This window comes from Gadus morhua, chromosome 18 (assembly GCF_902167405.1).
Source record: "Gadus morhua chromosome 18, gadMor3.0, whole genome shotgun sequence".
NCBI lineage: Eukaryota > Metazoa > Chordata > Actinopteri > Gadiformes > Gadidae > Gadus > Gadus morhua.
In genome coordinates, this window is record NC_044065.1 from 24,360,472 (window position 1) to 24,432,560 (window position 72,089).

The following is a 72,089-nucleotide window of genomic DNA, read 5'->3' on the forward strand; positions in this document are numbered from 1 at the left end:
CTCTGGGGACTACTGCCTGGGATAGGGACAGATTGAAAATGTCAGCATACACACCCACTAGTTGTTCCCCACAGGCCTTCAAGACTCAAGATGAACGCCGTCTGGTCCCATAGCCTTATGGGGGTTCACCTGCTTCAGAGCCCTCAGAACCTGTGCATGTGTAACCTGGAAGGCAGTGTCCATGGAGTCACAGGGGGCTTTTGAGGGAGTGTCTGTGTTCAGCCTGTCGAACCTGGCATAAAAGTTATTAAGGCGGTCTGGAAGGGTGGCATCTCGGGTGTCTGGGGTCGTCATGGTAGTCCTGTAATTCGTAGCTGCCTGGATTCCCTTCCACATACTGCGCGACCACCCATGGGTCCGCCGCCAGGGCCAGCCAAGCCCTCCTGTGCTGTGATGAGAGGCGGGGCTGGCTGGCCCGCAAACCGTCAGGAATGGTGCGGGCGTCTGGAGGGGCCGCGTCTGCTAGCAGATGACCCCCTCCGACCACCTCTCGGGAAATCACCATGTCCCCGGGGCGCTTGGAGCCGGTGACTGAGGTCTCCCGGGACCCAGGCCTGGGCTACTGACTGAGACGCCACCCGAGGTGTAGGTGCTCCTGGGCGCCTTGCCCGCTTCCCCCGACTGCTGAGGGACTCTGACACCTCATCCGCACAGCGACGGCGATCCCGTGCCTGTTGCAGCAGGGAGGAGGCCTGTGGCCCAAATATGGCTGTGGGCTCCACTGGCACCCTGAGGAGACAGTCCCTATCTGCTGGCTGTAGCTTCGACTGGGACAGCCACAGATGTCGTCTCACCACCCAGAGCTGAGCCTGAGGCCTGATGCCACTGCCTGCTCCTTGGACACCGAAACAAGGCACAACGTTGCTGACTGGAACTCCCTTGCCAGAGAGGCATCAACCGGCTGGTTCTGCATGAGACCAGAGAGGTGGTTGTTGTAGAGTCAGGATGGCCGCAGTATTAGCCAGACGGGCTTGCATCGCCGTGGACCTGTGCAGCTTGCCCAACAGACTCTCCATCGCCTTACTGTCTTTGTTCAGACAGGCCGAACCCCCAAACAAAGAACTTGGGGAGCGAAAGAGTGGCGCCAGGTCTTGGTCCACAGCTGGAAGTCCCCCACAGCAGACCTGCTCTTGGCCGGCCATGTTGGATAACACTTTAGTCTGCCTTGACCATCTATGGTAGGATGATGGTGAAGTAAAATGGCGACATAACAGGTTCTTGAGGTCTGGTAGGAGAGGGATCTCTGACCTGAGACCTTCCTCTGCTTCAGCCTCGAACCTGGAGACAGCAGCTGTCGGCTTTTCGGGTAAAACGATGTTCAGGGCCTTGGTTGCCCTGTCAACAATCTCCCCAAACAGGTGAGCCAGCTCTCGCCCGGAAGGGTTAGCTGAGGAAAGCTGTTCACTGGGAAACTCCCCACTCTCTGAAGAGAATACTGTCTCCACATCCAAGTCCTCTTCCTCGGAACCATCGTACTCCCTGTCAGAGAAAAGACTGGGAGGCCGAGAGGGACCCACGCAGAGAGAAACGGGGGCCCTAGGAACACTGAGGGAGAACAGGGAGGCCCGCGGAAGCGCACCCGCTCGTGGGCTCCGCAAGCCTCCCCGGCCCCCCGGAAGCCCTCCTCATCTTTCTTACTGGCCCTTCGAAGGTAGGTAACCCTCCCCGTTTTGATGTGAAAAAACGGCAGCGGGCTTCCCTTGTATGCATCGGCATGATGAAACAGTTCATGCATGACTGGGGTGTATCCCTGGCCAACATTGCATGCTGGTGACCTAAACATAACACACAATTGTCGTGGCCATCCTTGAGGGGCATGGCAATGTTACAACCAACACAGTGAAGGCCTGAAGTGCCCTCCATACTACTGGGAGGAGTCAACTCGGCCACGCAGCTCTGCTAAAGCACCCTCACGTTGTGTAAAAGAAATAAACATGTTGCACAAAAAAACGTTTTGTTTTTTTCCTTTAATTATTTTAATTAATATTTATTAATTAATTAATTAATTAATTTACTTTCTCAGGCAGCTTCCGTTTCGAGGAATTGCTGCCGACCCAGTTCCGAGCAAAACGCTCGGCTGGGCTATCCGGGATTGGTAGCTAGCTGGAACAATGTTCACCTGCCTTCAGCTCGCCAAAGCACAGCCTACTGTTCGGAAGGGCGTCGCACAGTGCGTGAGTCGTGGGTTTCACGGACAATACACTGTCAAGACTCTCACAGCTTTGCTTTCAGCCAGGGAGCGGATTAAACACGATATGGCTATGAAAAAGGTGTCGGACAATCACACTCGCCGGCTGCTTAGGCGAGAGCTCCTACGGAGGTAGACAGCAGCCCCCTGGACCGCAGCGACGCACCGATAAGGAGTGGGACACCGGCGTTGGTAGGACTTCTGTGTTTCCACAGAAACGTTGTCGCCTCGCCTCTAGTGGACCGAAGTCACTGCCAGGCGAGGGACCTGAAGCCAACGCGTAAGTCGTGGGTTGCACGTACAATGCGTCGGTGTCACTACCAAGCCAAAAAGGATCTTTCTTTTCCGGGTTAGGCTACGCGATCCAAGGAGGCTGTCCGCAGACAGACTCCAAAACTTACACAGGCAAGCGGATACCAATGCTGTAACCCACACACGTTAATCTAACACACAATCCCACACGGTACCTTTCACAGTGGAGATCAAACAATCAATGATTGCACGTCTACACCGGTGTTTTATAGTGGTGTGGGCGTGACCAGGCATGCCGGTGTGTCTTAAAGCCTATCCACGGCCCTTAGCAGTCATGGGGGTTATACCCCGTACATATGGAATATGTACGGGGTAAATCTGGTCTCGATACGATAGAGAACCTAGGATCACATCCCCAGAACACCTAGGATCACATCCCCAGAATTCTTTTGGCTGCTTGTCAGACAAACCAAGGCAATCACTTGCTTTGCATGATCAATGAAACATATTACAACACTTTTTAAAAATATGTTTATTCCATTTCAGAAAATTGTCGGCAAAACTAAAGTAAACTAAACTACTTATTGCAAACAACACTTCATTACAATAGACATGAAGGAATCCAGCGCAACTGGTAATATAGGGTTTAAAAAAGAGACCAAAAAAAGCATTGGATCAAGGAACCAAAATACATCTGGTGGTCGAGCGTTGTTTTTTGTTCCCCCTCAAAGTACGGGACATCGGTGGCACAGGAGATGGTCCATCCATCCTCCTGATGGTATATCCATTTAAAAACACTCGGGTCAAACCTTCACACACAGCCGACAACACAGCATCTGGTCCTTGTCCTTTGTAATCAAGGGTCTCCTCATGTGGCCAATAGAAAAAAATACCCATTAAACGTCTCAGATGGATGTACCACATACCAGGGCTGAGGCAGGATACTACATAGAGAAGAGGTCTACTCCACGACCCTGGACACCTGGTGCATCAAAGGAGCAGACCTGTCATAAGCGTGAGGAGACCGGCCCCAAGTGAGGAGGGTCTGTTAGCATTTGTTATTATGCCTATCATCCTGAATTATAAACAAAGTGTTTTGATGGCGTTTTGATGATGTTTGAGCCTTGAAGAAAGAGTTTCCTGTGAGGAACACTGAGAGCCAGCTCTGAACAATATGGACTTGTTAATTTAAGCAGAGGACTGCCATCCCAGGTCCGAGGTCGGAGGTCAAGGGTCGATCTCCTCAGGAACAATGTTGAGGATGACGTCCTCGTTCCCGCGCCGCACCACGGTCCTCAGCTTACCGTCTCTCCGGATGGCTGCGCTGACGTCGTTGGCTGAGGTGATGCGTCCGTCGTTGATGCTGATGATGACGTCGCTCTCCTGGAGGCCCGCGCTGGAGGAGACAAATGACATCAGAAGCTTGTTATTTCAGTTACTTACAGAGTAAGATAGCAGAGTGAGATAAAAAAATCTGTATAAACACAATTACACAACAATAAAACAGCAGTTGATAGGGATATCATAGGGGGCTGAGCATGTAGTGCTGCAAGGATAGCTTGTTCAACGAGATTCACTGCCAGGATTCGGTCTGGGGTGAAGACCAGTTTTTGAGGAATGTTTTTAATAAAAAAATCGGAAAGGAACTTTCCGTTACCCCAAACAATTGAGATACGACCAAAGGCAGACCGCGTTTCTACATAAAAATCTCTGGTGGTCAGAGTTGAACCTGAGAAAACTTTTCTGCCCATTTCCTAGCGTCAGCATGAAAACAATTTCATTTGTGGTCACAAAGTTTCCAGCGACATAATGCATTCTAACTTAGAGGCTGTTTCATAGCGCCACAGAGTTCTAATGTGGCGGCAGAGAAGCGGTTGTGCATGTTAAAGAAGGTCATTAACAGGACATTGTGTAGGACAATCAAGACTATGAGCTTGTGGATTTCAAATATCTATGAACCGTTTTTTGTTACTGCACACCCCAAATTTACAACCTTATAATGGAGATGTTCCTAGAAGTTTGAGGTAGAACAACTGAAAGTTAGTTGAAAACTAAATTGTCATTGTTTTACCTTATTGCTAGCCCGGAAATCCAGACCCACATCTAGAAAGCAGTAGGGTCTGGTAACGAGTAAGGAACATGGCCCAACTCGTGGGGCGGCACCAAGAATGCATTAGAAAATATCGGATAACACTTCAACCAATCAGAAGAATACAAGGCATCCAGAGCCACATACTCTAAGCCAGTGATTTTCTACCTTTTTTGAGCCGCGGCACACTTTTTACATTTACAAAATCCTGGGGCACACCACCAACCAAAATGACTCAAAATTACACTCTAAAACAGTACATATAATGATATTGTAGTGGCGATTTGTCCTCAATAAAACAATAACTTGAAAATTAAGAAATCAAACAAAGCAACGTAATCAAAATAGCCACTGAGGCACCAGGGGGGACGAATCTTACGCAGTGCAGGGGAAAGAGTCAACTGTCCAGTCATGAATTTAGATTTCTGCAGGTTTATTTTCCGATCTTCCAAGCAAACAAAACAAATGTGCAACAGTGTGAACCAGCAGCCTCGCTCCTTTGTCTCTCTCGTAAAGCTGGTAAAAAACCATGACCCTTCCCAGTGCCTGTCTTACCTATGCCCGCCACCTATGCCCGCCACCATATATATAGGCTAGTAATAACTTCAAAACAAAAGCATAAACAAACTCAAATTAACAAATTTATAATACAAACGAGAAAATAAACATAAAAGTCATGTTATTTTATATTAAGCAAACAAACTAAATAAATGTTTTACAATTAAATCTAAGAACTGCATAGCTCCAACACATATAGTTAATAATATAGTTTCTAAATGTATTTATGCTCACTTAGTGTGAAACCTGGGCCTGTTTCGATTAACACAAAATGGATATCCTGGCAGGAATGGTAGAAAGACACGCACAAAAAGCTCTTCCTCCCCAGCCCGAATGCCATTTTTCAGGCTTCGAATACTCGTCGGTTTTTCCGAGCGAATATTCGAATGCTCGTTCCAGAAAAAAACACCATAAAAAACAACATTAATAATCCCTATATACTCCCGGGAACCGATTTTGACAGTATCTGCATATTTAATAGCTTTTTAACGGTAATAAGTAGGCCTAAGTAGGTTGAAGTTCCTTCGTTTTTCCCCGTGAAAGCGAACAGCTGTTGTTCCGTTCCAAATCACCTGTCCTCTGCCATCTCAGCCCTTACGGGAGCTTTTCAATTCATCCTGGAACGTGCATCTTTTCAGGGAATTTGTACAATAAATCCATAACAAATACTGAATATTGATTGTCTTATGTGTCCATATTATATCCATTATATTGACCGGGTATTCCCAAGACGCTCACGCTCTGCAGCAAGCCAGTCACAGTTGATTGGCGCGGCGCTGTACAGCAAACGTAAACAAACAACTAAGGTTAGCATTTCGTCAAGTATTACTTTTCCTCCCGAGATCCCGCTAATGTTGTGTTATAAAGTAAAGGGAAACAAGATATCTATTCTTCCTCAACCTCTCTCGCTTCTCTGCTTGGTGTCGCTGACGCTTATAGTTTGCCTCCCTCGCTCTTGTAACGTCACGTACGTGGAAAAAAAACATCGAAGCTCCGAATACTGATTTAAGCTTCGAATACTAATTTTCCGAGTAGCCTTTAGCTGTAAAAATCCATAGATTAGCCGTGCCGTTATATAAGCCGCAGAATCAAAAAATGGGAAAAAAGGCGCAGCTTATAGTCCGAAAATGATGGTACATTATCTGCAACACTTTATTACAGCACAGACACCCGACAATGGTTAATTAGGTGATATTAGAAAATTTCCCACGGCACGCCTGACGATCTCTCACACTCTGACGATCACACTAGTGTGCCGCGGCACACTGGTTGAAAATCACTGCTCTAAGCTACCAGCAGAGCTAACCGATAGATTAGACTCTTGCCGTAGCCGGTCGGTAAAACAGCAACAAATGTCCTTCTCGCAAAGGAAAGCTTTGAGCGCTGTCCTCTGTTCCTCTTTTAGAGGAAAAGCCATGTCTTACTCTTTCATTGTAGGGCCAAAGCCGTTTCAAACAACTTCTGTTCATCCGTATCCATCTTGCATTGTTTACTGACTGATTCCGGACTGATTCCGTAGCAGCGCTGTATTCATCTGTTTAGCTTGCCTCTGGCCCGCCTTCATCAGATACACCGATGTGATTGGTTAATGTTTGGATACAGGGGAATTGGGGAATGAGTATATTACTCATTTTCAGAATGTCTCGCTGAGCAAATTCAAATTGTGCTTGTGCGAGTACTCTGGATTTCCATGGTACCTTATTGCCCTTGCTGTTAAAAAAATGACCAAGAAATAAACAACCAATCACAGAAGCCCAGCAGGTAGTTAGCCACTCACGTCTCAGCAGGGGTGCGGCTTATGACCTCAATGACGTACGCACCGGACGTGACGTCGGGAAAGTCTGACTGCCTGTCCTTCAGCTCCTTAGCCAGCCTGCAGGAGGGACAGACAGTCAGTCAGACAGACAGACCTGTACTGGATTAACTGCAATATCTGACTCCTAAGTACACTGTGTCAAATGGAATTGTCAAATGACATTTGTAAAGATGATGTACGCTTTGATTTGTTGACCAGCATGCATATTTATGACGAATTACGTGGATTTAAACAAATACCAACACGGGGAAGAATGACATAGTTGGGTGAAGTTGGATGTGTGGTTTCAGTTGCATCATCACAGGCGTGACCAAACTCACATGAGCGTGAGTGTTATCATACGGACTCCAATGTACTTCTTTCGTTGGGACGTTTGGCCTGGAACAGAAAAAAAATAAATGTTTGTCAAATGTGGTCCAAAAATAATTAGGCATGATTGAAGATGAAGCGCAATAATAAGTTCACAAGTCTAAATGAGACCCGTCAGGACAAGACCCAGCCCATCGGCATGAAAACATGGAGTACCTTTGGCCTGTCTGTCATGGGACTCTGCCAAGAACTGTCTTATCTTGTCGGAGGGGATGGCAAAGGAGATTCCTGCAGTTACCTTCAGAGTGTTGATGCCTATCACCTCACCATCCTGCAGGGCACACACACACGCGCACACACACCCACACACATTAATGAACATGCAGCCCCACACACACATACACATACACACACACACACACACACACATACTCACTCACACACACATGCACACACACACACTCACACACACACACACACACACACACACACACACACACACACACACACACACACACACACACACACACACACACACACAAATATGAGAAAAAAACACATGAGTAATCTTCCTGGTATCCAACTGGTTCTAATGCAGCTTCACTGAATACCGTACTGATAGGCTGAAGAAATAGCCCAGGCTTAATCACAACCCGATGTGCTGGGGCTGTCCTCGGCAAGGGGCTTTCTCTGCCTCTCTATTCTGACCTAATGCCGGTGGCTGTAGTTGCGTAATGGGGACCGCCATGCAGAGGGTTTAACACAAGTTCTCCCTTTTACTGGCATAACTGCAACCATGGCAACGCAGAGTGTTGTGATTTAGAGCTGCAAGGAGAGCAACAACATCGTCCATGATGTTGGCTTCGCCAAAAAAGATTTCACCCCAAAGGACATGAAAGTTACTTCATGAAACCAATGTTAACATTGGTCGAACTGTTACTCAGGAAATGTCTGTTTTGGTTTGAAAATGCCTCTCTTGTGCTTTGTCATTTGAGGACTTTAGTTCTCACATCGAACAATTCTAGAATATCTTCTCAATGCATGTCATTACTCATTAGGTCGGGATGAGTATTTTCATTCCTGATCCTACAAACCCTTTAAAACAGGGGTGCCCAACCTTTTTTTAACCAAGATCTACTTTTGAAGTTCATGACATGCCAAGATCTACCAAGTCAAACACAAGGGCCGGGCAATAACAAGTAACTAGGAACCCCGAGTGCAGGTCAAATGTAGTTGTTTTTTTATTTGCACAGGAGAATAAACAGTAAGTTAAGTCCAATAAACGAGGAAATGATCAATGTGTCAAAAAAAAGGTTGTCAAAACAGAACTTAACAAGCTCACAAGAACTTCACACCATCTCTCTCTCTCTCTCTCTCTCTCTCTCTCTCTCTCTCTCTCTCTCTCTCTCACACATCAGACACACCAAAACTACAGAAAAGAGCAGCCAAGAACTCCAGAAAAGGCTGTGCAGTCAAAAAAAATCCAAATCTAAATAAAACACCACAATTAATACACACACACACACACACTCCAGCCAGGCCAGTCCAACACACACACACATACACACACACACACACACACACACACACACACACACACACACACACACACACACATACACACACACACACACACACACACACACACACACACACACACACACACACACAAAAGTAGAGATAACTTCATAGCAGGCAGGAGGAGAAGGGAAGTCCAGTATTTCAGAATGCTTAACGGGGCATTGGCACTGGCAGAGAAACCGGCAGATGGATTCAAATTCAACTGGAAAACAGATAAAAATAGGAAAATATTAAGTACAAACTATGTGGATGTGAAGATGTAACATACTCTTCAAAGTACAATATATGAATAGGACTATGCCTAATTCAAGATAAGAATAATATAATAATATTAATAAAAAGAAAACTTCTCTACCTTAGTGAGACTTCTGGCACTGGGAGGAGTCAGCAAGCTTCTCATAATCCGGGCGGTAGGAGCTGAGCGCCAGCCTTAGGCAGGCCGCAAGGTGGTCATCAGTCAATGTCGTTCTGTACTTCGACTTGATGATTTTCATGTGAGAAAAGGCAGACTCACACAAATATGTTGATCCAAAAAGGGAAGACATATTCAGTGCACATTGTCTGAGGCTTGGATACTTCTCTTCCAGCAACAGGTTCCAAAATTCGCCACTTATGCCAGGTGTTGCTCTTGCTTTTAGCTCAATGTCATTTGTGAGAGTAAGAATTTCGTTCTCCACAGCACTGCCGTCCAGGCTGAAGAGCGTGGCTATTTGGGGGGCAATGCAATCAACATCAACATTTGCAAATGGAAAGCATAGGAACTGGGCAACGGGCTCAATGGAAGCAAAGTCCGCAAACCGGCGCTCAAACTCCGATAGAATGCTTTGAATTTGTTGCGCATAAGCATCTGACAGCTCCACACTTTCCTTGCCCTGGCGGCGGAGCTCTGCCTCCATGTGTGGAAAACTCCTCAGGTCACACCGCTGCAACCTGCTTAACAGCAGGCGTAACTTTGTTTAAATGCGTTCACTGAACTGATCATGTTGGCGATGTGCTTTCCTTTCCCCTGCAGCTCGAGATTCAAGTCATTGATCTTATTGGTGACATCGGTGAGAAAGGCCAAATCAGTGAGCCACTGACCGTCTTCCAGCTGGGAATAAGCAACAGCATGGGTTGTTGAGTGTTTCAGGAACTCTTTAATTTCGGGCAAAAGTTCCAAAAATCTTTCGAGGAATCTGCCACGGCTCAGCCACCTGACGTCGGTGTGCAGCAGCAGATCTGTGTGGTCTGCACCTGCCTCCTCCAGCTGGGCACGGAATAAACGCCTCTGTAAACTCCTGGCCCGAACAGAGCAAGCGATCTTCATCGCAACATCCATGACGTCCTTCATATTTAAAATCTTGCCGCACAGCTGTTGTTGATGAATGATGCAGTGGTAGCTCAAAAAATCCGGGAAAGATTCCGAAAGCTTGCACAGAGCAACGAACCCAGCAGTGCGCCCAACCATAGATGGAGCCCCATCAGTTGTGATGGAAGTCAGTTTGAAGAGAGGTAGATTAGACTTGCTGACGAACTCCATAAAAGTGTCAAAAATATCTGACCCTCTTGTGTGCCCTTTCAAAGGCAAAATGGTCAGGAGCTCCTCTTTTGCCGTCATGTCGCCAAAAACCATCCGAATGAAAACACACAACTGCGCCACATCCACAGCATCAGTCGACTCATCAAATTGCAAGGAAAAACAAAGGCAGGCGTCAATGTCATTTTGTAGCTGCTGTTCTATATCCCCTGACATGGCCTCGCACCGCCTTGTAACGGTGTTCCTGGACAGCTGCATATCTTCAATAGAGGACACGATCTCTTTCTTGTTTTTGAAGTCAGCAAAAAGCGTGTCAGCGGCTTCCAAAAAAGCTTCCTTGAAAACTTCCCCATCTTTAAAACTTTTTTTTTCGCTTTGCCAGAACTCTACTGACACGGTAAGACGCTACCGTGGCAGCTTTAGTCTTGTTGACAGGTCTCGTAAACATTGCCTGCTTTGCGGCTAGTTGTCTCTTCAGCTCAGAAACCTTCTCAGTCCGTAGAGCTGATCTCGCCGGGAAGTCACTAGCATACTTCTTGTGAACCGTAAGAAAGTGTCGCTCCAAATTCCCCTTCTTCGGAATGGCCCCAGCAGCATTACAGATCAGACAAACCGACTTTGAATTTGAAAAAGTAAGAAAGTAATCATCTTCCCACTCGCGATGAAAGTGATACGTTTTAGCTTTTTTGGCTTCCGACATTATCTCTTCAACTGACAGCTACGTCTTCCCGCTGTAGAGTCCCTGGTTACAACCTAGCAACCGTGGCAAACCATGGCCAGCAATCAGACTCTAGCATGAATAAAAAAGGTTGCCTGCATACTTATTTTTATTTTTCATTTTATCATTATGAAAATACACATTGGCCTCTCATGAACAATGATTTGATTAGTGTTTTTTATTTTGTATATATATATTTTTTTTTGTCATACACTTCTCGCGATCGACTGAAACTCCGCCCACGATCGACTGGTAGATCGCGATCGACTGGTTGGGCACCCCTGCTCTAAAACAACAGGTTCATGTTGCTCTCACCAGATTCACCAGCGGGCCTCCAGAATTTCCGTACTGTGAGGAGAGAAAACAACAGCAGGGGTCAGAGTTCATACGGTCAGCGAGCGTTTAAATGTTACGCAGGAAAGCACATCCTTGTCGGCCTAAAGGGGACTCTTAGCGACCCTCTGGCGACCCCTAGTGACCCCCGAACGACCCCCTAGCGACTGGTCAGACGACGGACAGTCAGAGAGGACGGTTGGGGGAGTTGTGGTGAGCTGCATTGCCAGTGTGTACCCGGCTCTCACGTTGATGATGGCGTCCGTCTGGATGTAGTCCATGTCTGAGTCGCGCAGGCCCAGCTCCTTGCCCCCCCGCTGGGTAGTGCTGACGATGCCGGTGGTGACGGTGTTCTGCAGGGAGAAGGGACTGCCGATGGCCACCACAAACTCCCCGGGACGCAGATCCGCAGAGCGGCCCAGCAGCAGCACAGGAAGCTGGATCTGGAGCGGGAACACACACAGGGACACACACACACAGGGAGACAAACACAGGGACACACACACACACACACACACACACACACAGGGAGACAAACACAGTGTCACACACACACATACACAGGGACACACACACACACGCACACACACACACACACACACACACACACACACACACACACACACACACACACACACACAGGGAGACAAAAACAGGGTCACACACACACACACACATACACAGGGACACACACAAATACACATACACACAAAGGGAGACACGCACAGACATACACACAGGGAGACACACACAGGGACACACACACACACACAAACACAGGGAGACACGCACAGACATACACACAGGGAGACACACACAGGGACACACACATACACAAACCCAGGGAGACATGCACAGACATACATACACACAGGGAGACACACTTACATACACACAGGAAGACAGGCACACACACACACACACACACACACACACACACACACACACACACACACACACACACACACACACACACACACACACACACACACAACAGGGAGACACACATAGACACACACACACACAAACACAGGGCATACAATTAGATGCCTGTAAAATATATCTTGAGAAGCTTGGCAATAGACACAAATGCAAAGATGCATCTAATCCTTATCCTTTTAAATCATAAAGGAACTTCCTACTCAGTCAGCTGCCTCACAGGACATGGATCCTGATCTGAATTCCAGTGTCGGTACATTCTCCGAACATGACTCCTAAATGAGTTCTCATTGGACGTCTGAAGCAGTGACGGACTGGGATTAAAAAACGGCCCTGGCATTTTCACCCACCAGCGGCCCACACGGGGACACGCACGACGCACGTGCCCGCAACACGCAGATATAACTTCACATGCACGGAAATAACCCGCACTTTTGTAGCCCCATTGGTGATGAACTTTAATATGCATAAAGACTGACTGTGCTCACTGTCCTCCTATTTTACTCCCGGCCCCTGGTCTGTTTGCTCAGTGTCTTGAACATTACTGCTAGCACTGGTGCTACTAGCTGAAGCTGCACTTGGCGGCTTAAAAAACAAATCGGTCAGTTTCGCGCATTTTTCACTGTCAGCCAACAGTAATTTCCTGGATTTCGCTCTCTTTTTCTCCGCTCCTCCCTTCTGTCGCTTAATTCCTCGATTCATAGTTCATACTCATAGTAACCTCAGCAGACTCTGGTATCTACCAACTTTCAACTTCCTACAACCCCCTATACACAGACGCGGTCTGATTCGGTTTTGAAATTCCCAGAAGCACTTTTTAAACATCTGATTGAATAAGGCTACAAAATAATGTAGACCGATGTAAGCATTAAGGGCAACCATGACTGTAGTATATAGACACTCATATCTGGTATGAATACTGATTCGGGATTTAGAGACAAATGGCTAATTTGAAGCTTTTAACACTATAGATGCTTGATAGTGGGCCAAGAGATAATGTGGGGCCGCGTTGCGCGAAGCGGCCGCGCAAACCCGACAAGCATGCCGCCCCGTGATTGGCCGGCCCAAACGGCCCACGAGAGGCCGCAGCCCCTCTGGCATCTGCCCGAATGCCAGACCGTCCAGTCCGTCACTGGTCTGAAGTGCTGCAGACGAGCAGGAAGCCGGATTAAGGGATTTCAGTCACCTCTGTTGTTTCTGGATGAGTTGGCTTTCTGTTTGTGTGTAGTTTACACATAATGTTGTGTAAACATTTACTTAAAAACACAGACAGACAGACAGACAGACAGACAGACAGACAGACAGACAGACAGACAGACAGACAGACACAGAACACACGACACACACACACATGACACATCACAATCAGTATTATTGGCTTATTGACTCGACTTGTCTAGGCAAATATTATTTCTCATAAATAACCTTGGCCCACACAGTTTAATCTGTCTGTATATTTTCTGTATATATCCGATTTCTGTCTTATTGTTTGCAATTAGTAAATGTAACATCTATGTACTTCTGCTATGTACATGTACAATCAACAGGTGTTGAACCATCAAGTTGTCGGTTCAAGGTGAGTGGTCAAATAATTAAACTGGAAACAATGGTGCCAGAATATGTGTGTGTGTTCATGCATCCGCACACACGCGCAAGAACACACACACACACACAAACGCACGCACGCACGTTCGCACGCACACGCAAACACACACACACACACACACACACGTGGGTACCAGATAGAGAACCTCAAAATACAAACCAAAAAGCATGCGTGTGCATCTCGCTCTCTCCCTGTGTGTGTGTGTGTGTGTGTGTGTGTGTGTGTGTGTGTGTGTGTGTGTGTGTGTGTGTGTGTGCATGTTGCAGTTAGTGTTGACATTAAACTCGTCACAAAACCAAAGCTTTCTTGGCAGTAGAGCCGTTGCTAGTTTTGCTGCATGAACTGATTTCCATCTGACCCAGAGCAGGAGACCAGTACCTGCTACAGCCAGAAACCCTGTATCCCTTTATTTCCCTGATGCTAAACCTTAGTGGACCTTGGTAACTAGCAGACTTCCTGCTGTCCCACTGACCTTCTTCACTCATAGCCCAGAAACAGAAGACGACATGGAGCAGCATCTCTGTTCTGAGGGCTTCAGGCGGCCACTGTGTGTGTGTGTGTGTGTGTGTGTGTGTGTGTGTGTGTGTGTGTGTGTGTGTGTGTGTGTGTGTGTGTGTGTGTGTGAGTGTGTGATGACATACAGATGTTTTCTCTCATTTTCTGTTGCGAAAACAGAGTGAGAGAGTGAGAGAGAGAGAGAGAGAGAGAGAGAGAGAGAGAGAGAGAGAGAGAGAGAGAGAGAGAGAGAGAGAGAGAGAGAGAGAGAGAGGGTTGATCCTTTCCATGTGTGTTTGGGAGTGAGACTGTGCAAGTAATATCATTAGAGTAGAATTTTATGTTATGCCATCTTATTTGTATGTCACATTTTTTTTTTTGTACTATTAATTTATTCAATTGAATTTGACTATAATATTTAAATCTTCATCATATACTGTATATAACCCAGAAGGAAACCAATTCCAACACCTTTCTACCGGAGCAACGCCCAGACACAACCCAGATGCAGCCCTCTGTATTCTTTACCTTCTCCTCAACAGAGAGATGTATCTGCTCTGCCCCGACCTGGCTGCACCATGTGGCACCACACCAGTGAAATGGAAGACAGTTCTAAACTACCGTCCATCTGCAATAAAATCTGATCCGCCCTCAGCATAGAAACGGAAACCAAAGGCACCTGATGCATGGTTACTAAACATGGGTACTGTTTGTTTTTCCTGAAAGAATAACTAACTACTCCCAAACAATAAGACAATTGGAGAAGATAGAGTAGTACAGGAGGTGAGACAGAGGGGAAATCGGTGGAGGGGAGGGGGTGTAACAGGGGTATTACAGGGAACTCCCATCATATGACCCTGGGGTCATTATGATAGTGGTCCTGATTATAAAGTGTCTTGGGGAAGCTGTGTTTTTGAACTGTGAAAATAAAGAAAAGCAGCAAAATCACAGCGAAAGCAACAACAATAACACGAGACTGCTTACACAAGGCTTCAAGGATTCTCTCTCTCTCTCTCTCTCTCTCTCTCTCTCTCTCTCTCTCTCTCTCTCTCTCTCTCTCTCTCTCTCTCTCTCTCTCTCTCTCTCTCTCTCTCTCTCTGATTTGTCCCTCTGTACAGTCTATCTTCTCACTCTCTCTCCCACTCTCTTGACTATCTCTCTTTCTTGTCTCATTTCTTCCATGGTTCATGGGGATGGTATGTTTTGTTGATCTGTTCCTTATCTCACCCCTGATTCATCCCATATCACTTCTCTCGCTCTCTTTGTCTGTCTCTTTGTGTCTCTCTCCGTCTCTCTCTCTATCTGCCTCTCTTTGTCTCCCTATCTCTGTCCCTGTCTCTATCCCTTTCTCTCTCTCACACTGTCTTAGCAGAGCAATCGGCTTCCAACTGAAAAAAAAGAAAATCTAATACCAAAAATGGATTAGAATTCGAGTCCCTAGAATCCCAACAGAAGCAGTTCACTATCATTCCTCATCACCATAAGTCTTGGCTGAAGATGATGCAGAGGTCTTCATCCCTTCTGTCTGTGCCACAAAATACCCTTCAGGCTCCATTCTGCCATTACTAATGACACAATAACATCCCTGTCATCATCTTGAAATCTGTTTTGGTTTTCCTTTTCAGAATGATGTGATACTTTCAGATTCCTGGTTCTGCTTTAAATGTGACACTGAGTCAACCTGGATTCCGTAAGCTGGTCCTCGATAATCGCTGTTAGTTTTAGATCTTTTTATAAAGCTTTTGAGGACTCGTTATGATGATGGCACCCCTGCTTTTGGCAGGTAATAAACATTAAATAAATCATTGTAAGGTAATTATAAGGGTATTCATTTGAATTCCTCAGAGTGCAGAGGATGGAGAAATTAAGGTCTTGTTGTGTTGGTGTGCAATCCCTGCTTGGCTGGAAGTGACACCATCATTCCGAGCCCTGAACAATTATCTAAAACTAATTAGTGACAGCGAAAAAAAAACAGGAACCCTCCAAGTCACCTTAGGGAGCGTCCAACGGAGGCAAGAGACAAGCAATGGAATCTGTATCAAAACAAAAAGTGGATGTATGTGTGGTGAAAGATGACAGGAAAGGAAACAGAAAATGCAAAAGGGGATAACGTTCTGAGGGAGGGGTGAACCGGGAGGCAGCGAGACGTACGAAGAAGAGGACATTTACACCGTTTCGGTTCTGAGTTCAGGTCCCAATGCTGAGTCATGGTGGACCAGTCTTCCCTCTCTGTGTCCAAGATCTCAAAGTGACCCTCCTTGCTTCCACTTAACCTTGGTGACACTACAGAAATATTATATTTTCATCCGATATGATCTTTTTTAAATATATCGGGATATTTTTCATGTCACATGTGTCAACATTGTTGCAGCTGCCCTTAATCACCAATCATGAACGAGCGTGTGCTCACCGGCGTGTTGATTTGTATCAGAGCGATGTCCGCCTTCTCATCCACATCTTTGATTGTGGCGTCGTAGGAGGCGCCGCTCTTCAGCTCCACCTGGTGGAGGCAGGAAGGTTTTGTTAACGCACCCACAAGAACTAGAACACCATAGAAAGAGATTTTGAACTACGCTTTGCTTCGCTCTGATTTATATTCCAATGCAACACTGATGTCTTCATGTACCGTAGAGAAAAGCAATCCTTGTAGTCAGAGTACCACAAATGACCTCTGAAGCTACTTGTAACTTTGTGGTCAAGATAACCGCTTAGCTCTGAAACACCATTTCCTTTCTCTTACTTCTTCTGATTTGCTTGTTTCACTCAACAATCCCAGTAGCAATAACAATAAGACAACGACATGAGGAATAATATTTTTTTGATGAGACAATTTTTACAAAGGAATATCCGAGAAATGCAACAGAAGCGGACATCACTTAGCCCCTGGCCCTATCTGGCCTCCGGTAATCAACGTGACCTCCACAGCCCCGCCCTCTCTCTCTCCTGATCACGCCCAGCTGAGCTCCTCCTTCCAGCGCCTGAGAAGGTAGGATATACAACGTATATTCCTTGTTTGGCTGCAGGAGACTTGGGTTTGATTCCCTACCTTAACCCTGTGCTTGTTGGCCACCACGTGGGCGTTGGTCACTATCAAGCCATCTTCTGACACAATGAAGCCCGACCCGCTGGCCACCGCTACCTCACGCTTAGAGAACACCATCCTGACAGAGTCGGGACAGCAGGCATCATTAAGTAGACGGGTGGAAGATACGATGTGGATTTATTGATTTTGTTGTTTTGGTGTCATTTTATTTACGGTTGGAACAGCTGTTACGAGTTTTATTTTACAAAGTTTTCTTGAATACTTGATTCTGATTGGTCAGTTACAGCATTCTATGGTCTGTTCTGATAGGTCTATAACAGCATTCTAAGGTCTGTTCTGGTTAGTCAGTTACAGTTACAACTGACCATCTCAATAACATTTGAATAATAAAACAATCCTCCTAAAATCAACAGTACTAACTAACACTACTGCTACTCAGTCGGTGTGTGCAGCTCACTTGCGGTACAGCTCGATGTGGACCACGGCGGGGGCGATCTTCTCCACCACGTCGGCGATGAAGTTGAACTTGAAGCGCAGGCTGTCTGGATTCTGCTGGACTGCTGAACACACAACACACTGTTGGGGGGGTCGTATGTACACACCCAAACACGTATACATAACACACACACACACACGTATATGTGTGGCAGACGCCAGGGAGGAGTGAGGGGAGTGGTGGGTCTGGCAACCTGCCGGCTCCGCCCCCAGGCCGCACATGGACTTCCTCACATTAAAGGGCAACTTCACCCATTTCCATTTAAGCTTTGTATCGTTAGAAACCCACTCATATTTTTGAATGGTCGAGCATCATTCGCTTATTTTCTGGAGAGGCTGGAGTGATCCGTATCGATCTCCAACACTTCCTGTTTAGAATGACGCAATATGACGATTTTTGCGTAGAAGTAAATAGGAAATGTAAGAGGGGAGGATTCTCGTAAGACTACAACCACTAGTCCCACCCCTCATAGGGGGTGGGACCCACTGACGCTACAGACCTATTAGAGCAGTGCCAGTGGGTGGGACTTCACCAGCAGAAACTAACATCCACAGCGTCTGAAGCTAAGCTAACAGAGGCTGTTGATACAACTGAAGTACAATGGTGGAGGGTACTGGATCTGACATAGAAGATGGCACCATGCAAAAGTTCACCATTTCGAAAAGAAATACAAACGAGGACTACCGTGTTTTCCGCACTATAAGGCGCAGCAGATTATAAGGCGCACCTTCAATGAATGGCCTATTTTAGAACTGTTTTCATATATAGGGCGCAACGGATTATAAGGCGCATAGAATAGAAGATACTGCAGTCAAACGTTTGACTGGGGTCGCGTTATGCATCGACTAGATGGAGCTGTGCTAAAGGGAATGTCAACAAAACAGATAAAGTCAGATAAAGTCAAACTTTATTAAGCGTTCTGACAACTCCGTTCACTCCCATGGTAACGATGTTCAAACGTTAATGTGCATATTAACAATATCTCCCAGCCTTGTTCAGTTGTAAACACGTAAAAGAAACAGTCTGATACCGCTAAATCAAACGTTAGTGCATAACTCAACATTGTTCAGTTACGTATAACACTTAAAGCTCACTTTTTCAGTTCATTCCCCGTCCACGAATCCCTCGAATTCTTCTTCATCAGTGTCCGAATTGAACAGTTGGGCGAGTACGGCATCCAACATGCCATGTCATTATCCGAGTCAGTGTCGCTGCTGTTGCCTGGCAGTTCATTGATTATTCTTGCCTTTGTGAAAGCTTGGACCACAGTTGAGACAGATATATCAGCCCAGGCATCCACGATCCATTGGCAGTAAGTCGCCCGGCGCTGTTTCCCCGTCTTGGTGAACGTGTGTTCGCCTTCTAAGGCCCCGTCCACACAAAGCCGATTTTTTGGTGTAACCGCATAAGTCTTGTCCGTTCAGCCGACGTCCAGACGGAGCCGGCGTATCCGGTGCCCGAAACCGCACATTTCTGAAACCACTCTCGGAGGTGGTTTCAAATCTATCCGGACCTAAACGGTTTCGTGTTATGATTCGTGTGGACGTCTGAAACGCTTGATGGCATTAGCCCCCCACCAGCTGGGGGACGTCAGAGTTGTGTTGAATATTTTATTTATTATTTTATTTGTATTCTTTTTGTAGCTTTAAATAATGCCCCTTGATAAATGTAATTAGTAACTGTACATTAAAAAGTATTTCTGTTGATGCGCTCCACTTTTTTCTGTGGAGAACCAGCACCTTGAATATTTACTACAGCGTTTCTACAGCTCGATGCGGTTTCAAAATGACTCCGTCTTTACGGAGATATCCCTGAACAGCATAAAACGAAATCGGATCGTTTTCACCAACTAATACTCTTCACTAGAAATGTTTTGTGAAATGATTTTCAAGAAGTCTTGCGGTATCAGCTTGGTAGATGGAACAGCAAGGTGTCTGATAGGCGGAGATCTAGATTAGCGGGAGTGGCCAGCAAAGCTGTGTATTGTGGTGCATGGTGGGAGTTGTTGTCTTCAATCCACAAGCGCCAAAGAGTCACTTTCCTTTTCTCGGTCAAGACGGCACCAAATTTGAATTTTATTTTATTATTCGACTACATATAGGACCCAATTTCAATACATATTCATGCCTCCACCGGTGAAATGCTCCTTTAAGAGGGCTAGCCAACGACAGAGATGGGGTGGTTGGAGAGGTTGATCGTCGGGGAGTACGGTATTGCCACAAACGAGAGAGAGACGGGTGGAAATACCATGTGGTTGGTTAGGGGTAGGCCCTGACTGAGGTGGAGGAGCTTTTCCCCACCCTGTGGGGTGTTCCACAAAGCCGGTTTTATCACATAACCGGGTAAGTTAACCCAGGGTTTGCTGTAACCCTAGGTTTTCCGTTCCAAAAGGATCACGGTATGTTAGTTGCTATAGCAACATATGCTCTGAATCAAACCTGGTCGGACCAGGTTTTGCGCAGGTTAAGTTTGAAACATAACCCGGTTTTGGGTATTTCAACCGGCGTTCACCGCAGATTTCATGTGTTCACAATGGCATGCCCTTTTGATGAGAGAACTGCTGATATCAGAGCGCAAATTATACGTGCAATCCACCTGGAGCGATTGATAAGACCACGGCTCGACATCTTGGCATATTGGATGACTTTTTGCTGGAGTGGAGAGATATAGATTCTCGCGCAAATCTTTAATATATTTAAATAGCCTTACATAGCCAACACTACCAATCGAGGACCTGGCCTCAGTTCACTCCAGACTATTTGCGTTTTTTTCAAATGGTAGTTTTATCTAGGCTATAATGCTGGAGATGCTGAGCATATCACAGTCGTTTCAGATGACCCATCCAAGATTTGTATCGGCCTCCTATCATACAAAGAGCAATATTGTCTGAGTACTATGCCGAGAGGCATTTACAACATAAAGTATAAAATAGTCCTAACAGACTTGCATCCACTGGAGAATGTTCGATCGTAGCTGGCGGCTTCATTACAAGCACTGATCCATCTTGATCTGTGAAGTTGATGAATTGTCACTTTTAGGTTTTCTACCCAGTTACCAATAGTATGCGCTGTGGCAAGCACACGGTTTGTATGTGTTACTTCAAAGGCAAAAAAAATCTAAAATACAAGAAAACACAAAAGCCTACATTCAACCAGTGTGGGGTATGGCCCATGACTCTCTGAGGTGGTAGGTACCTCCAGGTACCCCCTCCATGCCAGGGCGCCCTGAATTTATGTTTATTAACAGCTCCTCCACCGGGGTCAAGACAATTTGAGGGCCAGATCCAGTCTGCCGACTGTCGGCCTTTTCACGATTGGCTTAAAAAAATGGCTTATTTAAATTTATACCAATACGATGTTGGGAAAAGCTTACCAGTTTGTATGTTTTTTATACTTCATTTTTATACTTGATCCTCTGACAGCTTGGAAGCAATCGGAGTACATATTGTTTTAGAAGAAAGGGCTTATGTGGTAGGATCTTTAAGAATGCTTAACTGGGATATTTATATATTCATGGCTCAAATATTAAGGATCATGCTTTTGACGTGTAACTAACGCATTTACGCGGTCAGCGATCCGCTGCCAGGCTTTGGTTCTCCGGGTTCCAGAGGTTTTAGCGTTCCCTTTTCTTGTGATAATGTCCTTCTCCTCGTCATAGCTCTCCAGGAGAACCTGGAGTTCCATTTCATTGAAATAAGCGGCCCGTTTCGCCATATCGATCAGGGTTTCCATGATCCATGCATCACGTCTTTTTAAGTTTGGCGTGGACGCGCACAACCCTGTGTTAACCAACCCCGAGTTGATTGAACTAATGCATAACCGCTGCTGCGGAACCGAAAACTCTGGGTTGGTCGGCACAGGGTCAATCAACCTAGAGTTCAGCGTTAACTCAGTGTTTGTTAAACCTCCGTTCGTGGAACACCCCTCTTTTCTGAAACCGAAAACCCAGAGTTGCTTTTCAACCCTGAACTCTGAGTCAACCAACTCAGAGCGCAGGATTAAACTCAGAGTATGTTAAACCAGCTACCTGAAACAGGCCTCTGGTCTAATTTTCTCCCGAGATGACGTCAAATGATGCGCTTGTCGTCATCTCGGGAAACTTTGCTTGCCTGCTAGAAGGGCAGAGGACTACAAACCACTGGTTCCGCAAATTTGTGAGCCCACCAGGGGTGTTCCGTTCGCGGAACACCCCTCTGGTGATTGCTGTTACTCAGTAATTAAATCACCCTATCTTGGAACTGCTTGGTGTGTTGTGTCATTTATTCTGTTCAACTTGGTGACGTGGAAACCCCAGACCCACAGCCCTGCTCCATACACAAACACAATGTTGGCGGGCCGTACGTAAACACACACACACACACACGTATCCATATACACACACAAACGTATAAGTATATACACATACAGTGTTGAGGTACGTATGTAAACACACACACACGTAAACACATACAAACACACACAGATCATGTGAAGGTATCCGTTGATGTATACAAATGTATTTGTGTATGTAACCAAACATACACACGCATACATGTACACAAACATTCACACGCATACATATACACAAACATACACACACATACAAATGTAGATACATAGGCATGTTGCACTAACTTAAAAATACATTTACACACATGCATATATGCAAAGATAGATAAACAAATATATACACATATACACACATTATCGCTCTATGTATTTAAGAAATATATCAATGTATTAAAGAGAGTTTGTAAAGTTGACTGAACATATTGCTAATGGCCAGTGGTGGGCAGAGTAGCTAAAAAATGTACTCAAGTAAAAGTACTGTTACTTTTACTCGTAAAAATAATTACTCAAGTAAGAGTAAAAAAGTATGCAGTGAAAAGACTACTCAAGTACTCAAGAGTACAAGTACTGAGTTTCTCCGATTTATTTTTTAATAAACAGAGCAACAATGCTGTTTGTGGACTACAGCTCAGCATTCAACAGTATTGTGCCTGCCAAGCTCGTCCCGAAGCTCAGGGGCCTGGGTCTTAAAACACCCCTGTGCAACTGGATCCTGGACTTCCTGACGAGCAGACCCCAGGTGCTGAGAATGGGCAACCACACCTCCTCCTCACTGACCCTGAGTACCGGGGCCCCCCAGGGCTGCGTACTCAGTCGCCTCCTGTACTCCCTGTACACGCATGACTGTGTGGCAACACACAGTTCCAACATCATCCTGAAGTTTGCAGACGACACTACCATCCTGGGTCTCATCTCTAACAACGATGAGACCGCCTATAGAGATGAGGTAAGGGTCTTGGCAGAATGGTGCCAAGACAACAACCTGTCTCTCAACGTCTGCAAAACCAAGGAAATGATCGTGGATTTCAGGAAGCTGCAGAGGGGGGGTCAGGACCCCATACACATCGAGGGAGCTGAAGTGGAGAGAGTCTCCAACTTCAAATTCCTTGGTGTGTACATCAAGGATGACCTAACCTGGTCCATGCAGGCAGGCTCAGCAGTCAAAACTGCACAGAAGCGGCTATACTTCTTGAGGAGACTCAAGAAGTTTGGCATGTCTTCAAAAACTTTAACAAACTTTTACAGATGCACCATTGAGAGCATCCTCTCAGGCTGCATCACTGCCTGGTATGGTAGCTGCTCCGCTGCCGACCGCAAGGCCCTGCAGAGGGTGGTGAAGACAGCGGAGCCTATCACCGGCAGCCATCTCCCCTCCGTGCAAGGCATCTACAACAGTAGATGCCTGAGGAAAGCAAAAAAGATTCTAAAGGACAACAGCCACCCAGGCTATGGACTGTTCTCATTGCTGCCGTCTGGTAGACGCTACCGGAGCATCCGAACACGGACTACCAGACTCACAAATAGCTTTTTCCCCCTGGCTGTAAGGCTTCTGAATCAGAAACACTGAACCTCTGAACAGTTGCCACCTCCACCTACTCCCTGCTCCCCCACTCATACAATTCACTTCATAGATATATTTGCACAATTTTAAAAACTTTTAACCTATGCTTAGCATTTCTTTTTAACTTATTCTCTATTCACACTTAAACTGCTGCTAGCCCTTCTACTGTACTCTGCTACAGAGATATATGTTGTTTTTTAAATTGTTGTATGTTAAATGTTACATTTTATTGTCATATTGTTTTAGAGTTTTATGTTATTTTTGTTATATGTATGACGTCTACTGCGTAGATGAATGATGCTTGCCAAGTCGTAAGAATTTTGCTATGCTGAAGCAATTTGGTACATGCAACAATAAACACACTTTGACTTTGAACACAAACGGTACAAAATAGACACCAACAAAATATAAAACAGCAATGTTCAAATAAAGATAATGTAAATAACATCCTTTTAAATAAAATAAATAAGGTCTTTAAAAATAAAATGAATAACCCTTGAACTAAAACAATAACAAATTAAATCTTTGCAAAATTAAATACATCAACCTTTAAATAAAATTAAAATAAATTCGGTTTATCCAAAATTATATTAATTAAAACCAATACACGTGTAACTGTTAACTAACATTATTAACAAAGTACATCCATGGAATCAGTCTGCATGAATCGTATGACAACTGGATGGCAGGGGATGCGGACAAGGAATACACCGCAGGGGAGAACATGAGAGCCCCAGCTCGCCGCATAGTAGCCTTGGTGCTTTAAGCATGGAATAAGCTGGATACGGAGTGGGTGAAAAACTATGTGTGTGTGTGTGTGTGTGTGTGTGTGTGTGTGTGTGTGTGTGTGTGTGTGTGTGTGTGTGTGTGTGTGTGTGTGTGTGTGTGTGTGTGTGTGTGTGTGTGTGTGTGTGTGTGTGTGTGTGTGTCACTCTGTTCGAGCCTGCATGAGAGTTCAATGTTGTCCTTAGCTGTTACGTCTTTCTGACCAATTGCAGTTCAAGGCCGACCTGGGCTGTGCCACTTCGGGAGGGGGCGATCAGTTACTCCCCTCTAGACAAAACCGAATTGGTTGCGACGTTGACCCGGCGCCTCCCGAAACGTTAACGGGCCACAGGGAATTCTCCCAACTCTCCCGATTACCACTCTGCGTTGTGCGTGCGTGCGTGCCTGTGTGTGTGTGCAGGCGTTATTCAATTGCCTCTCGTCCGCTTGTACCCGCGATCTCGTCCTTTCGGTCATCACCCAACCCTCATGACCATAGGTGAGGATAGGAACGAAGATCGACCGGTAGATCGAGAGCTTTGCCTTGCGACTCAGCTCTCTTTTCGCAACAACGGTGCGGTAAAGCGAACGCAATACCGCCCCCGCTGCTCCGATTCTCCGGCCAATCTCACGCTCCATAGTACCCTCACTCGCGAACAAGACCCCGAGGTACTTGAACTCCTTCACTTGGGCTAAGGAATATTCACGTGATAGAAATAGATCTCGCATGTAATAAAATAAAAGATCTAAAAAAACAAAGTAACGACCGTCACGCAGCCAAATGGAACGGCGTAAAAGTACCGTTCTTTCTTCAAATATTTACTCAAGCAAAGGTATGTTGCAATAAAACTACTCCTAAAATTACAATTTATCCAAAATGTTACTCAAGTATTTGTAACGGAGTAAATGTAGCGCGTTCCTACCCACCTCTGCTAATGGCACAAGCTAGCTTCCCTTTTAATTGACAATGACTCTGAGGAATGGTCGGGGCCTCGGGCCAAATGTGGACTGCAGTGAGGGGTCGGGCCCCCAGCAGCTGGGACAGCAGCTGGGCCCTCTGGGTTTGCTCCGTGACTTGAGGCCCAGTAGTTCACTAACATCTGGACGAGTGTTTAGGAGTGCGTTCAAGTAGATGGATGAAACAGATGAGTCATGTTAGGGAGTGTAATAGACAATCTGTTTGTGTGTGTGCGTGGGTGCTAGTGTGTGTTGGTGTGAGGGTTTGTGTGTGTGTAATTGAGGAAGTAGGAGGGAAAATATGGAAGTAAATCTGTCTCATCGGATTTTGAAAATAAAAAGCCATTGAATAGCACTGAATATTTATGCATTGAAATAACGTATCTGGATTTTTTACCTCTGAATAATACACTTCTTAAACTTTCAACAAATCATTTTCACCTTTATTTTCAATGAAAAAAAGATTCAACTGAAATATTTTCAACCTCCCCAAATTCAACATGCCAAATTCAGCTGCAAAATTCAATGAATGAAATTCTGTGTTAACTTTCGGGGACCCAAGGTAGAGCAATTGATCCTAGATTCTAGATTGCGTACAAGCAAGAAGAGCGAGCGGGAATAAGAGCGTCACTCGTTAGATACCCGACTCTGATGCGGGAAGGCATGCGCAAAGCAGGTTTTAGCCATGTCCAAAGGCATTGGCTGTGATGACAGTTCTTTCTTTCATTTGACACAGTAGCCTATAATAGGAAACACTCAAAGGTAAATCAAAGTAATTAAACACGGACTGTAGCTATTTATGGGGAAAGAAGCAATGTGGTGGACCATACTAAATGCCCTATCCATTGAATGGGTCTGTAAAATCCTAATAAAATAAAATAAAATGTATTGAATAACAAGGGCTGGGTTGCACCAACATGGATTAAATTAATCCTGGTTTAGGGTTAATCTAGGGTTAGTAAATCTAGGTTTAAACTGGTTTATAATTAATCCGAGATGCGTTGCACATCTTAGTTTTAACTCTGGATTAGTTAACCTAGTTTAAACAAGGATTAAAATAGGATTAGTTTGTGTTCAGTCTGCCATGATGGATCCCGGCGAAATGTGAACAAATTGCACAATATAATCCACAATTTTATATTTTTTTTCTATCCTACATCGTGAAAAAAAACAACGGTTCACGAGAGAGGGCTCGTGAATATATTCACGAGCTTCCACGAACGTAAAAAAAAAAAAACGTTAAAATAGTAACGTTTGTCTTTAGCTGTGGGTATCCTTCTATTAATTTGTTTCATGTCTTCTGTGTTTTTGTTTGTTTAGCTGAGACTTTCATTGTGCTCGACCTGATTGAGCCACTGGAGCCGGATGATGGAAACCTGAGAGAAGAAGCAGCATCACCAGTGAATGCCCCTGCTGAAAAGCGCTCTAAGCTTGGCTGTCACCGGGCACTTCTGAGATTGGAGACAGAAAGATGCATGCTTGACATCGAAAATGCCCATATAAAAAAAGAAGTCCTTTTGCTTCAGAAAGAGGTCCTATCGCTTCAGAAGCAAAAGCTACTCGACATATGCGAGCCGCAACTATAATTTGTAATTAATGAAGTAGCCTAGTAATTAAGTAGTGAATGAATTCTGAAACTGTGATATCATTAACGTATTTATTTTTGAATAAGCAATTGCCTTCCCCCCTGTATTGTGTTATATTTGTATGATAAAATGATTCTTTCAATTCAATTGCCAGTCTCCTTGTCTTGATTTTCTGGTGAGTTCTTCTGGAGGAGAAAGTAAGAAGCATATAAATTAGTAAGTATGGGTTAAGGTAATCTAATGTAGAAGTGCCCTTAGTATCCATCAACATATACAATTATGTCAATACTGACCTGAATTAGGCCGCGTTCACATCTAGCATTTTTTGTAATAGGGATAAGTTGAGCGGACCGTTTTTTCAACAAAAAGAAAAGCTGGCAGCGTTTTTGGCCCTAAAAGCGCTGAGAGCGTTTTTTCTATCGCCTAGCAACGAATCCATTCTAGACCCGACGTTACTCGCCTACTACGTATCCAGGCTAAAGCCCATTAGACATGTTGTAGATCTCCATGTTCTGTAATTAAAACTATTAATCGCTCCACCGGCACTTTCCCGAGTGATTTGTCTGCCATTGTTTCTTGTTTTGACAGTTGAGAGTTTCCTGTGTGACGAAGTGTCAATGTTCCGCTTGTGATTGGGCAGTTGCCCAAAATACGCCTGACGTCTGCCGCTTTCTTCCTGAAAGTTGAACTTTTTTCAACGCTCCGTATGGCAGAAAAAAACGCTGGGAGAGGCGTTTAAAAAAGCGGCCGTGACTTTTTCCAGAAACGCTCTGCTCCATAGGAATTGTGAGAAGGTGAAATCCTCCCCCTTCTCACTGTCTCGCATTAGAGCTTTTATTATTATTATTATTATTATTATTATTATATTGTGTGTGTGTGTGTGTGTATTAGATTGGGCTGGTGGAAGTTAGTCTTCCGTCCCGGTAGGGGGCAGTATAGTAATGTTAGCTTTAGGTAAATGTTCCCCCAGCTAATGGTCTGGCCCATATGGCCGTGATTGGTCCAATTACCATTTCCCTATTTAAGGGCCTTTTCATTTGGTGTTTGGGGCTGAAGGTGGTGCTGGCTTGGAGTGAGGCCGGTACGAGAAACGTATGTTATGGTATGCTATTTTATGTTATCTTAGTTTGGTTTGCTGACTGATGCAGTCATTTCCTTTTCATTTTTGAACGTTGCTCTATTTTTGTGAATGTTTGGAGAGATTAAAACTTCACTTTTCTTAGTCGTCAGTCCATTGCCCTCATTTTTGCCCACACTCGCGATACCCAGTTGCCCGTATCCCAGATACGTGGGGCGACCACGCCGGTCCCTCACAGGAATATAATGTAAAACAAGCGCTGGCAGATTTAAAAAAACGCTAGATGTGAACGCGGCCTTATGCTGCAAAGGGATTTTCAATCAGTGTTCTCCTGACAGCATTGCCATTTGGGTTTGCAGCATTCTGCACTTGAGCATCTTCCAGGTCGTTCTGAAGTGGGTCCTCATCCACCTCTGGTAGCTCGTCTCCTACTCTCTTCCCAAAGTTATACAGCACAGCTACTGCAACGATGACGGCCAGGGTAGTGTCCACTTTTGTGCGGAGTCCCTCTTTTATACATGGAAATCTCCGCTTCCACACACCAAATACTCTCTCTATTATTCCTCTGGTTTGAATGTGGGAGTAATTGTAATTTTTCTCTGCCTGGGTCTGAGGGTTCAAAAGAGGTGTCATCAGGTAGGGGCGACATGCATAGCCATTGTCACCCACTAGGTGTCCATGGATGTCCCCTTCTTCCAGCAGCGCACAAAGTTGACTGTTGTCGAAGATACGGCTGTCATGCGTGGATCCTGGCCATCTCACAACAACGTTTGTGATCCTGGCCTGGTCATCGCACACAACCTGGACATTAATCGAGCAGTAGCCCTTTCGATTGCGAAACAGTTCCCCATTCTCACCACCTGGATTGGTAATGGGAACGTGGGTGCAGTCAATAGCCCCAATTACTCCCGGAAAACCTGCTCTCCGATAGAATCCAGCTGTTGTCTCTCTCCTCGGTTCAAAACGTATATACTGACCCTTCAATCTGGCAATTGCCTTCGACACTCTTCTGACAATCCTGCAGACTGTGGATTTATGAACTCCAAAAAGATCCCCGTCAACCAACTGAAAACAGCCGGTAGCGTAAAATCGCAATGCTATTAAAAGCTGTTGAAGTGGTGGCACAGCAAAGTTCCTCTCACTTTGATGCTTGATAGCTGGTCCAACCTTCCCATTGAGGCATATGACAGATTCTTTGGTGAATCTATATCGCTGTGAAAACTCGCTATTTTCATAAAATTCCATTGGGTTTAATCTATCTCTAATTTTCCTGCGAGGAACTCTTTCCTCTAACGCCATCCAGCCAACTGAAAACAGCCGGTAGCGTAAAATCGCAATGCTATCAAAAGCTGTTGAAGTGGTGGCACAGCAAAGTTCCTCTCACTTTGATGCTTGATAGCTGGTCCAACCTTCCCATTGAGGCATATGACAGATTCTTTGGTGAATCTATATCGCTGTGAAAACTCGCTATTTTCATAAAATTCCATTGGGTTTAATCTATCTCTAATTTTCCTGCGAGGAACTCTTTCCTCTAACGCCATCCAGCGAAGATATGCAGCCATGTTCTCAAGAAAACAGCGATAAACCTAACATAAACCTCCTCCAGAGGTGGTTTAAATATAACCAGGATTAAACTAGGTTTGAAATTGCTGGTGCAACGGATTTAAATTTAATCTCAGTTTAAATTGAGTTTAAACTGAGATTACCAAAGGGTTAAATATAACCAGGATTAATATTAAACTATGTTTAAACCAGGTTAGAGTTCGGTGCAACACGGTTAATAGTTAAACCTTGAATTAATCCAGTTTAAGAGTTAATCCATGTTGGTGCAACCCAGCCAAGGTGTTTTTGTTATAATGCACACCGTTTTAGTTTGTTTACTGCAGTATGAAATAAACAAACTAATGTCTGTATGTTAAGTGTGTGACTGTAGTGATTTTGCTGGATTTGCAAGCAGCATAAGGGTAATTGTAGTGGTATAAGAGCCCAATTTATTAGGGCACCAATATGGGGCGATGTGAGGACCCTTTGGCAAAGTTTGGTGTGATGCTGGGGCGATCTGAAGCCCGCTGCCCACTGTGGAAGGAGAGTGCAGAGCCGACAGTATTGCGCACTGAGTGGCAACTGAAGCGGCAGTAGCCTGTAGCTCCAGTGGAAGCACGGTGTGCTTCGGGAACAAGCTCCCGATAGAAACCTCATTTTAAATTGTCATCCTCATATCTGTATCATGCCACTAGGGGCGCTATACTGCCGGCTCTGCGCGCTTGTTGCGCTCTCGTTATATCACCACAGATGCATATCAACCGTGCTCCAGCCACTTAACGTGAGTCCGATGTCACAAAACGAATACCCCCAATGTATTAGTTTTGTGTCCATGTTTCCGCACGTGAACGACTTCATGCCTGTCTACGCTTCAAACTCGTGCATGTTGCAGAAAATGTGCAACAGCACCCCCTGGGGTAACACTTTTCGGTTGGTCGCAGAATTTGGTGTAACACCCGATCTCTCTTAGCTTGACCGCGATCTAGCATCTAGGCTCTTCATTGGGTCCCCCGATGTTAACGCTGAATTTCATACATTGAATTTCGCAGCTGAATTTGGCATGTTGAATTTGGGGATGTTGAAAATATTGAAGTTGAAATTTATACATTGAATTTTGCATCTGAATTATGAAGCATATAGATTTTTTTCGTTTAATATTTTGTTTAATTCCGAAGAAAATAATTCAGATACGTTACTTCGATGTATAAATATTAAGTGCTTAAAATTCAATGGCATTTGATTTTTTAATTTCTGATGAGACAGATTTACTTCCATACCTAAACCCTTACCTTCTTCTCAATGACATGTTTATAATCCTCCAAAGTTGCTTTGGATTTAAGCATCTGCAAAGTAACTAAATAGTCAGCTTTGGCTGTCAAATTCCTCCCATGTTTTTAGTGAGAACCAGATCCATCCATTACCCCCATCTGTCTCTATTAGGGATGAGTCGGTCGCGACCGATTCGTTCACAATGAACGAATCCCGAACGTGAACGACAAGAACTGGTTCCCCAAAACAAGAAGTGGTTCTTTGATTATTTTTTTTTTACATAAACCAAAAATATGGTCACGTAAATAAAATACACAAACGAACAGAGCTTCGTCTCCCCGCGACTTATATTGATTGAGTCTACAACGTTCTCAAAGAATCAGCCAATGAGAGGTAGCAATGGTGTTGCAATGGCACCTGGGTAAACAAATGACAAGGCGGTACCGTCGAATATGCGTGCTTTCTCTGTCTGACGTATCTTGGGTCATACCATTCAACGTGGGGCCACTCATATATCCCCCTACATTTTGTCAAAAATAGACTTGACCTAAATCTGTTTATTGGATAAACGCATTTCCCAATCCCAGGAGTCTTTGCTCCATTCTACGTCAATTTAAGAACGAACAAAGAAATTAAACTGCAGTTCGTATTTTTATTTATGACCATGAAAGTTCTGTAATGCCTGAATAATGAAGAATTAAATGTAAAGTATAATAAAATTATAAATGTAAAACCATGAATGAAATATAGAGAGTAAGCAAGTGGTATAAATATTGGCAGACATGGGGGACTCGAGTCAGACTCGAGTCGCAAATTTGAGGACTTGAGACTTGCTTGACAAACACTGATAAAAGACTCGACTTGACTTTGACTTGGTCTTCATGACTTGAGACTTGATTTAGACTTGAGACAGATGACTCGAAATGACTTTTCTAAAGTTAGATTATAGGTTGGATATGTGATTTGCGATACGCCAGCAGATTTTGAAAAGACGCAACTCAAATGGTCCTACCCCCTCTCCTTCAACGCTGACTCTGACTCCACCCATTCCAAGTACATGGACGCGCAATCACACAAGAGCGCGAACACAGATGCGCGAGAGTGGGCCAGGGCAGGCTAGCTAGGTTGGAGTTTAGGGTTGTATTCTAGCGCTAGGTCCAAATGTGGATTAGCTAGTAAACTAGCTCCAGTAGCTACCGCAGGATAACAACAAACAGAAGCTTGCTCTGGGTCACGAGCTTTGAGTATGTGCACGTGCATGAAGAGGTCACGCGCGGGGGGAGGGGGAGTGCAGTACGACCGTTTGATTGACGTACTTACTGTCCAATGCCACTCGGTGTTTCTGAAAATCATTGGCAGGAGTTTTTCGAGCCCTGCCCGTTCCACAGATGATTAACTTGTTTAATTTTCATGTCAGTAGGCTACTTCTAACTCAGTGGTTTTAAGTGTCTTTTTGTTCAAGGTGGAGGTACGAGTTATAGCAGTCCCTGCATCAAGTGCACCTGTTGAACGTGTGTTCAGCCATGGTGGGGGGATAATGTGACCGCATCATTGAGAACTCAGTGACAAAGTACTGTCAAATTATTTTTTTTTGCAAATGCAATGCATTGTAAGTCGATGTATGTTGCGAGGCAGCAAGATTGCTACCAGCTTTCAGGCTTGTGTATTACTATTTCCCCTTCCTACAGTATGTGTATGTGATATTACTTTTGAAATATTATTTTTTTTCATGTCTGATGCCATGTGTTGCAAATAATATTCTACAACATGTAGGGAGATTGAGTGATTGACTTGAACTGTTGTCGTATACAGCTACCTAGAGGTTATATTTGATTCTGTTCATAGGTTGGAGGTAATGATCATAAAAAACATTTTCAAACTATGCAAATAATGGTTTTGGAATGTTTTGAATAGTTTGAGTTATTGTTATTGTTAAGACATTGTTATTGTTAATGTTGAAATAAAACTCAACTTATGAACCACTCTCTTTACCGATTTTTAAATGTGGAAACTGGGTTAGATCATCAGATTTTTGTATGACTTGACTTGTGACACCTCAGGAGGGGGAAACGGGGAACCATCCAAGCTGTGTACAGTAAGGATGGGACTCTGTTGACCTCAACTGAGGAGGTCGTCGGACGTTGGAAGGAACACTTTGAGGAACTCCTGAATCCGAATAACACGCCCTCTATGTTGGAGGCAGAGCTCGAGGTTGATGGTGTTTCGTTGTCAATTTCCCTGGTGGAGGTCACTGAGGTAGTCAAACATCTCCGCAGTGGCAAAGCCCCAGGGATTGATGAGATCCAGCCAGAAATGCTAAAGGCTCTGGGTGTTGAGGGGCTGTCATGGTTGACACGCCTATTCAACATCGCGTGGGAGTCGGGTACAGTGCCAAAGGAGTGGCAAACCGGGATGGTGGTTCCCCTGTTCAAAAAGGGGGACCAGAGAGTGTGTGCCAATTACCGGGGTATCACACTTCTCAGCCTCCCTGGTAAAGTCTACTCCAAGGTGCTGGAAAGGAGGGTTCGGCCGATCGTCGAACCTCAGATTGAAGAGGAACAATGCGGTTTTCGCCCCGGACGTGGAACTACGGACCAGCTCTTCACTCTCGCAAGGATCCTGGAGGGGGCCTGGGAGTATGCCCATCCGGTCTACATGTGTTTTGTGGATCTGGAGAAGGCGTATGACCGGGTCCCCCGGGAGAAACTGTGGGAGGTGCTGCAGGAGTATGGGGTAAGGGGGTCTATCCTCAGGGCCATCCAATCTTTGTACTCCCAAAGCGAGAGCTGTGTTCGTGTTCTCGGCAGCCAGTCAGTTTCGTTCTCAGTGGGTGCTGGTCTCCGCCAGGGCTGCGCCTTTTCACCAATCCTGTTTGTGATATACATGGACAGGATATCGAGGCGTAGTCGTGGTGGGGAGGGGTTGCAGTTCGGTGGTCTGAGGATCTCATCACTGCTTTTTGCAGATGATGTGGTCCTCATTGGATCATCGGCCTGTGACCTTCAGCACTCACTGGATCGGCTGGCGGCCGAGTGTGAAGCGGCTGAGATGAGGATCAGCACCGCTAAATCTGAGGCCATGACTCTTAGCAGGAAACCGGTGGATTGCTTACTCCGGGTAGGAAATGAGTCCTTAGCCCAAGTGAAGGAGTTCAAGTACCTCGGGGTCTTGTTCGCGAGTGAGGGTACTATGGAGCGTGAGATTGGCCGGAGAATCGGAGCAGCGGGGGCGGTATTGCGTTCGCTTTACCGCACCGTTGTAACGAAAAGAGAGCTGAGCCGCAAGGCAAAGCTCTCGATCTACCGGTCGATCTTCGTTCCTATCCTCACCTATGGTCATGAGGGCTGGGTGATGACCGAAAGGACGAGATCGCGGGTACAAGCGGCCGAGATGAGTTTTCTCAGAAGGGTGGCTGGCGTCTCCCTTAGGGATAGGGTGAGAAGCTCAGCCATCCGTGAGGAACTCGGATTAGAGCCGCTGCTCCTTTACTTAGAAAGGAGTCAGTTGAGGTGGTTCGGGCATCTGGTAAGGATGCCCACTGGGCGCCTTCCTTGGGAGGTGTTTCAGGCACGTCCAGTGGGGAGGAGACCTCGGGGAAGACCCAGGACTAGGTGGAGAGATTATATCTCAACACTGGCCTGGGAACGCCTCGGGATCCCCCCGTCAGAGCTGGTCAATGTGGCCCGGGAAAGGGAAGTCTGGGGCCCCCTGCTTGAGCTGCTCCCCCCGCGACCCGACCCCGGATAAGCGGATGACGATGAGGATGAGGATTGACTTGTGACTTGCTTGACCTGAGCAATGACTTGACTTGTGTCTTGCTTGATTCTCACCACACGACTTGGACTTGCTTGAGACTTGAAGGTTATGACTTGAGACTTGCTTGTGACTTGCACATGAATGACTTACCCCCACCTCTGAATATTGGTTGGACGTTCAGTTGTACTATATAGTATATGTTCTTGATTTTCACGGGGGTTAGAGCATAGAAGTCGTTTAAATTATGCTCACGGCCGTCTCGCGGGGGGGGGGGCAGACACCAAATGACGTAATCTGACGTAACGAATGAATCAAACAAACAAATCGTTATAGTGAACTGAACTGAAAGAACTAGTTCCCGGAAAAGAATCATTTTGCCCATCCTTAGTCTCTATACTTTAAATATAACATATAATATATAAATATATATGGATGTATATCAGATAAATTATGCAAGAGATAGTTCTGGTTCTATCAAACCAGTCAGATATGACGCCTTGTTCACACTACATGCGTCCGTTGACGGATGGGGGCTTTTTGCTCGGGGCTATCCATGTTTTCTTCTGGGTTGTATTACAAAGGCGATTTCATTGGACAGTGTCCTTGCGTATATTTGCATTACGCAGTCTGATTGGCTGATGGATCCGTCGCTGCCTGAAAAGTTGAACATTTCTAAACTTTTGGACTCAGGCGACGGAGCCGACAGAACGGACGGACCCACAATGCATTTCGCGAGCGCCCCATGCAAAGTCAATGAGCTCCGTCGACGGTTGGAGGTAGTGTGAACAAGGCGTCAGGCTTGCTGGAGTGTAGATAACGATGGACATGCCATTCATCACTGCTTCTGATCAATCTTCAGGAACTCTGTTTCATCTCACAGTGCATTTCAAACCATTTGTGAAACAAGGACCTTGGTGTCTGGAGCGTAACAGGGAGTGATTGATCTGGTGGTCCACCAAGGCACGGTGCCAACATAAGGGGCGGCCTTTTCAGGAGCTTGTCTGCTTTTGTTTTGTTGAGAAGAGCCTCCAGTGGATCTTTTTTCTCATTCCTTCTCTGTGTTATTGTGCACTTCAGTGTGAACGTGGAGGTTCACAGGCTGCTGTGCTCGAATGGGGAAGCCCCATCCATCACGTCAGCAACCTTCCAGAACTCTGTAAGGCGTCCAGGGTTCCAGTGCCCAAGAACGGTGGGAGGGGGCTGTATGACCTCAGACCAATGAGCAGTAGCTTGTCCTTTCCCACCGGGTTCAGCCATGCCCTCTGTCCCCTGTTGTTGGCCTATCAGCAGCAGGTGAGAAAGGAGGAGGCCATCCTTTTACAGGGGGCCTGAAGCCCACCTGTCCCCTCCTGCCGACGGGCATGGTGACTAGGTGGATGAACACCAAGTCACCTGGATTACGGACTAGCTCACAAGGGAGACAACAGTACATAGGGCCCCACAAGAGACTGGTTCCCCTTATGCAGACGATACCCCCATTGTGGGCTGGACGGGAGGAAGAGAACAGGAGCCTGGTTAAGGATTCTGTCTGTTGGCGCAAGAGGAGCAATCTCCAGCTGAAGACCTCCCAAGAACCAACCAGGAGTTGGTTGACTACTCAATAGGCCCATGCCTGAGCAACAACCAGTCAGAGCTAGTTCCACTTCCTGCAGAGGCAGCGGTCCATAGTCTGAACTTCCTTAATGATAAAGGCCACATGTCCATCTATTGTGGCAGACGGCAGGGAGGAGTGAGGGGAGTGCTATATCTGGCAACCTGCTGGCTCAACCCCAAGCCTTAAATGGAGTTCATCACTTTAAAGGCGCCAGCCTTGGGATCATTAAGCAGGGTCTAAAAGGGCTAGCAAACTACAGACGGGCCTGTGTGATCTTGGAGGTCTAGGGAAGTACAGACAGGATCAGTGTGAGCTCCTGGAAATGCTGTACGGCCGATGAGAGAGAGACAGGTGGAAAGCATTGGACTGATTAAGGATTACATACAGTATCCTAAAGGAGGTGGATGACCCTTTCCCACCCTGACTTTGTACTGCTCTGTGTATTGTGTGGTTTTCTGTTCAACTTGGTGGTGTGGAAACCCCACAGCCACTGATCAGCTATGTATCCATGTATCTCTATTTCTATGTATTATGTATCTACTGTATGTATCTATGCCTATATATAAGCACTTTGAGTCTGCCTTGTGTATGAAAAGTGCTATATAAATAAAGTTGCCTTGCCTTGCCTTGCCTATATAGTGGTATGCTTCAAGAATTTACGACATATTTGCTGATCATTTTAAATGTTAGAACCAATGGGTATACCACAGCAGTAGGCCAGAGGTCTGGACCAACCACCAAAACTTCTAAATGAAAATGAATGGATTCACTATGGGACCAAATGGCAGCCGTCTCAGGGCTCCAGCAATAACTTTCACATTGAAAAATGAATTACGATAACGACAAGGTCTCATCTCTCAGCAACACTCTGAGACCAAGTCAGGTGAGCATCCTGCATAATTCTACAGTGACGTCATGAAAGAGGCCGGCACTCGCTGGCAGGATCTTATCGTTGTAGCCTGCGTGTTCCAGCTAGAATCAGATGCCACAGACGCCATTTTTGCGTTCCCAGAGCTTTACTCATCGTTTATCAGGCCATGTCTCCACCTGTGATGACGAGCTGCTCTTCTGATGCTAGTGATTATGCTTTATGGGTTCACGGTAAGGCCGATTATATTCAGTGAAAATGCTTTTTCGATTGTGTGTGTGTGAGTTTGTGTAGAGGTGTGGTTGTGTGGTTAGAGAGAAGTGCATGTAAGAGTGTGTTGGAGTGTATTGTGTGTACGTGTGTGAATGCAAGTGCATTGTGTGTCCTCTCCCATATGCCCCAAACGCTGATCTGTGGCGCTCTACGTTAGTGTTGACCGAGCTGAAAGGGTTTGGGCCCAGGATTAGTTTTTTCCTCAAGAAAACCCAGAGGCGCTGAATAGAGCCCGCCTCCAGCTGTCAGTCAAAACACAGTGCGGGCAAAAGAGGAATCTGTGCGAGGAGGTTTGCACCGACCTGAAGCTATAAGGAAGGTTTTTAAAAGTCTTAACATACTATGTTAAAGGTGCCATGACATGCTATTTTATGGATGCTTTAATGTAGGTATTATTGGGCCACTAACACAGTATTCAAAGACGTTCCCGAAATTCAGCCGTGGTGCAGAGTTACAGCCACTCCGAGCCAGTCACACATTGAGCTTCCCCCAAATGCGCTGTTTTGGTGTCTGTAGCTATAATGCAAATGAGGAGGAGCGAGGCGGGTCGAGGAGGAGGGTGGGGGTGTGGCCCTGAGCAGCTTGCAGCCACGGTAGCATGCGCTCTGTTTACCGTGGATGTATCACAATGGCGAGGCGCACACAGCCTTTAGCCGTATTCTGTAAAGATTCTAGAACACACGGGAGTCCTGGAGCTCTACATCTAAATAATATCATATAGCCTACATAGATATCTATATAATATATATTATCACGGCCAAAAGCTGTGTGAGCCGATATTATGAATCTCCAGCGACCGCGTTGTGTTCTCCGACGTTCCTGGTTCTTCCACGTCCACATCAATGTGAAGTAGACTGAACCGCGACAAGGAGGAGGAAGGGATTGTTGCCGGGCAGCGCTTAGGCACCTCCGTCTCCTGCAGCGCCGAGGCGGTGGTCCCTCGGCAGCGGGAAGCGGGGCTCAAGTGGGAGACATTCGCCGCCAACAATCCCTTTCTCCTCCATGTCGTGGTTCATGTTCTTGAGGGAGTCAAAGCCAAAGTTCCTTTCCCCCAATTCATTCTCAACCATGGCTGAGATAACCCCCACTACGAGTCTCGTTGTAGAAATACCAGAGACGAGAGTCCGACGTGTTATGCGTCATAACACCAAAAGCAGAACGGTTATCCAAATAACAAGGAAGTGTACAACACTTGCGTTACAGTCCTGGAGCTCTATATATAAATAATATCATATAATACATAGATATCTATATCATATAATACATATTATCACAGCCAAAAGCTGTGTGCGCCTCCTGACGATATTATGAATCACAAACGACTTTGTCGGGTTCTGCAACGTCTCTGGTTCTTCCACTTTCACATCAATCTGAAGTAGACTGAACCGCGTGCTGCCTGCTGCCAGCTGCCCGCTGCCAGGCGGTGGTGCTTCGGGGCGGTGGTGCCTCGCGGCAACCGGCGGCATGTCGCAGTTCATGTACTTCAGGGAGTCAAAGCCAAAGTTCCAATTCCTTGTCAACCATGGCTGAGATAACCCCCACTACAGTGTTGAGGAAGTACAAGAGACGTCAAAGAACCGACAAGAAACACTTGCAGTGTGTCTATTCACACACACACACATGTGGCGCTCGCACGGTCTTGTCTCATTGGCGGGCCAAAGTCTCTGGGCGGGCCAGGCAGAGTAAGGGGAGGAGCTTACTGCAGTGTGACAACATAAGAAACCACAGTAAATAGGTTAACCTAACAGCAACATAATATGTGTTACTGTACAGCAGAGACTTCTATCCAAGTTGACCGCCTGTGAATTCAGATGCAGGTCATTAAGTCATAAGGTCATCACATATTGCTAAGGGAAGCCTTTAGGGTGGGGACATTGGGGATTGAAAGTGGAAAACCTTAGCAACTACAACATTACATAACACTAAAGTAACTCTTAATAATAATAAACTGTCCTCGAACAATAACATGAACCAGGAGGTCTTTAGTATCTCTTTATACACCAGAGAGCATTGTGGTTAAATCCTCTCTGTACAGAGAGTCATGCTGTAAGAATGTTTGAAAGGAGCTGCATCCGCGGCTGACTCACCAACTAATCCCTCACAGAACAGTTGGACCCTTAGTGGAATAAGGGATGGACATTATTCTGTGTGTGAGGGATTGTGTGTGTGTTTGCTTGTGTGTGTGTGTGTGTTTGTGTGAGGTAAGTGTGTGCTTGTGTGCTGGCTGTGCTTGTGTGTGTGTGTCTGTATGTGTGTGTGGGTGTATGTGTGTGTGTGCATGCTTGCTTGTTTGACTGTCTGCACATGAATGTGCGAGTGCATCTGTATGTGCTGCTGTGAATGAAATATAATTTTCATGATTGTAATGAGCAGTTTTCTACTGTAATTAGTCAAAATTCAGTGTTACGTGTGTGGTTGAGTATCGGCTGTATTTTAGATGGACTGCTGCAGTTCATATGAGGAGAAGCAGAGACGTACTGAAGAGATACAGAGAGGATATCTCTTCATTCCACTACTCAGCTCTAATTAGGTGTTTCCATGTCTCAGTGCATTGAAAAAGTACAGGAAGGCACACACACACACACACACACACACACACACACACACACACACACACACACACACACACACACACACACACACACACACACACATACACTAGATCACTGGAGAGGCTCTTCCTCAACCAGCTCAGGCCTCAAGTGCGACATGCCCTGGACCCATTACAGTTAGGACTATGGATAAGGGGACTGGTACAGTCAGGACTATGGATAAGGGGACTGGTACAGTCAGGACTATGGATAAGGGGACTGGTACAGTCAGGACTATGGATAAGGGGATTGGTACAGTCAGGACTATGGATAATGGGACTGGTACAGTCAGGACTATGGATAAGGGGACTGGTACAGTCAGGACTATGGATAAGGGGACTGGTACAGTCAGGACTATGGATAAGGGGACTAGTACAGTCAGGACTATGGATAAGGGGACTGGTACAGTCAGGACTATGGATAAGGGGACTGGTACAGTCAGGACTATGTTTCTGTACTTTTCAAGTGCATTAACACCATTCAACCCGGTCTGCTTCAGGACAAACTGGCAGACAACATTATGTCAGGCTGAAGGACAGCACGTCTGACACTTTGGTCAGTAGCACATGAGCACCACAAGATACTGTACTGGCCCCTCTACTCTTCACCCTTACACCTCTGACTTCTGCTACAACTCTGAGCTGTATCACATTCAAAAGCTTGCTGATGACACGGCCATCGTTGGATGCATACGGTCTAGTGAGGAGGAGTACAGATGCCTTGTGAGGGACTTTGTCATCTGGTGCCACACAAACCACTTGCACCTGAACTCCTCGAAAACCAAAGAGCTGGTCATAGACTATGGGAAGTCCAGACCACGTCCCAGACCAGGTCAGATTGAGGGGGCTGTAGTTGAGAACGTTCTCTCCTTCAAGTACCTCGGGCTGTGGCTGGACAACAAGCTGAACTGGGCAAGCAGCACAGACCATCTGTACCGGAAAGCCCTTAGCAGACGGTACTTCCTGTACCGTCTGCGATCATTCAACATCTGCAGGAAACTCCTGTGGATGTTCTACCAGTCTGTTGTTGCAAGCATTCTTTTCTATCATGTGGTGTGCTGGGGGGGCAGCATTTTGTTTTTCTATTTGTAACAGGGTGTTTGATCATTTCCTGAGGGAACCTTCCAGAGGGATTAATAAAGTTACTGTCTGTCTGTCTGTCTGTCTGTCTGTCTGTCTGTCTGTCTGTCTGTCTGTCTGTCTGTCTGTCTGTCTGTCTGTCTGTCTGTCTGTCTATCTCACACACACACACACACACACACACTCCCACACACACACACTTGGCCTCCCCCAATCAATAAAGTCGTTTTGAGCCCCAGACATGTTTATATACAGGCCTGCAGATATAAAAACATATCACTATTGTATTCTATTATTATTAAATTACTTATCATAAGCAGGCAATTTCTTGGACACTGGATAAGCGGTATGGTTAAGTTAAGGTAACCTAAGGTATGTGAGGTGTCCATCGCTCACCTTTACCGCATGCTCCCCTCTGGATGAGGACGACACTTCGCTGCCGTAGCCTCCTGGCCAGACGGCTCACGCGCTTCAGCTCGCACACGTTGCGGTAGGAGACGCCGTCGCTTCCGCACACCGGGCTGGCGGTCGTGCAGGCGCAGACGCCGCTTGTGCCGCGTCGCCGCACGGTGGCCGACGCCTCAGTGCCGCCGCTCACCACGCACTCCATCCCGTCCGCGCATCGCGCGCCGCCGAGGTGCCCCGCGCCGCCGCACGCCTCGCCGTCGCTGGCCGCGCAGACCTGGCAGCAATCGCACTGGTCCAGCGCCTCTCCGGCGGGACAGTCCGCAGGGGTCGCGGGACAATTCTGGAGGTCACAGGTCTCCGGACAGCCGATGACGTCACGTCTGCTGATCCGCGCCTCGACGAGCAGCGCAGGAGCGACGAGGAGAAAGTAAAGAAACATGACTCTAGACAGATGGAAAGTTGAATAAAAGTGCTTTAAAAGGTCCCCTCTAGTATATCTGTTGAATCTATATATTTATTAAACAGGAGTGAGGAGGTCAAGTGGTCCGTCAGGTCAGAGATGGTCTGCAGGCAGCAGCAGTAAAGTGCTCTGATCTGATTCAGCAGATCTCCGTTTATAAACCAACGACGCGTCGGTGGCAGGGTAAACAGGGACAGCGATTGGTAGAGGAGGAATGACGAGAGAGAGTGAGAGAGAGGGGGGGAGAGAGAGACACACGCACGCTCGCACACACACACAAACACACACACACACACACACACACACACACACACACACACACATAGAGAACGCTATATAGTTCTGGTTCTTTGTAACATATACAATAGGCCTATATTATTACAATCCCCATTATGTGTTTGTGTGTGTGTGTGTGTGTGTGTGTGTGTGTGTGTGTGTGTGTGTGTGTGTGTGTGTGTGTGTGTGTGTGTGTGTGTGTGTGTGGATGAGGGGCCGGTGTCGATTCCACATATTGAATCTTGTCACACTACTCCTGTGAACTAAGTAATTAATATCCCAACATCATTTGCGTCTGGGCCTCGGCCTGTTAATCAAGCCGAAAAAGAATTCGAGAGTGGAAGCATTTTGCGAGAGGTTACTGCTTTATCTAGTTTTGTCTCCCCTCTCTCCCCTCAGCAACATCCACCAGCTGTCAGAAAGCTGAACTCCCCTCGCCCAAAACAAACTGAAAATGTTGCTATTTTACCAACCGTTCTTTTTTTTTCTTTTTCCACTATTACTATTACCATTTGCACTATTACCATTACAATATATCTTACAGAACTTTTGCTGCCATTATTGACTGCCTTTTTTGCACTACCACAACTCAAATTACCTTATAAAGAAACGTATGCTGCTGCTCTTAGATTTCATTATTTTATTGTCTATATTTTTAATATTAGTTATATTCTTATCTCTTGTGCACTTCAATGTTTCCTTTTAGTGTTGTCTTATCTGTTGTTTACTTTTAGTGTTGTCCCATCTGTTCTGCATGTTGTGGCATCCCGCCACGTGGTCCTCGGCCTGGACGGGCCCGGGGTACCGTGGAGGACGGGGTTTACCACCCCCACCCACCAGCCGGCGATAGAGAGCAGCCCTTTCGGCACCCCAATCAGGGTGATTGGGGGACACCTGGCCGAAAGCACTGGAGCCATTTTAAAAGGAGGCACAGCACAGCACAGCAGGGCTCGGGAGACCAGGAACAAGGACGTAGTAAGCGCTCTGGTCCACGAGCGGCTAGAGGCTCACGGAGACCCTAGAGACCGCGTCTGCATTGTCGGATTTAAGTTGCCTGCAATAAATGCCTGCCATGGCTAATAATCCTACGCAAAGTGCCGTTTGTCCGTGGAACCCGGCTCATTTGGGTAGCGGGTTGCCACAATGTGAACTTTACCTGTTCACCGTGGGATAGTGAGAAAAGTCTTCTCAATTGCTTTGTATGTCTACATGTGAAGTAGTTGACATTAAAGCTGACTTTGACTTTGATTTTTAGAGAACCCTTCATAGGAAGTAATTACATACATTCATACCTAACATCTCCATTTCTCAGCTTGGCCCGTCTTCTGTTTTTTATATTCAACAGCATGGAGTGAACTATTGCTCCTGGCCAAAGGCCGGGTCAGGGGTCCTCAGACCCAAGGCCTCGGTGCAACCGGGTTTGGCTCTGGAGACCAAGGAAGTCCACCCAGGCCTAATTCTCCATTGAGAGGAGGAGAAGGAGGATCAGGGGGAAAAAGGAGACAGAGGAGTAGGAGGGAGAGGGGGAGTAGGAAGAGGAGGAGGAGGAGGAGAAGGAGGAACAGCAAGAGGAGCAACAGGAGGATTAGGAAGAGCAGGAGGAGGAAGGAGGAGGAGGAGGAGGGGGACTAGGAGGAGGAGGAGGAGGGGGAGTAAGAGGAGGAAGTCCGGCTTGTGTGACGGAGCGGTGGAGAATTGCAATAGACAGGATGGAGAGAAAGAAAAGAGAATAGAATGATCAGAACGTAAAAGAGAGAACATTTGAGTGAGAGAATGCATGTGAATAGATGAAGAAGAAAGCGGATTGAGCTTAAAGTGTGTGGGGTTTTCTATGTGTTGCAGGCAGTCCCCAATCAGTCTGATGGACCAGATGCGGCTTATCCATCACACAAAATCAAAAAACCGGTGTCATGGAAAAGTGTGGCGTGTGTAAAACAAATCTTTGGATTGATTTGCCCCAGATTTGATTAACTCCCTCTGTGTTGCTCTATCTCTCTCTCTCCTCATCTGCTCAAGGTCTCACTAACAAACTGTTTTTGTGTGTTAACCGTTACTAGCCCTATTGCTATGGAGATCGACTCGAGAGGACCTGTGGGAGAGCATGCTGTAATTGTATCGATGATATAAGACCTTTCTGAACAACTGCAGATTATAGATGAATGTGTGTGTGTGTGTGTGTGTGTGTTTGTGCGTGTGTGTGTGTGTGTGTGTTTTTGTGTGTGTTTGTGGTCAGCGATCCCTAGAAGCAATTATGTGTTTTAGGACATTGCATTACATCACTGATCCGAAGCGCCCCTACGTTATTAAGCTGAATGCTAATAATTCACTGAGACAACCACCAGCCCCGTTGCACCGCGTACCACACTATCGTTACACTAGGATAGATTCTCTGAAAGCATAAGGTGGTGTAAGAGGGCTACTCTACAGCTATTTAAAAGAAGGTTGTGAATGTGACATTCATAGTCTGAGGTCCATCTGGCTGCCATCTGCATGAAACCGAACTGCAGTGATTAGGGTTCTCTGAAAGACAAGAGGGAGAAAGGAGGAAATACATATGAAAGACACTTAAATATCTGCCTGGACATCTCCCTCCTTAAAGAATACAAATACACTTAAATATCCACATGGACATCTACCTCCTTAAAGAATACAAATACACTTAAATATCCACCTGGACATCTACCTCCTTAAAGACTACAAATACACAAAAAAAAATAATAATCCAGACAATAAATCAATGATCATCAATGCTGTCATGCCCAATTTGCCCCTGCCCATATTAGCAGCTTGTTCATATTTGTATGTTTAAGTGGCTGGATAGTGTAGTGTCCAGAGATGGAAATTAACTTTTTGCCCACCAGCCACTGTGGCAGGTAGATTAAAAAATCTACCAGCCACACATCTTTTTTACCGTTTATACGCTATATATTTTTTTAATATATGCGTACATTTTAAACAATATAATAGTAAAAATAGGTAAGAAAAGTGTTTTTCATACACATCATTTTCTCCATCAGAAGTGATTTTTACTGTAAGTAGGTTCTATCAAGGAACTGAGTTGAAATTGTCACACTCTTACCGCATATGATAAACAATACACAGATATCTGCCATGTTAAGTCATGTTTATTTCAAAGGTGTTACGATGACAAGTTTGGGGATAATTCATCTAGGTCTAGTATTTTCAATAGAAAACAAATTGACATATTAACAATAAAACAACATGCATGGTTACACCATCATAAGTCAATAGGAACATTTGTTTTTGTTATATTTACACGTGACTGCATACCAATGTGTCCACAGACATGGTAACTAACGTATGATGGTAAGCATTATTGGCCCTTAACACTAATATACAGAAAAAACACTGACTCAAAAGGCTATTGGCTTAAGCAATACAAGTAGAGGCATATGCTTGAACTTTATACCCTGAACTTTTAAACGTTGCAAACGTGCAAAAACGTAATTACATATTTATGTGTCATACAGTCCAATGCTGAAAATATATCTGTGGCATTCAGCAGGCCAATGCTGTGGTAAAGTGTGCAAAGTATGACCAAGTGTTTCTTTCTGTTCAATAGATATAACTTTATCGATCCCCTTTAGGGAAAATTTGTTAATCTTTGTCCCTATAAAACAATAATGGTAAAAAAATAAATACAAAACACGACGGTAACTGAGTAAGGCAAACCGTCCAATCTGAAGGCTCTACTTAACCACTCCCCCTACTCCCTTCGACCAATGTAAAGCGAACAGACGCAGGGTCAATGTGAACATGTATGAGGCTTTAACAAAATCCCGGACGATTTTGAAATTCCGCCACACAAGTGTCTCAAAAAGAGGGCATGTCCGGGCAAAATAGGATGTCTGGTTACCCGGCGTACGGGAAACCCATATGATTCCTACCTGTAACACTGTTAAATAGCGGCCCAAACTGGTGGGCGCTATCCTGGTCATTTCTCTGCGTGAGAAATACGAAGTGTGGCGTGTGAGCGTGTGCATGGATTGAATTGCGTGTGTCTCACGCTGAATCCGTGAGACTTGAGAGCCCTGTTACTGGTATATTATCCCGGATGTTGACAGTCGCAGTTCAGCAAAAGAGCCGTAGAAGAAGAATCGGGCCGGATGTTGACAGTAATGGTTGTGGAACTGTGCAGCGCCGTATGACGAATGTATTAAATATGAAAAATCTGATCAGACCTGACTGGAAAATATTAGGCAAGGCAAGGCAACTTTTTTTATATAGCACTTTTCATACACAAGGCAGACTCAAAGTGCTTCACATATAAACATTGTCATACAATAAAATAAAATAATAGATAAGTAAAAGAAAAACATATGCAAAGAAATGGGTAAAATAGAAAAAGGCATTTTGATATTAAAATAGAAAATAAAGGCAAAGTTAAAAAAGCTTTTTAGAAAGTGCAATGTATTTAAGATTTTAGCAGAAAGCTATAGCAAACATAAAAGTCTTCAGTCTTGTTTTAAAGGTGCTCAGAGTTGGGGCGAGTCTTAAATCCTCTGGGAGTTTATTCCAGCTATTTGTTGCATAGTAACTAAATCCTGCTTTCCCATGTTTTGTGTTTACTCTGGGGATAATTAACAGATTGGTCTCAGAGGATCTTAGTGGTCTAGAAGGCTGATGTAGTGGAAGCATATCAGTTAAATATTTTGGGCCTAAACCATGTAGGGATTTATAGGTTAGCAACATGATTTTAAAATCAATTCTCTGACCTACAGGAAGCCAATGTAACGATTTCAGAATTGGTGTAATATGATTTGGTCTTTGTTAGAACTCTAGCAGCAGCATTCTGAACAAGCTGAAGCTTCCTCAGAGTTTGTTTAGGGAGACCTGTGAGGAGACCATTGCAGTAATCAAGCTTACTAGTGATAAAGGCATGTACAAGTTTTTGTAAGTCTTCGGTGGACATGAGCCCTCTAAGTCTTGCTACATTTTTAAGGTGATAATATGCCGATTTTGTAACTGATTTGATGTGACTGTCAAAATGTAAATCTGAATCCATGATAACCCCTAGATTTCTGCCTTTGATTGAGGTTTTCAGGGACAGAGAGTGAAGGTGTTGGGTTACTTTAAGCCTTTCCGTTTTAGAGCCAAATACAATTATCTCTGTTTTGTCCTCATTTAGTTGAAGGAAATTTCGGCACATTCATTCCTTCACTTGCTCAATGCACTGGCACAGCAGATCTATGGGCCGATAGTCATTTGGTGATAGCGATACATAGATTTGCGTGTCATCAGCATAGCAATGATGGTCAATATTGTTATTTTGCATGATTTGCCCTAGTGGGAGCATGTAGATGTTGAATAAAGAGGGTCCTAAGATCGAACCTTGTGGGACTCCACATGTCACGTTGGTTGATTCTGATACAAAGTCGCCAATGGAAACAAAGTAGTTCCTATTTTGTAGGTAGGACCTGAACCAATTTAAGACAGTGCCTGAAAGCCCCACCCAGTTTTCTAACCTTTCCAGAAGTAATGTATGGTCTACAGTGTCGAATGCAGCACTGAGGTCAAGTAGCATTAGTATTGAGGTTTTGCCAGAGTCTGTGTTAAGACGGATGTCGTTTACAACTTTAATAAGGGCGGTCTCAGTGCTGTGCAGGGGTCGAAATCCTGATTGGAAGGTGTCATAGCAACCAGTTGATGCCAGGAAGTGATTTAGTTGCTGGAGGACAACTTTCTCAATGATTTTACTTATGAAGGGTAGATTTGATATTGGTCTGTAGTTGTTAATAATAGAGGCATCTAGGCTCCGCTTTTTTAAAAGGGGTTTAATAACTGCAGTTTTCAAAGCTTTTGGGAACTTGCCTGACTGGAGAGAGTTGTTAACTATCTGCAATATGTCTACTGCTAGGCAGTCGAAAACATTCTTAAAAAGGTTGGTAGGTATAGTATCAAGGCAACAGGTGGATGGCTTTAGTTGTGTCACAGTTTCCACAAGATTTTGAGAGTCTATAACATCAAAGCATGCCATCCTTGCCACGTAATTTTTGCCTGAACAGGGTGGTAGTCCAACATTTTTGTTTGACGTGGAGATATTGATGGCGCGTCTGATACCTTCAATTTTATCAATATAAAAAGCTGCAAACTCATTGCATTTCTGCGTGGAATGGAGATCAGGTGGAATTTCTGTTGGGGGGTTGGTCAGTCTGTCAACAGTTGCAAATAGGGTTTTTGCATTATTAGTGTTGGTTTTAATGATATTGGAGAAAAATGTTTCTCTAGCATTTTTTTAAGTCTAAATTGCAGGCACGGAGGCTCTCTTTATAGATATCATGGTGAATATGAAGTTTTGTTTTACGCCAGATGCGTTCAACCTTCCTGCATTCTTTTTTCTGTGCTGTTACAGAAGCAGCTTTTCTCCAGGGTGCCTTTTGCTTTCCAGAAATCGTTTTAACCTTATAAGGTGCAATGACATCTATGACTTTCAAAATTTTCAAATTAAAGTTTTCTACAAGATCATCAGCAGAACATGGGTTTAGAGGTGGTAGCAAGGAGATGGCCTTTTTAAAAAGTACATTAGAATCTTCATTGATATACCTTTTTTTGACAGTGTTTGATTTTGTCTGTTTGTCGGGAATAAAAGATATGTTAAAGAAAACACAAAAGTGGTCAGACAAGGATATATTACCCGACACAGTGGCGGGTGAAGTGACACAATTCACCCGCCACCATACAAATCCACCTGCAAATGGCGTGTGGCGGGTGTTCATTTCCATCCCTGGTAGTGTCTGATTCCCACGGTCCCAGAGGTCCTCAACCTAACCTCTTAAGGCCCCCTTGAGCCAAATTGCTGACGCCCTGCTATGACACACGTCTGAATCACTGGACCCTGCAGTCACTCAGAGGGCACTATTTTAGCGGTCTGAAACGCAAGTGTGAAACACGAAACTTAGCTTTGAGGGCGGATCTCTGGCGCTGTTGCTATTATACTGGCGGATGAATGACTCTTTCGCAAGACACAAATCTAAAATGGGTTGGTCTGAAGCAGCTTAATTACCGGTATGTGTGATTTGGTCGTAACATGCAATAAACCAATGAGAGTTAAAGAGTTCTATCTCCCATCTCCTTTAAGAGCCATGAGCACATTTGAACTTGACAAGTTCATATTTTAACAGCGCGTTCAGTCTCCGCTGAGACAGATGCATGACCACATGAATTTCAAAATTCAAAATGCTCAGTTTATGGCCAAATAATAGGCCTAATGCACACATGGAACAGCGTTTGCTTCTATAACTTCAGAAACACTGAGTCATTATGTATATTTCAGCAAAGAGAACTTAACACATGATATGCGGTCCTGTGGCCGCAACTGTGGGTCTATTTAATGATATGCGGCAATGCAATAACAAACATTGTTTGTTACCAGTATTGTATACATTATCGAAGGAGATTTCACCACTATCAGAGGAAGAGAGCATTTTCACATGTGAAAGGATTGATCATCTGGTTAATGATGACATCAGTTATTTTCTTTACACCTTCTGCCTCCTTTGCACCTTGGCTGTCCTTGTCCTCATGGTGTTTGGTGTCATCCGCATCCAGGTGTGCCATAGCCTTTGTCTGCACTGACACAGCTGTCAGAACTGGAAGAGCTTTCAAGTATTTCTCCAAGGCCGCTGGCTGCTGACTGATGCCATTGAAGAGTTTTTGCCTTGGCATCACGGTTGTAGGTTTTTTCAAGTGCCATGTCTGTCCAGACACCCTGGAACCGTTCTTCTGTTTGCCGTACAGTGATCTTCCGCTCCTTGAATTCCCTATCGATATTTGGAGCCAGTGTAGGTAAGCTTCTCATAGCTTCTACGTAGTGGGGCAGGCAGAATAAATACTTGTAGTAGCCAGCAGCTACAAGGTATGGTAACATCTTTTCCACTTCAGCCAGGTGTTCCTCCCACAGACCTGCACACTGGTTGAACCGTCTAAGAATCATCACCATATCCATGTACATTAGCCATAGCTTTGTGGTAGGTGAGGAACGTGCTTCATCAAACTCAGCCATCAAACATGACAGCTTTTTCAGCTGTTCAATTGCATCAGCACACACAGAAGTTGCCTTCTGTACATCCTCTTCTGACAGGGCATCTAGGAGTAGATGGACATTGTTGCTAAGCACACACATGTACTCCAGGTCCTTCTGTTCATCGACCAAACATCTGGCAAATGCTCCCCAGTGTAGGGAAAACAGGGCTGCCTACACCATAGTGTGGGTGTGCAGCATTGCATAGTAGTCTTCCCATTGAGGATTTTGTTTGATGTTCCACTGAGACAGACAGCAGCTTTGACCATGATGCCTTCGATTCCAGTGCACTGCATCAAATGCCCAATGGCTCCAAGGAAATTCTGAGGAATATGGAAGCCACCCATGCAAGATAAGTTTGGTATACTTCTCTTTGTTCTTTTTTTGCAGACCCAGAACTACCTCATAGATTGCTTGGTCACATGTGATGATGGCATACTCTTAACCATGTTTTCTCGACACATCCATGCAGTACTGAAAATACTTTTTAACCACTTATGGGTTTGTTGGTGACTTGGGGAAGAGATCATAGCTGATCACAGGTACAGGGGTGGTATCTGGGATGAGAAATGCTTGGAATGAACTCCATGTTGGAGCAGCGCAACTTGGTTTCAGGTCCTCCAATAGTACAGTAGGGCAGCTATGCACCAGGTGCCAGAGGATGCTCAGGTGGTCAGGAGGTTCTGCTAGACACACAGGAAGCTTAGGCGCTGTTTTAGATCTTTTAGACTTAGGTGGCTTTTCTTGGTGTGAAAAGGCTGGGAAGATTCCAGGGCTGTTTGGCAGGTTTTCAGTAGAGGTAAACTATCTGGGTAATAACATCTGGGTTCTTGAACTGGAATATGAGGTATGTTGTGCCATGCAGTGTTCGTCCATCCTTTGTGTACTCTTGGAAGTCAAGGTCATCAAATGCAAACTGTGTGAATCGTCCGACCTTCAGGTTTGTTGGTATGAAGGCACCATCCCTAGTTGTCTGCTCTTCAACTGCCATTGCCATTGTTGTAATATATCTCTGTGCTTCTTTGTAGCTAATGCTGTTCCCAAATATATTTAGGAGTGACAGTCAACTTGCTTCTGGTTTCCATAAGAATGTGCAAAGCTGTTAACATTTGTTTTGGTGTTGAACTTGTTCTTGCTGCTTAGGAGTGACTTTCACCCGGCCGTCCTCACCTAACTCTGGAGATGTTATCATCCATGCCAGGTGGTTACACAGGTTAGAGCTCACTCTTCGGAATGCCTCCAGGTATGATATCTCTAGCTGCAGTGACGGGTCTTCAGTCAAACTACCAGGCATCTGGTGACTTCCACTGGCGTGAGCCATTCTGGATTCTCTTGCTTCCTTCAGGGCCTGCTTACGTTGGTCCTGGAGCTCCTTCCGTGTCTTTGCAGTGTTGTAGGAAGAGACTATGGTGTAATCTGGTGTCAACTCATCACTTTCTTCTGCATACTCTGCCTCATCAGTTTTCTACTTAAGTTCCTTCAACCTTGAGAGCATGCAGCCAACATTCATTTCTGCTGAGCAAATCAGGCTAGAACATCCTTTCTGTAGCACAACAATTATTTTACAATTGCCACCTATTTCATAGTGCCTTCTAAGGCGGGCAATCAAGGACTGAGATCTGTATGAGGTAACATTGTAAACTCCATGGCTTTCCAAGGATAACGGAATTCATCCCTCAAAGCTGTGATAAAGAAAATGGCATTCTCTTTGAAAAGGGGCTCATCTATCCAAAATATGAGTTAGTTCATTGCAGCATCATATGGAGTGGTGACAGTAATAGTCTTTTCCTGTGAACGAAGACGCTTTGTCAGGTAGTTCGTCATGAATTCCTTGTGGTACCGGAAGTCCTCAGCAATCATATCAGTACACTTGTTTCCATCAGGACCACGAATCTTGTGTAGCATCCCTTCATCTTCAAGTTTGTTTGCTATTTCCCATAATGCATTCTGTCCGTCATAAGTTGCAATCAAATTGACGGGTTCTATCCCCCCTGGTCTTGCATGCTCTTCCACAAATTAAGCACTCTTCCTTGTGTTTTATGGACTGTGTCATTGACATCCGTGTTTTTCTAGTAGGCCTGCTGCTCTCTGGCTCAGGATTAACCTCAAATCTGGCTCAGGATTAACCTCAAATGAACAGCCTTCTGGCTTTTCAACTTTTTTCCTCTTCTGGTCAACAGTTTTACGATTTATGTACTTTGCACGACATTTTGTGTGCCACAAAGGATTCCTCCCCAGAAAGGCACATTGAGTTTGCAGCTCATTGTCAAGTCTGTATGAGACATCATCCCTTCTGTTGGTTACAGCATATAGCAGGGAGGGGTAGCCTAGATTTGTCAGTTTCTGAAGAGGACTAGCGTCACTGTTTGTTTTCTGACATATTATGCAAGTATAGTTGATACTGAGCAGCTTTCTCTCCAGCTGCTTGGTTGAGAACTCTTCTCTTCTGTTCAATCCTCTACTCTCCTCTCCACTCCACTCCTCTTTACTGTCCTTTCCAATCCTCTGCTGTCTTCTCTTATCACTAACTTGGCCTCCACAGCAAACCCAAAAAGGTCAGAACCAAATCTGCAAATGGGCTTTGGACAAAGCACTCACTATATACTGTACAGTACTATATACAAAAACAAACTATGCATAATATATAGTATATTTACATCTCACAGATCATTTGTGTTATTAATTATAGTGTACAGTCCTTACTAGCCTACTATCGGTCTGACATGAAAAACACTTCAAGGACAACACCAGCCTTCATACTGACTGCCTCATTCACTGCTAAACAAACGCTGGTCATCATTTAGTCATACAATACATTAGACAAATCATCAAAATATATGATTCATATATATATATGTATATATATTAGAGAGGAGAGAGGAGAGAGAGAGGTCATGTTTCCCGAAGCTCCGCTGGGCATTGGAAAGAACTACTTAATTCATCGTTCAGATCTACTTTATCTTATTTTATTTACCTAACAGTATATAGTTTGTTTCCGTCGTCCTCAATCGCTCGATTCAACAATACATTTTGGCACTTTTTACTCCCGGATCAGACCGCAGAAAAAGCCTTGGACTTTCCTATCGCCAACATGCCTCTGTATTCGGATATCTCAGGCACGGAGACTGGGAAATGCACAGACTGCGCCAAACTGAAACAGACATTGGCTTTAATTGAAACGAGACTAGCAGCAGTAGAAAAATGCAAAGGACTATCACAGGATACAGTGCCGATGGGTGAGTTTGCTGAGCTCACTCAGATACAGCAAGATGATCAAAGCTACACTGTATCCTTCCCGAAGCTGGACATGAGAGAGACAGTTCCAGCTGCGTCTCACTGGAACAGAGTCGGCGCTAAGCCAAAGCAACATACCAAAGTAAATCAACAAGTTCACTCAACACCAAATGCTAAGCTACCCAAAGCTAAAGTTATCAGCCGGATTAGCCCGTCACTCAAATCAACCCTGCCACTGAAGAACCGGTTCCTGCCACTTCAAGAGTCCACGAACGCGCCTGCCATCGATGCACCCCTGAGCCCCGAGATGCGTCCGGACGGACAGTGCGGACAGAGACGGAACAACCAGTCGCCATGGAGGCGGGCTGCGCATGTGTTTGCCACCGTCCAACAAGGGCCCATCTCAGAGAAGGCAGATGAACCAGACACTCTGATTATAGGAGACTCAACTATCAAGGATATAACCGGTAAGAAGATCAAAACATGCATCTTCCCATATGGAATGGTTAGTGATATCAACCATAAACTAGCCAAAATCCTATTGGAAAACCCCAAAATCTCACAGATTGTTGTGCATGCAGGATTTAATGATATTCAAAGAGAACAGTCAGAACTTCTGAAGAGGGATTACACTGATCTATTGGATACACTGGACAAAATACACATCAAGTCTTCCATCAGTGGACCCATACCAACTGTTGACAGGGGAATAAACAGATTCAGTCGTCTGCTTGCACTGAATACATGGCTTTCCAGAGTCTGCAATGAAAGAGGAAGGGACTTTATTGACAATTTCAACTTATTCTGGGGGCGCAAATATCTTTTCAGAGCAGATGGCCTTCACCCAAACAGGTTAGGCTCAAAACTGTTGAGGGACAATCTACTCTTCTCGCTTTACGCACAGGCCACAATCTTGCCATGGTCTGACGCACAGGCCACAATCAGAGCACAGGTTGAGAAGAAGCGAGACTACAGCCTCCCCCACACAACTACTCTGCCACTATCTGACACACAGATAGCAGACAGCCCACAGACCTTGAAGAGAGACAACAGCCCGCCCGACGCCATCAACACTGTGCCCTCCCCCATCGCTGATGCTGGCTTGGCGAGGAACGGCCACCCCCCTCCTCTGCATTCCCCCATCGATGATGACCTCCAGCCTCATCTCTCCCATAGCCACAACAACAACTCCAGCTCCGATGTCTCCCTTTGCGATTTTCCAGCCGAATTTAAGAAACTGGAACATGCTGGCATCAAACTTGCATCTGTGTCAATGATAGCATCGCCACGTCATGGCCGCAGGCTGCTAACACTGCTAACACCCAGGAGGACGGCGCCCCACCCCCGCCCCGATAGTAGTCCTGAGTATTACCGAGACAAAAAAGGGTTCAGCCGTAGACACAGTATAAAGGAATTTTCTCATAATCTGCTGAACCCAAGGTTGCCTACGTCAAAGCAGGGCAACTTTCGCATTCATGCTGTAACCACTAAGAGAGTAAACAAAGGGAAACTTAGACACACTGCTAACCTCACAAATCTCATATCTATTGCCTCCAAACCAAAAACAACCTTAAAGCCTATCAACAGCACCATCAGGATGGCTCTACTTAATGTGAGGTCTCTTAATAACAAATCATTTTTAGTTAATGATTTTATTAACACTTCCAAACTGGATTTTATGTTTTTAACTGAAACATGGCTGGAACAAAATAACAGTGCAACCGTTCTGATAGAGACAGCTCCTCCCGACTATAACTTTTTTGATGCATGTAGATCTGGAAAAAGAGGTATAGGGGTTGCTGCTATATTTAAAAATGTATTTCAGGGGAAACAGATGTTATTTGGTGATTTTCCATCGTTTGAATACCTTAGTGCTGTATTGAAATGCTCCCCCAGAGTTCTCCTATTAATTATTTACAGGCCACCCACATATTCTGCAAATTTTTTCGATGAATTCACAGAATTATTGTCTAGCATCTCCACAGAATTTGACTGTCTAGTTATAACTGGTGACTTCAATTTTCATACTGATGATTTGAATGACAAGTGTGCAAAAAAACTTTTTACCATTTTGGACACATTTGAACTGTCTCAACATGTGAAAGAGGCTACTCATTGTAAGGGGCACACTCTAGACCTGGTTATCACAAAGGGCCTCAATGTTTCTGATCTCTCTGTGACCGATCCTTCCTTGTCTGACCACTTTTGTGTTTTCTTTAACATATCTTTTATTCCCGACATACAGACAAAATCAAACACTGTCAAAAAACGGTATATCAATGAAGATTCTAATGTACTTTTTAAAAAGGCCATCTCCTTGCTACCACCTCTAAACCCATGTTCTGCTGATGATCTTGTAGAAAACTTTAATTTGAAAATTTTGAAAGTCATAGATGTCATTGCACCTTATAAGGTTAAAACGATTTCTGGAAAGCAAAAGGCACCCTGGAGAAAAGCTGCTTCTGTAACAGCACAGAAAAAGGAATGCAGGAAGGTTGAACGCATCTGGCGTAAAACAAAACTTCATATTCACCATGATATCTATAAAGAGAGCCTCCGTGCCTACAATTTAGACTTAAAAAATGCTAGAGAAACATTTTTCTCCAATATCATTAAAACCAACACTAATAATGCAAAAACCCTATTTGCAACTGTTGACAGACTGACCAACCCCCCAACAGAAATTCCCCCTGATCTCCATTCCACGCAGAAATGCAATGAGTTTGCAGCTTTTTATATTGATAAAATTGAAGGTATCAGACGCGCCATCAATATCTCCACGTCAAACAAAAATGTTGGACTACCACCCTGTTCAGGCAAAAATTACGTGGCAAGGATGGCATGCTTTAATGTTATAGACTCTCAAAATCTTGTGGAAACTGTGACACAACTAAAGCCATCCACCTGTTGCCTTGATACTATACCTACCAACCTCTTTAAGAATGTTTTCGACTGCCTAGCAGTAGACATATTGCAGATAGTTAACAACTCTCTCCAGTCAGGCAATTTCCCAAAAGCTTTGAAAACTGCAGTTATTAAACCCCTTTTAAAAAAGCGGAGCCTAGATGCCTCTATTATCAACAACTACAGACCAATATCAAATCTACCCTTCATAAGTAAAATCATTGAGAAAGTTGTCCTCCAGCAACTAAATCACTTCCTGGCATCAACTGGTTGCTATGACACCTTCCAATCAGGATTTCGACCCTGCACAGCACTGAGACCGCCCTTATTAAAGTTGTAAACGACATCCGTCTTAACACAGACTCTGGCAAAACCTCAATACTAATGCTACTTGACCTCAGTGCTGCATTCGACACTGTAGACCATACATTACTTCTGGAAAGATTAGAAAACTGGGTGGGGCTTTCAGGCACTGTCTTAAATTGGTTCAGGTCCTACCTACAAAATAGGAACTACTTTGTTTCCGTTGGCGACTTTGTATCAGAATCAACCAACGTGACATGTGGAGTCCCACAAGGTTCGATCTTAGGACCCTCTTTATTCAACATCTACATGCTCCCACTAGGGCAAATCATGCAAAATAACAATATTGACCATCATTGCTATGCTGATGACACGCAAATCTATGTATCGCTATCACCAAAAATGACTATCGGCCCATAGATCTGCTGTGCCAGTGCATTGAGCAAGTGAAGGAATGAATGTGCCGAAATTTCCTTCAACTAAATGAGGACAAAACAGAGATAATTGTATTTGGTTCTAAAACGGAAAGGCTTAAAGTAACCCAACACCTTCACTCTCTGTCCCTGAAAACCTCAATCAAAGCCAGAAATCTAGGGGTTATCATGGATTCAGATTTACATTTTGACAGTCACATCAAATCAGTTACAAAATCGGCATATTATCACCTTAAAAATGTAGCAAGACTTAGAGGGCTCATGTCCACCGAAGACTTACAAAAACTTGTACATGCCTTTATCACTAGTAAGCTTGATTACTGCAATGGTCTCCTCACAGGTCTCCCAAAACAAACTCTGAGGAAGCTTCAGCTTGTTCAGAATGCTGCTGCTAGAGTTCTAACAAAGACCAAAAAATTTGATCATATTACACCAATTCTGAAATCGTTACATTGGCTTCCTGTAGGTCAGAGAATTGATTTTAAAATCATGTTGCTAACCTATAAATCCCTACATGGTTTAGGCCCAAAATATTTAACTGATATGCTTACACTACATCAGCCTTCTAGACCACTAAGATCCTCTGAGACCAATCTGTTAATTATCCCCAGAGTAAACACAAAACATGGGAAAGCAGGATTTAGTTACTATGCAACAAATAGCTGGAATAAACTCCCAGAGGATTTAAGACTTGCCCCAACTCTGAGCACCTTTAAAACAAGACTGAAGACTTTTATGTTTGCTATAGCTTTCTGCTAAAATCTTAAATACATTGCACTTTCTAAAAAGCTTTTTTAACTTTGCCTTTATTTTCTAGTTTAATACTAAAATGCCTTTTTCTATTTTACCCATTTCTTTGCATATGTTTTTCTTTTACTTATCTATTTTATTTTATTGTATGACAATGTTTATATGTGAAGCACTTTGAGTCTGCCTTGTGTATGAAAAGTGCTATATAAAATAAAGTTGCCTTGCCTTGCCTTGCCTTCATACAAGTTTATTTCTGATGATTCCTCACTTCAAACGTATCCCTGTAGCAGCATTTATTCTCATATGTATTTATTTGCCTAGCAAGTCCAGTTGATATTTTCGCAACTTCCGGTCTAAGCAAAATGGACACATACCATACGATTCTGAGCATTAAAAGGAAAAAGTAAGTCTTTACCACATTCCTGTGAGTTTTGGCTGTTTACAGAAACCACCCAAATTAGCTAAAACGGCTAAAGCTAGCTAATTCAACTAGTAGAGAATGAATGCTGCTGCTATAGGGATATGTTTGGGATGAGGACTTGTTTGAAGACTGGTGTGGTCCTTTCAGTTAATTACTATTACAATATCCATGTAACCATTATTTTCCCAAAATGCTGGGGCAGACCTGCCAGCATTCACTGAAGTCACTGTCACATACCTCAGACAGATGAGCAGCTTCAAAGTCCGTTGGTAACCGTTGGTTGGTTATACTGTTGGTGAAGAGAATGGCATAATGACTGATGTCAGAACTTGGGGGAATAATTGATTGGCAATGAAGTAAAGATGAAAATATTGGAAGTGAGAAAACGCCAATTATTTTTGCATTAATTTGATGCAAAATCATGTAGAAATGTGTTTTAAGAGTTCTTTTTTCAGTGGATGTGGTCAGCACATGTGTTCTGTGTATCTGGAATGCATTTATTGACAGCCTACCCAACACTGAGGAGTTGAGGGAAAAATTACTTTTCACATTTTTCTGATAAAAAAAAATAGGCTGCATAGTGCATACAATAAAATGACTTTATTCTTTTGCGATATTTCCGGCAGAGCAGACCCTCGAATTATTGGTTCTTAGGGTCAAAGTTTTATTGAGCTTTTGAGACTTTGGCTCCCTGGCTATGAGGTAACCGTGAGGGCTGTGTTGATGCAAATTAAACGATAGTTATGATATTATAACTCTAGTTCTATGATTGTAGGCGTAGCCATCTAGGCTTCCCCTTATGGGCCTTCACCAATCAACGTGGGCACCGCCCACATTTCCCACAGTACCATGTATATAAGGCGGCGCATACTGGCGCTCATCCTCCACGCTATTCTTTCAGCATTTGGAGGGTACAGCAGGTGAGAAACTAGATGGCTACGCCTACAATCATAGAACTGGAGTTATAATATCATAACTATCGTTCTATTTCATGTAGGCTACGCCGTCGAGACTTCGCATTACGGGCTAAGGCGAAGCTGCGAGCGGAGCTCAATCAATGTACTCCTGCTGGACCCCAGTCAAAAAACTTAAGTCAACAGGGCACATAAGACTCAAAAAAGCAGAGGATTCATGGAATCCATGAAAAGTGAAGAGAAAAACCAGAGTAATACGGTTTCCATTAGGTCTGCTACCACCGGGGGCGGAGCTATGGAGTTCGACTCTCCAATAGGGGCTTCTCTCATCCGCTTCTTATTTGAAAAAACGGCGGGAGTGCTATACTGGCAGACAAAACCAACTCGTCAATTGGGGGGCCAATAGGAACCCCTCAAGTCCGTTTTTCATTTGAAAAACGGCGGGAGAGAAATACTGGCAGTCAAGTCCAACTCGCCAGCCAGCGAGATGAATTTTAACGATGCCGCTTAAAAGAACATGCCTATATCCTTAAGCCGTAGAAAGGGCCCCGGACTCCAACACAGGGTTGGCGAGTGAGACCCTGGACATGTCTAACATGTAAAACGGACAAAGGGGCCGGGGGAAGACTAAGACAAAGCTGCGCAGATGTCTTCCACCGAAACCCCTCTAAGTAGAGCCGTTGAAGCGGCCACGCCCCGTGTCGAGTGAGTTTTAATGCCCAATGGTGGCGCTAAGCCCTGCCGAGAGTAGGCTAAGCAAACACCCTAACATATCCAGCGAGAAAAACGCTGTTTAGAGAGAGCGTCGCCCCTGCTAGCGTCGCTATAACACACAAACAACTGTTTTGTGGAGCGGTACGCGGCCAAGCGTTTCACCTACATAGCCAGCGCCCGCACCGGGCCCAGGAGATGCAACTCCGCCTCCGCCTCACTAGAATGAGGCGGGGGGTGAACAGCGTTAAGCACAGTTTCTCTTGACCGGAAAAAAATATTAATGTTCTTTGGGAGGAACGCAGGATTAGGTCTGAGCAGCGCAAAGGAGCTGTCCTCGTTTAGCAACAAGCAGCTCGGGCTGACAGACTGAGCGGTCAACTCACAGGCCCGCTTGGCAGAAACCAAAGCCAATAAGAGCGCTGTTTTAAAGGACAGGGAATCCAAAGGAGCCTGAGACAGAGGCTCGAAAGGGTCCCTGGACAACCCGCGCAACACGTTGGGGAGATCCCAGACTGGTGTAAGCACGCGCGAAACAGGCCTAACCCATCTAGCCCCACGCAAGAATCTCTTGACCAGTGGATGGCTGAAGATCGGTCCACCATCACAGCCTGCATGGCCAGCCGTAACGGCTGCCGCATAGACCTTGATAGTGGAAAAGGCCAAACCTTTTTCCAATAAGTATTGCAGAAACGCAAGCACGCCTCCCACCTCGCATTGAGATGGGACAGCGTGGTTCCTGTCACACCAATTAGAGAAAGCGCACCACTTCGCCGCATAGAGGTAAGAAGTAGAAGGTGCACGAGCACGCTGGATAGTGTTGATAACCGCTTCAGGCAAATCTTTGCCCTGCAGGATCAACCTCTCAGGAGCAAAACCAACAGCCGTCCTGATACATCGGGCGGGTGGTGCACTGTCCCGTGGGCCTGTGAAAGCGCATCCGATCTGAACAGTACCGGCCATGGCGCCGTCCGTGAGAGCCCCGCTAGCTCTGGAAAACACAGAGCTGAGCGGTTCTCCAGAGCCACTTTAATCAGGGACAATCTCTCCTGTCTGACCCGTTCCAGAAGAGGAAGAATCAGCTGGAGCAGGGGAAACGCATACAAGAGAGCCCGCGGCCAAGGTGTGTGTGCCTACCCCTAATGGGGGAAGAACCCGAGAGTTGAGAGAGAACCACCACCTGCAGTGTGTGTTCTCCCTGCAGGCGAACAGGTCCACCTGAGCCGTCCCGAACCTCTGCCAGATCAGTCTGACAATGTCGGGATGTAACTACCACTCGTCCCGGCGGGTACCGCCGCGAGGCATGAGGTCCGCCCCGAAGTTCTGGGCGCCCGCGATATGCAGGGCTCTCAGACTGTGGAGATACTGATGAGCCCAAAACCAGAGCTCGACCGCCTTTTGGTGGAGAGCAGAGGAGCGCACTACCCCCTGTCTGTTTATGTACGCCGCCGCCGACACGCTGTCTGTCCTGATCAGAACGTGGCGGCCACGTACCAGGTGAAAGAAATGCAACAGTACTTTCCTCACAGCGGCGAGTTCCAGCACATTTATGTGAGCTGTAGGGGGCGTGCGCCACTCGCCTCCCACCGAGTGCGAGAGGCATGTTCCTCCCCAACCCGTCAATGAGGTGTCCGTGAAGACCACTTTGTAGGACGTCACTCTGCCCAGGGGAACACCCCTGTGAAGGGCGGGGGGGTTGCCCCAATATTCCAGGTCTGGTGACACCGAATGGGGTACGAGGAGCACCCTGAGCTTGTGTCGCATGGGGTCCAACCGTGGGCGAGCAAACCAACGCTGGAGTCTGCGCATAAAGAGCAGACCCAGGGGAACCACTGGATGGGCGGCCCTAACAGGCGCATGGGGGAAAGTGCGGTCACGTTTCTGCGAAAGCGGGAGAGTGCCGACAGGATGGCGTCTTGCTGAGGAGGCGAGAGCATCGCTGTCATGGTGGCTGAGTCTAGGCAAAGCCCCAAGTAGACTAGCTGCCGGCCGGGGAGCGGGGAGCTCTTTGCCCAGTTGATGGCAAAACCCAGGAAAGAGAGATGGTTTATCACGTCATGGTGTCCCTTCTCGCAGCTTCTTCTGAGTTGTTCAGAATAAGAGCAACTCCAGGAAGAAGAGAACCCTCTTTCCCTGACCCCTGAGCGGTCCCAACGCCGTCTCCAAACACTTTGAGAAGGTGCGCGGGGCCAGGGAGTAGCCGAATGGCAGGCACTGGTACTCGTACGCCACCCCCATAAAGGCATAACGGAAAAACTTCCTGTGCGCCTGCCGAACATGGACGTGGAAGTAAACATCCTTGAGATCCAGGGATGTGACCCAGTCGCCCTTTCACACTCATCGGAGCAGTGCACAGATAGAAGAGAACTATCCGGGAAATCCGGTCGTGTTTCGGAGCCCCACTGGTGAATTTGAGTGGGCAGAGTGGGCAGCTAAGCAGTCTCAATTAACTCGTACATTTACGAGTAGTTGAGTTTTAATGCCCAATGGTGGCTTAGCGCCACCATTGGGCATTAAAACTCACTCGACACGGGGCGTGGCCGCTTCAACGGCTCTACTTAGAGGGGTTTCGGTGGAAGACATCTGCGCAGCTTTGTCTTAGTCTTCCCCCGGCCCCTTTGTCCGTTTTACATGTTAGACATGTCCAGGGTCTCACTCGCCAACCCCAAGTTTCATTACCATGACGACTGCTCCAATGGCACCAAAACCACCCAAGCAGAGGCAAAAGCTTTTGAAGTTTGATGCCACGCTGAGCCCCTCGAAACAAGCCAACGAAGAAGCTAGCAGTGCTAGCAAAGCAGCCTTGGGGACTAACGTCACAATTGATTCTAGCGAGATTCTGACTGTAATCCGGGTGTTGAAGGATGACTTTGTGGCGAGGTTTGATGGGCTTCTAAATGCAATGCAAGGGCTAAAGGCTCACGTGAAAGCAATTACAGTCTGTGTACAGTACAGTTATATGCTCCTATAACGGCTAGCCGTTCGGAGTTGCTGGACCGGCCCAATTGTCGATCCAGCGATGAAATTCATTTTTACTAAGCATTATCCTACGTAGCTGGATCTTATTCAGGTCAGTCCATTTCTCGACTTTGATCCATCGATCGTGTGCATATTTGCGTTGGGTTTTTGCAAATAGTATTTGCTTCTGTGGCATATAGTTCTCCATACGGATAACGTGTCCAAGCCATCGCAGTGTTTGTTTGCGAATTAAGACATCTAGGCGCCCAGCATTAGTTATTCTGTAAACATCGGAGTTGTTGTACACATACGCGTAGTCCCAGTCTTGGTTGTTGATGCGCTGATTGTACTCTGCTAGGGACTCTCTTTTATCACGCACAGGCGGTGTATTCCGCCGTCGATGGCCACCCTTGATCATACACCGTAACATTTTACACCATACGACCTCCAGGCTGGCCAAGTTCTTTTCACTAATGTCCCAACTGTGTGCCGTGTACGTTAGACGAGTGCGGCAGTATGCCTGTAGGAATTGGACGCGTATTCCCATGTTGATGCGGTGGTCACATAGTACACGCTTCAGCTCACTGAACTTTCCCCAGCCTGCTGCTATTCTGTGCGCAGTCATTTCAGTGTCACTCTCAGGATCGATATTAACTCCTAAGTACTTGAAAACCTTGCTGTTCTTGATTGCGACATTGTTTAGCTTTATCAGGCTGGCCATAGTATAGTCGCTCAGTGAGTTGACTACTTGTGTTTCAGTCTTCTTTATGGACCAACTTAAACCGTATTCATTCAGAGTTTTGTCAAAGATTTCTATTGAAGTTTGCATCGCAAGCTTAGAGGCAAAGATGAAAGCAGCATCATCGGCGTATAGAATTTTCTTGATACGTACAATACCATTTGCACGGCAGGCGGAGCGCTGAGTTCTGTTCGTGCATTCACCTGGGATACAGTATTCAAATTCCACGCCGTAAGATGTGCCAAGCTCATCAACAAGGCGGCGGTCAATAACACGTACTACAAAATCAAAGTATATATTGAAGAGCAGGGGCGCCTCAATTCCACCCTGGCGGCATCCCTCGTTGACTTCAAACCTGGTTCGATGGCCTTTGATGGTGGCGGTGGTACCCGTTACACAAATCATGTGTAACGGGGGCTAAGTCAGAATTAGCACCAACCAAGATGACATCATGTCGCTGCGAGCGGACAACACGGCCATGAAAGCTACTATTAAGGAGCTAGCGTTCAAGGTTGACGACCAGCAAAACCGTAGTCGACAGTCCAACCTGCGCCTGAAGGGCATTCCTCAAGGTAGTGAAGGGACTGACATGTGCTTGTTTCTGGGCGGCAGTAGCTCAGGAGGTAGAGCGGGTTGGCTGGTAACCTGAAGGTTGTTGGTTCGGCTCCTCCTAGCTGAGTGTCGAGGTGTCCTTGAGCAAGGCACCTAACCCTAACTCCTCCCGACGAGCTGGCTGTCGCCTTGCATGGTTGACTCCGCCGTCAGTGTGTGAATGTGTGCGGGAATGGTGAATGTGAGGCAATATTGTAAAGCGCTTTGGGTGGCCAATGGTTAGAAAAGCGCTATATAAATGCAGTCCATTTATTTATTGAGGGATGGCTACCGAAGGTGCTTGGTGCCGATACTTTTCCTGGACCCCTGCTAATCGAGCGAGCCCAGAGGCTCGGTACAGCTATCGAGAGCAGGGCTGACAGAGCTGGAACGCAGTAATCGGCACGGCCCAGGGTGGTGATAATGAAACTACTGAACTACGCAGACAAGACACAAATCATGAGAGCGGCCAGGCTGAAGGAACACATACTGCTGGACAACCAGAGAATAATGTTCTTTCCCGACGTCTCCGCTGACCTTCTCAAACGTAGGAAAGCCTTCGACCCAGTGAAGAAAGACTTGGCTGCCCTCTCCATCCCGACCCTGCGATACGGAGTCGCTCACCCGTCTACATTATTGATCACTTACAAGGGGCAACACCACACTTTTGACGCAGTGAGGACGGCGGAGGATTTTTGAAGGACATGAGGAGCCAGCAACATGGAGAATGTGGGTAAAATTGGCATATTAAAACTACAGCACGCCCTTTGCAATCGTTTCAGTCCTGTATCGTTTTGACTGGCACATTTTAAGATTTAATAGGTCATTATCACGTTGGCCACATGACTAGCTCTGCTGATTAGGACTTACAGTATTATACATTATTATTTTTCTTTTCTTTTTCTCATGTGGCGTTACGTAATTATGGTTCAGGTTAAACTTTTGCTGCTTGGCTGTTACTGCCTACAGTATTGTAATATGGAGGCTAACGGGGGGCTCCATGCTGATCGCCGGGCATGTTCCTCCTATGAAGCTTTCTCAGGTGGACCATGATTGAGCTCAGTTTAGAGCTCCTTTGGATGTGTGCACTTTGGGATGGGTGGGTGTATTTCAGTTGGGGAAGTACACTCTGTTGTATTTACATTTTCTCTTTGATATTGTGCTGGTATTTGTTTTTGCCTTTTGTTTTCTCTTGTGCATTTTTTTGTCTCTTTTTTTGTGTTTTCAACCACTCTGCATATATCTCTTAGGACATTAATGTGGTGAACATTCTCAGCTATGGCCTCTGATCTTCAGTTCACGTCCTGGAATATGAGACTCACTTGACTTCAGAGGATATGATAAGAGTGAGGAGAAGATGGCCTGGCAGATGTTTTCAGCATCTTTTAGAGGGGTAATAACTCTTACACACAAATCTGTGCCCTTTAAGCTTATACGTGTCACTGAAAACAGACTTGGCAGCAGTGTTGGGAACGTTACTTTGAAAAAGTAATTATTTGCTCACTACTTGTTCCAAAAAGTAACTGAGTAAGTAACTGAATTACTCTATAATAAAAGTAACTAGTTACCAGGGAAAGTAACCTTTTGCGTTACTGTAAAATGATAAAGTTACTATATGTCAAAGAATTTGGATTTTTCTGAGCAGTTTTCAATTGGCCTTAATGTGTTAAATGGTTGAACTTACCATTCAAGGCCCCGATATACTTCCAACTGAATTTTGATTTGCTTGGTTGCAAAGGCTTTGGAACATCTGCCGAATACTACAGAAAAGGCCAACTTTTCATCGGATTACTCCGGACTCGCCATTTCTGCTGCTTCACCGAATCTGTTTGGTGTGTGCGTGTGCGTGTGTTTGGCGCATGTGTCCTGGCTTGTGTGTAAAAACACTGGGTCCGATTGGCGTCCATTAAACATGACTCTGCCTTAGCCATCAAAATCGCTCATATCGTTGTTAACCCTCCCGGTCTCCTTACTAGCAGTTTGGGTTTGGAGCCAGGGGTGTGTTCGGATTTCGCAGTTTATTCAATCAATTCATAGTAACGCACCGAATTTAATGTACAGTAACGGTAAAGGCATTGTAACGATGGAATCAGTAATTAGTTAGATTACCCCGTTACTGAAAAAATAACGGCGTTACCCAACGCCGTTATTTTAAAGGCGTTATTACAAACACTGCTTGGCAGATACCTTATTATCGAATGTGAACTTCTTTCATTCAAAGTAAATTTGGTCAATGTATATGGGATAAATATAGATAATACAACCTTCTTTCAACATCTTCTCTTGATGTTAGCTGCTTTGCCTGGCCAAACCAGATAGGTGGGACTTTAATTGTACACTCAAACCGGAATAAGATAGATCCACCGGTGCTTACCCCTTGACTCGAAAAGAACTGCTTCAGTGCATAAAAGATTTCAATCTGGTAGATGTATGGAGAAATAAATATTCTAACCAGAGAACATCTTCTTGTTACTCGGGCACTTCAGAACTTTTCTAGAATTGATTATTTTCTGGTTTTAGCAGATTTTATTCCAAAAATGTCAAAATGCTGGTCTGATAGCATCCTAATCTCAGATCACGCTCCAACCTCACTTCTTATTAAATTTTCGAATGTGGTACCGACCCCCTCTAGGTGGCGCTTAGAATCAATCTGGCTTAGGGACCCAAGCTTTATAGAGTATATTGGAAGACAAATAGATTTGTATTTTGAAAATAACACTAACCAGAAAACTGCATCTGTGAGGTTGGAAGCACTTAAAGCCTTTCTGAGAGGCCAAATAATAAATGTCACCAGCTTTAAATATAAATCTCAGATTAGAAATGGAGAAACTTGAAAGAAAAATTAAAGAAACTGAGGCAACATTTTTGAAAATCCCGACCGTCTACTTATTATGGAATTTAACAAACTGAAAGCAAAGCATAATGTTTTGTCTACGAATAAGGCGACAAAAAGCTTGATGATATTAAAACAATCTTATTATGAACAGGAAGAGAGGGCGGGTATGTTACTTGCCTGGCGCATAAAGCAGATGCAAGCCGAGAGGGCAATAAACTCCATCTTGACAGATAAAGGACTTACAACTTCAAAGCCAAAAGAGATAAATGACACTTGTCAATGTTTCTACCAAAATTGATATGGCCCTGAATATTTAGGTTCGGCCCCAAGTATTCAAAAATACTTTTTGGATACCCTAAATTTTGACCTAGTAGATAAAGAATTTTTAGGCCCATTAGACTGCAACCTTGAGACTGGGGAAATATCTGAGGCCATAACCGGCTTGGGGGGTGGTAAAACACCAGGGCCAGATGCAATTCCAATAGGCTCTGTGCACTAGAACCCGGAAGTCAACTGACGGTGTCGGCATTCAAGTTTCCGGTCTACTTACTGACCCAGTCCATAGCGTGAACATGTCTGGCTTTTCTAGATGTCTCCAAGACCTACCGACAATAAATGTTAACGATGTTCACCGAATTGTTGGTGCTAGTTCCCTTGCACCTACAAGCAAGCGGGAAAAAGGATTTAAGCTCTATATTTCGAGTTATTTGCATAACTTTGAGGGTAGGTAACAGACTACCGGCTTTTTAGTGAACATTTGTTAGCGACAACATTTTTTTCTGTATTTAAAACACTTAACTGTCCGTTGGTGTACTAACTGTACTAACGTGTGTCAATTTTTTAGTGTCTAGCAAAGATAAGGGAACATCGGAGGTGATTATCAGAGCATTGTGCCCCAGGTCCATGAAGAAATCAGAGAAGCCTCACAGCTTGAGTGTATGTTAAAGCTAGCGATAAACCAACCGTTATAAACAAACCGTTATACGCCTGTTTCTTTTATAACAGTGTCCGTGGGGGGATTTAGCTGAGGTCATATGTTTAATCAAATAATCAATACAAACATGTATATTTAAAAAAAACAGCACAAATGTACACACAAGCGCACTTTCCTCGTCAGCCACCACAACACGCAGAAAGCTCCAGCCGAGAGCGCCCACCACGGCCCCAACACAGTGCAGGCACGCGAGCCGCACACAGACACAAACACACCAGCTTCACATTGCCTCAAACTCCACTAAAATGTATTGGATATCAAATAGCATATATGTCTCCATACAAAATCAGTGATGCACATTGAGCTAGTTTACTCTGCCACCCCGACTTTTTTCAACTCACCGTAGGTAGCAGGTGTGCAGTAAAATCCTCAAACACGATGATGTTTGGCTTGTAAATCCCATGGTAAATCCACTAGTATTCCGTTATTAAAGGCCCACTATGCAACTTCGGGGATTTCTTCGCTGTTTTCTTGGTTTGGCACGCACATTTCTCTACACAGCGCCCCCTACAGCTTCGTAGTAGATATTTTGCAACACTGTCGTAACAGCTCGTTGACGACCCTTCCCCATGCGCTTCTACGCGAGCCATGTGCATTTTTTTTCAAAGAAGCCGGCGAATACGTGGAGCCATGTCCGAAGTAGATGTTCATAAAGTGTAGGCAAGGTTATACATTTTTAAAATGGTGTATTTGTATTGCAATAAACATAAATCCATCCTTTTTTATGTTTGACGGGGAGAATTTATATCGTAGATTATAATTGTTTTATCTTAGGTTGAACAGAACAATCAGCGTAAGAGTGTTGGCCAACATGATAATCTAAATAAACAAGAACCTGGATTCGGGGATTCAGTCTGTATCTGGGGGACGAGACAGACGAACAGCAAAACACCCATGGAAACAAAGGTGTTTATATGGTTGCAAGCTAGAAACATACAGGGCTCAAAACAAACAAAACGGTCGAGAAAACAATTTTTACATCGCTCACAACAAAATGGTTGCGCAAACACATTTGTACAGAGACTATCAACATCAAGAATACCACGAAGACAAAGTTCACCCAAGGGTACTTTCAATTTCAAAAGCAACACGGCCAAGTCGGCATCTGATTCGCAGTCTTCGTTTTCTTTCAGTTCAAGCTATTCCTGAAAAGCTTGCCCAACGTTTACTCGTGTCTGGCCTCTATGTCGGTCAGTCTCCCTTTTCTCTTCTGTTCCTCCGACATTGGGTTTCTCTGTCTCTTTTTAGTCGGCTGATCTATGATGAATGTAACAATCCCTTAGTTACTTGTGTTTATATCGAGGCGGTTCCTTGTTTGGGGGTCTGTGCCGTAAAGCAATTCGTTACTTCGCGAGACCCGAGACTCCCGCGAGAGTGGGCGGCGGGTCGCCGGCAGAAATGTATTCCTTTTCTCCGCCAAGATGCGCAAGAGGGAGTCGAAACAACGAACAATCTAACAAAAATGTATAATAGAACCATCGCAATGACTCTATATTATAGTTATATTAAGGTAAAAGCGGCAAGGATGAGATTTATATAAAGGTGAATCAAGCCAAAAAAGTTGCAGAGTTCCCCTTTCAGTCGTGTCTGATCTCTTTTCTGGTCCATTCTTCTTTTGTTCCACCGACAGTCGTCTCTTGGGTCCCTTATCAGTCAATTGATCCATGATGAATGCAACAATTGCCTCGCAACTGGCTGTTTATATCCAGCCGGTGCCAAGTTTGGGTGTGTGTCTGTGCCGTAAAGCATTTTCGAAACTACAATCTGACTACATTTTCGAGGCGCGATTGGATATTTCCGCTGCGTCACATCCGGATTGTGTCAGTCCGAACAGAGCAAGTTGCATATGCGCTTTTTCCTTGGAGAGGTGACATGGGGCAATGACACACCCACCAAACGACCCAGAAATGGAATGCAGAACCATCAGAATAACTCTCAACATAATTCAATCAAGCATAATTAATGTAATTTTGGCTAAAAAAGTTGCATAGTGGGCCTTTAAGACGATTTGTCCGATGAAAAAAACAGTCCGCCGCCAGTCAGTTTTCCTGCAGTGATTAGTCCATGATTAGCGTTGATAGTTGTCGGCAAAAAGCCTTCCGACAATGTTCCTCTTTTGCATTAATCCTTATGCTGGTAATCATTTTCATCCTGGGATTATTTGTCCTTATTTTCGATTCGAAATCACATCTTAGAAATGGCAATGCTGACAAGCATGAGCAGTAATAATTTCACACTTCGCGCGCACTGACCTGTTTATATGTCACTGGCTTTAGTTGAAAGCGTAGAGCGAGGTTTATTGTCCCACCCACTAGAATAGCAAAATGTGGTTGGTTATGCATCCGTCACTCACTAAAGTATCATGACGTCTTAACCAATGAGTGAGCGAGCTTTATTCTTTTCCTTTTTTTTGCCTAGAGAGAACAATAAATATTTTTTTTTGGATAACACTTTATCAACTATATTAGGCACTAATACCATGCACTAACACTGTCATTTCTGAGGCAAACTTGATAGAATTATTTTCCAATAACAGTGTGTATTTGTGTGATGTATTTTAAATAGATTTCCATCATATGAGAATCTGATGGCATTCTGGAAAGTATTAACTAACATTTTACATTTGCAGGTTGTGCTGAAAGATTCCATGCCTGTTGAAATGACGCACCACAGTTGCTCGTGTGTGGCTGGAACAGCATTGTGCAACCACTGCGTTGCTCTGCTGTTTCAGTCAGCACATTATTCACAGCTGAAGGTGCCAGTGGTACCCCCTTTTCTAATCTGTACTGAGGGAGACCAACAGTGGCACAAGCCCAGAACTTTGGCAAGTCAATAAAAAAAGCATATGGACTTGTGTGTCTATATATAAATGTGTGTACACACACACACACTTGTTGCAGGTTTTTTTCTAAACATAATCCTGCATAATCTGTTAGGGTGTAAAGCCAGGCCCTGTGGACAAGATGGCTGTGCTATCGGCAAAACCTAAATGTAGAACCACAACAACAGAGGGTGTAAGGTAAAAGCTGAGAATTGTAGAATAATTTCATAAGCTACATGAATGTTTGAATGAAAACTATATACACCCTGATATAAAGCAAGTTGTATTATCCACACAGGAGCACACTCTACAAAGCCCTCCATGGGGACCTCCCTGATCTCTCTGTCCTCCGGGTGACAGAGGCCTATAGGGATTTTGGTGCAGCTGAACTTTCAAACTTTCAAACTTTCGACTTTATTGTCCCCAAGGGGAATTTTTTCTTCACATCACAGTACATTACATATTTGGGCTGCACGCCGACAGACAATAGACAGAAACAAATAAACATCTACACAGATCTACATAAACATCTACACAGAGTAGGACTGGGGGTGATTTATCTTGGCCTTTTATTGAGTGCTGTTATGGCTGCAGGCACCAGGCTTTTGCCGTAGCGAGCCCTCCTGCACAACAGGGACCTATACCTGCGTCCAGAGGGCATGACAGTGAAGTGGCAGTTGAGAGGGTGAGTGTTGTCCCGTGCTATTATGGATGCAAAGCGTGAGATGGCCTTTATATTGAGCTCTGACAGTGTGGGTGTGGGGAGACCAATTAATTTGGCAGCTAAATTTGTGACACGTGTAAGTTTGACCCGGTTTTTGACAGTGAGCATGTTAAAGAAGCAGGTGGAACAGTAGAGCAGAATGGGTTGGACAATACTTTGATATAACAGAAGGAGGAGATGGGGGCCAACATAGAGTCCTTTGAGTTTGCGGATGGCATACAGTCTTTGGTGGCTCCTTTTTTGAATGTCCGTAGTGTGCTGGTCGAAAGTGAGTTTATTGTCCAGAGTGAGTCCAAGGTATTTAAAGCTGTCAACTGTTTCTACTGTGTCATTGTTGATGATAGTGGGGGACTGGGGAGATGGGTTACCTATTGTTATTTCTTT

General features: G+C 45.0%; 1 protein-coding gene across 2 annotated transcripts; it reads right to left on the bottom strand.

The window, feature by feature from the left end:
- Positions 1-2,953: 2,953 nt before the first annotated feature.
- On the bottom strand, positions 2,954-42,188 carry LOC115531469 (serine protease HTRA1B). 2 transcript variants are annotated; one of them, XM_030340768.1, is made up of 10 exons: positions 41,583-42,188; positions 17,901-18,000; positions 17,447-17,561; positions 16,811-16,900; positions 11,609-11,803; positions 11,343-11,375; positions 7,429-7,543; positions 7,224-7,281; positions 6,865-6,960; positions 2,954-3,836 (listed from the first exon to the last, which is right to left on the bottom strand). In XM_030340768.1, exons 1-10 carry the CDS (start codon positions 42,031-42,033, stop codon positions 3,668-3,670), a joined length of 1,422 nt encoding a protein of 473 aa, XP_030196628.1. In that variant the 5' UTR covers positions 42,034-42,188; the 3' UTR covers positions 2,954-3,667. The 2 variants fall into 2 exon arrangements, with proteins under 2 accessions (XP_030196628.1, XP_030196627.1); XM_030340767.1 differs by having other exon boundaries at positions 17,901-18,003; positions 41,583-42,187.
- Positions 42,189-72,089: the final 29,901 nt, after the last annotated feature.

Coding starts and splice junctions, on each gene's coding strand:
- LOC115531469 (XM_030340767.1), bottom strand. CDS start 42,033: ATGTTTCTTTACTTTCTCCTCGTCGCTCCTGCGCTGCTCGTCGAGGCG. Junction 16,901..17,446: donor CCAACAAGCACAGGGTTAAG/GTAGGGAATCAA, acceptor TGCCTCCACCAG/GTGGAGCTGAAGAGCGGCGC. Junction 7,544..11,342: donor GAGGCCCGCTGGTGAATCTG/GTGAGAGCAACA, acceptor TGTGCCCTGCAG/GATGGTGAGGTGATAGGCAT.